Genomic DNA, 70412 nt, shown 5'->3' on the forward strand with positions numbered 1-70412 from the left:
GCGAGGGCAAAGTGTTCCCGAGGCACCCCGGTGCCTGGTGAAGGTTTACACACCAGCTCATGTGCTACGTGTGGGCTACAAAACTCACGCAGACCGACTCGGGTGCCCATTTCGGCGTGTGCTGAGCCAGGGCTGTGCTCTGGAGCCCTCCGTTTCCCACCTCCACGCTGGTTTCTCCATTTACCTCAGAGCATCAGGAGGGCAAACACAGGCAGACAAAACCCCACTGAAACACCAAACGGTTTGGTTCGCCCCAACATCTCCATCCCAGCACCGCAGTGGTGCCTCGACCTAATGGCAAACGGGCTGGTGGCCCCTTGGGCTGCTCGGTGGCCATCGAGCGCCGCAGGCGGTGCCTGTGGCCCTTCACCTCGCCACGCAGGGTGGCCCCCTCCATTCACCCTTACGGGGTGCTGAGCCCCCCCAGCACCCCCTGAAGGGCTGGGGACCCCGGCATGGAGGCAGAACGGGGCCGAGCACCCCCAACCCCACAGCGCTGCCCCACATCAAGCCCGTCCCGCTGGCCCCGTCGGTGGTGCCCGCTCCATCGGGGGGTCCTGGGGAGGGTTCTGGGGGGGGTCCCCCTCGCCCTAAGCGCTCCCCCCGGGCTTCCCCTTTCCCCGCAGCCCTGGCAGCAGCGGCGAGAGGGGAAGCGAAGGGGCCGGGCCGGGAGCTCGGCGGGGAGGGGACGAGGGGGAGGGCCGGGGGGGGCCGCCCGGCGGCTCGGAGCCGCTCCCGGGGAGCCGCGGCGCCTGCGTGGAGCCCGGTGGCGGCGGGGGAGGCTTCCGGAGCGGGGGTCCGGTCCCGTCCCGTTCCGTCCCCTCCTGTCCCATCCCGTCCCGTCCCGTCCCGACCCGTCCCGCGCCGTCGGTGCTCGCCATGCGGCTCCTCCCGCTCTACCTCGGTAACCACCGCCCGGCCCCGCTCCCACCGCCGTCGGGGCAGGGGGCTGCGGGCTCGGCTTCACCGCGTGTCCCCCCTTCTTCTTCTTCTTCTCTCCCTTCTCCCCTTGTCTCCCACCCCCCGGCCCCGCAGCGCTGTGGGTGGCGGCGGCTCAGGAGCCCGAGTACAGCTCCGGCTGCGCCGAGGGCAGCTGCTACCCGGCCACCGGCGACCTCCTCATCGGCCGCGCCGCCCGCCTCTCCGCCTCCTCCACGTGTGGCCTCCGGCAGCCCGAGCCCTACTGCATCGTCAGCCACCTCCAGGTGAGCCCCCTGACGGCGAGGGGGGTGCCCGGGGACCGGCCGGAGGCACCGAGCGACCCCCGGAGCCCCCCGAGCCCCGACGGGGAGGGGGACGCGGCGGGGACGGGGACGCGTTTGCGGGAGCCCCCCCGGGGCTTAACGGGGAAGAAACCCCGGGGTACGCCCACTTAACACTCGGTGTAAGTTTAATTAACACTGGGTGTAAGTCCGATTAACACTCGGGGTAGGTTCAATTAATGCTCGGGGGGGTTTCAGCCTTAACGCGGAGCCGTCTAGACAGCTTCCTGACGGCAAGTGGTGTGTAGGAGCCGGTTGTAATGGCTTGGCGGCTGTCCTCATAATATAATTACATCTGGATGGTCTCCGGGTGAAAGCAGGCAGATCGGCTCGGCTGGTGGAAGGCAGAGAGGTTTTTAGGATTTAAGAGACGGCTATAAGGGAGTATTGAAGGTCCCTGAGACAGCAGGGGTAGGGGACGGGAGCGGGATCTCCGCTGGGTTAGGTGGAAAGTGAGGGAATTGCCCCAGGCTGAAGTGGCTGCCGAGACAATGGGGACGGATCCTGACACCGGGAAGGAAAACGCCTCCCGTTTGTGCCCTGAGGTTACAAATCTCCCCGCCACACGGTTTTACCACGCTGCCCTGTATGCCGGGGGTAATTCTGGGTTTAACATGGCGGGTAGCCTTGCTGCAACATTTTCAGCATTTTGGGGTTGCTTTCTTTGCATCTCTCCTCCAAAGAAGTAACAAAGGCGCCTTGTTAGTTTTATTGTCCCAGAAAACGCTGAAGTTCCCAGGTGGTTTATGTTAAAACGCGCTGCCTCAGATGGTTTTAACGTGGCCTCGTTCCCGATCTCACAGCCCCGTTTCAGTGGTTGCCTGATATTTCCGTACTGTGAGTGGTACTGGGGAAATCTGCCAGGCTGTGGGTGCAGGAAGGTGCCCCGTAACCACACGGGGCCGAGCACTTTGCAGGACGGGACATTTCGGTGTTGGGCAGTGATTTGGTGGGAGAAGGACGAGTGGCTGCAGGGGGCTGAGGCTGCGGGATGGGACAGGAGGGGACGGGAGGGGACGGGTGCCTTCCCAGCCCCGCAGGACTCAATGAAATAGTAAATCCGCATGGCACAGACCTGCCAGCTCACATGTTCCTGGCTGGCAAAGCACCACGCGTTCGTCTCCCCAGCCACGCTGCAGGGATGGAGCCCGCAGCAATCGGCTGCTGCCGTGCCAGGGCTGAGAGCCCCTGCAGTGTTAGGAGCCCCTCTGCCCCCCCTGCACTGCCACACCTGGGTTATTTGGGGCAGAAACCCTCCCTTTCGGTTCAGCTTGAGTCTTAACCTTGCAAGCTTTGCATGGTTTAGGCAGCACTGTGTAAAAATAGTGCACATAGCACTAGTCACAGTGGGTTTTTGTCCTTTTGGTGAAGAAACGCTTGTCCATTTTCCCAAAAAAGCACGTGCCAGGCTTGCGCCCAGCTGTCTTGTAGGGTGTGCAGGCTGGGGTTGCGTGCATAGCTTCAGATTGCAAACATGGTTGAAGGTGCCTGGATGCGGTGTAGGTAGGAGCCTGAAGAGCTGGATTCAGCATAGAGCTAACCCCACAGGAAAAAGAGCCAGTCACTAAATCACCCATGGGCTACACGAGCACTGAGCCTGCCTGGAGATGTCCCTACAGTGGAGAAGTTACATCTCAAAGCCAGCTCCTAAAAGCAGGGTTACATCACTCAAGTTTTTGAAGGTGCAGTTTTGCGTGCGTACATTTCAGTTCAGGGATTGTCTGGAGATGCTGCCGCTGGTTGTGAGCTCTGCTGGGGAATCGGCATGCAGGCAGGGATTTCCTGAACCCGCAGCGTGCTCTCACGGAAACACAGTGTATGGAATTCCTGGCATAGCTTCCACCGGGCGATTTGCATTAATGCGAAAAGGTAAATACACTTATCAATTAAAAAAAAACAAAGCCAACACCACACCTTCGATGCCTCCTGCAGGCAAAATTCAGAGGAATGTGATATGGATGGAAAATACTCTTATCTGCAGGAAACAACTACTGCCCCGTGGATAAAATTGGTAATGCCAGTTATCTTGTTGTTTCAGGAGGACAAAAAATGTTTCACATGCGACTCAGAGGATCCCTTCCACGACACCCTCAATCCCAACAGCCACCGCATCGAAAACGTGGTCACCACGTTTGCTCCCAATCGCCTGAAGCTCTGGTGGCAGTCAGAAAACGGTATGCAGCTTGGTGGGGAGACATTCCCTGGGCTGGGAGTTGCTTTCCCTTCTTTTGTCTGCGGGTACCTCCGCGTCTGCTGTTAGCTCAGGGCTGGTAATTGCTGCTGTGGGAGGGATCGTGCTGGTAGCAGCGGGCTGAGTAAAGCTGGCTGCTTTTGTGTGCCCGTAACGAAGCCCCGCGAACCCTCCAGGAGTGCTGGAAAGAGCTCTCTCCTGCTGCTCTGTGAGAATCCTTTCCTAAAAAGAGAAGTTTCCCACCCCGGCTCCAGATCTGCCTCATGTTTGGGCAGAGGCAGCGGCGCAGCCTGCCAGCGGCGAGCATCCCAGGGCAGCGCTGCCAAGCCAGGAGGCGCCGCAGGGCTTCCCCACGCTGCTGGGGGAACCGGGGGAAGGAGGTGGGCTGGGGGCTGCAGGGCCGTGGTCCTGCCCTCAGACCTCCACCTCCCTGCTTTCCCTTCCCCAGGCACCCTACATTCCTGTACTCGCGTGCCAAACGGTAAAATGAACTCCAGAAATGAGCCAGCAATTTTTATTTTTTTTTTCACAATATATTGCGTGTCCGTTTGGTGGCCCTTTATTTTATTTTTCACCCTTCCTCTGCCCTTTTTTTGCTTTTATGGTTTTGCTTTTGGCGGGCTTCCCTACACAAAGCGAGGCATCTAGATTTTCATCCTGCCCTAAAGCCTTAAAGCCAGATGGACAGGATGGGATTTCTGCAAAAGCAGTGGCAGGAACTATCCGACTCTACGTTAAAATAACATGGTAATACTTGTAACATTTCTGTTGTCCAGTAAAGAAAGATTTTCTCTAAATCCTTTTTCTCTAAATCCTTTTTAACCATTTCTTTTTAACAATGTAGATCAGACTGGCGAGCTGCTCATCTCTAGTGGCTCTCTTGTAGCGTTCCAAATAATTCATGTTTTTTGCAACAAGCTTGGCAGCACTCAGACAGAAAAGTTCTTAGCGCATAAGGTCATGAAAATGTCCTTCAAGAGTGAAAAACAAATGATTCTTTCTGTCCAATTCATGTTTTCTTCCACTCAGGCACACAGCAGAAGGGACCATCACTGCACACTCTACATGAAGTCACAGCTAGTTGAAAATTTAAGTGTTTTATCAGTTTGTGCTTGTCATTTCTTAGCCTTCCTCCTCTCTGCAAATCTCACTGGATTTTTGTTTTGTTTCTAACTTCAGCATAATTAGTATCCAGCTGTTCTGAGAGGTCTTTTCACATGGCAAAGTAATATTTCTGTTTTGCTTCCTTTCTGCACAGTCTTTGACTGTAGGTAGTTGTGCAGCACAGCTGGGAAAACCTTTCACTTGTCGTGGTTTCCTGCGGGGGCAGGGCAGGGCAGGGCTGGGATAGCTGGCTTAGGGGTACTCCAAAAAACAGGTTATAAAGAAACAGTTCCTGCATCTGGATTAACAGGAGAATCCAGAGTGAGAGAAAAAAGATGGGGAACAGTCCCTACCAGCAGTCGGTGAGATTTGGGGTGCCAGGGCTGGGTTGCAGCCCCCATGGGCTGTGTTGTGTGAGGACAGTGTGGGGCTGGGCTCAGCATCCTCGCCCTTACCAGCCACCGAGCACCTTGGTGCCAGGATGCAGCCTGTAGCAGTCCTTGTCTTCATCCTACATCTGGCAATGTTACACGCTCCGAGATCACAACAGTGCAGGCTCACGCTTCGGTTTTAGCTGCAGGGTGTCTCTGCAGGTGGTGCATGGCACTCCCTGTGCAATACGGTCCTCAGCAGCCCCTTTCTGTCTCCTTGTACCTTACTAAAGCACTAAATCCCTTTTTTGACATCAGATCCAGACGGCAAAGGGAAGAGGCCCTGTGCCACCAGAGCACAGGGCCTCAGCAAAATGTTGCTGCAGAGGCTGGCGGTGTCCTTGATTGTTGCAGTTCCTTTGCTCTGCCCCTGCAGGTCTGGAAAATGTGACTATCCAGCTGAACCTGGAGGCCGAGTTTCATTTCACTCATCTCATCATGACCTTCAAGGTAAGGACACCACAGCCTTACCCACACCCTCACTAGGGGCCCTGCACAGAGCCCCACAAGTCCCCTAAAACACAAGAAAGCGAGAGTCCTTTGCATCCAGGTGATGTTTGGGACAGGGGCTCTGTTTGAGCTGTTTAGCCTGATTTTTAGATCTGTCAGCCATTAACTCCTGAAGTCATGCAGGAGTGACTTGTGACTTGAGTTGTGTTTAAACTTCAAGTGTGGGGCCGCAGAAGGAGTCACACAAAATCCTTGCCGTTTGCCTCTCTGCAGTGGTTGTGTTGCTAGAAGATCATTGCCTAAGTCATATAGTAGCAAGGGTTTTTATTTAAAAAAAATAAAATAAAATTGGCCATGCTATCAGTTTTCATTTGGCAAATGTAAAGGTCTTCAGGAAGAAGAAACATCTGTACACAAAGTGTCTTTGTTTCCTTCCAAACAGATGTCTTGGAATGGCAGATTGTGTCCTGTACATCCTAAATCACAGGCAGCCTTCAGCTGAGGTTTCAGGGCCCGCAGGGCTAAATCTCTTTGTATGTAAACAAATTAATCTCTTAATTTATACCCGTCAGCTTTCCAGGAGAGCCAGCTCCTTTGCCTTGAGGCATCGGCTTGGGTTTCTTCCCTTGCCTTGAGGTGGTGTCCGAGGTGGAAGGTGGTCCCCTCGGGTCCCCTCTGCGGGTCCCCAGCAGTGAGGGACCCTCACCAGGTACCGGTGCCTCTGGGCTCATCAGGAGCTTGGTCAGGAGGAAGGCTGCAGGGGAAAAAAGATGGTTTTAGGGATTATTTGCTGGCTTTGTGGGATAGCTGCTCGAGCTGCCTTACCCCGGTGTGCATTTTCTGTCGGGTGAGATACCAGTCTGTAAGGTGGGTGGTGTTTTCAGCCAGGAAGCAGGAAAAAAGGACTTATTTCCAGCTGTGACTGAAATGTTTTTTGTGCTTGGCTCCTTGAGCACCTTGTCTGAATCCATCTGGTTGATGAAGGGGCTGCTGGCACTTCTTGCTGCAAGCCAGGTACTACATTAGTGTCTGTGTTTTGGAATGCAGTTGATGGAAACATTACTGTTGTCACAAGGTTTGGGGATCAAAGGGATTCAAAATCTTTTTTAAAAACTCCATTAGCTAATTGTTCTGGAGTGGAATACATGCAGGGAAGAAGGAAGGTAGAGTAGGGTTTTGGGACTCAGGGGAAGCTGGGTACAATACGAGTGAATGAAGCTCAACACCTCGGGTTCCTTAAGGAGATCCCTGCTCAGGGGACAGGAGGTGAGACCCGGTATGTCTCTGTGGAAGATCAGTTGAAGAGGTATGGCAAGGAAGAAGGCTGTGCTGCTTTCCACAAGCAGTGGAAAAAATCCCTTTGTCTCCCCAGAGCCCTGCTTTAATCTCCAGTTTTGAGAAAGGATTTGGAATCTGAGAAACTTGCAAGTTTGGGTGCTTGATTGCTGAATGCTGTCTGGTCTGTGGTTTGATGTGTGTTATTTTGAAGGTCTGCCTCTGAGCAGAATGTAAAATACCAGCAGTAAAGGCTGGTAGAAAAAAAAAAAAAAAGTAAATATTGGAAATAATCACTGCAGAGAGAGAAGAGATTAAAATCCAGATGTGTGGATAGCTCATACTTAAAAATGTTCAGTGTAAATGCAAACAACTATTAACCAAGTACAATCTCCTTTGGTTTTCCCATCACTAGACATTCCGTCCTGCCGCAATGTTGATAGAAAGATCATCTGATTTTGGAAAAACATGGCAAGTATATAGGTATTTTGCATATGACTGTGAGAGCTCGTTTCCTGGGATTTCAACTGGACCCATGAAGAAAGTGGATGATATCATTTGTGATTCCCGGTACTCCGACATTGAACCTTCAACTGAGGGAGAGGTCAGAGGGTTTTTTTCAATATGTTGATTGTGTAGGCTTTTTCCATACAAATCCTGATTCTCTGAATCTTCTGTTGTTCTGTCTTTCCTCCAGGTAATATATCGCGTTTTAGATCCTGCTTTTAGAATTGAAGATCCGTACAGTCCAAGGATTCAAAGTATGTATGCTGTTATCTTCCAGGCTTATTTTAAAGGGTTTCTGTTCTTAGTTATTTGCTATTTAAAAAAAAAAAAATAAGCCACAAATAAGGTCATGCATTTGCCTTGGTAATAATTTTGAAGTTGTGTGAATACATTTCTGGTATGGCTTCTTTTCCTGACTCAGACAGTGATCTACTGGGAAATAACAATCACTGGTGTCAATTCAAGTGATTGTTCTTATGCACATCATTGTAGTTGGTCCTTTTCTTATTTGTTGAGGGAAATATTTTTGCTAAAGAACCCCCCTCCCCAAAATACATGCAGTTGCTGAGAGAAACCTTGGACATGATCATGTCATTGCAGGGTTTTCAGAAAGCAGAGAAACAGAACTACAAATGTACTTATCTAGAAATGCAAAATGATGTTAAAATCAACAGGGTTGTGTTTTATGTTTTAGATTTCAGAACATGTAAATCACAGCTTCTGGATGACTGGCCTTGGTAGCAGTGAATGGCTGGTCCATGCAGACGTGGTCATAAACCAAAAATGCCTGTAGCGGGCAAGTAAATCTGAAGTGAAAAAAATCTGAAGAAAAAGAGTGTCTGCTAGTTGCTATATTGCTTGAATCTTTTTTTATACAAAGTTTTAAAGGAGAGAGGGTCTGCTTTCATTGGTTTGAAGTGCTTTTTCAAGCATTGTTTCGAGTTCATAAGAAAATATGCATAATATCCAAGTGGACGTGTAGATTGAATTAATTACCACATCATTGCCTTTACGCAGATTATCCCTTGAGAACTCCTTTGTGTTTGGTCACTGATGAAGTGTTGCCTCTTTTAACAGAATATGACTAATTAAATCTGGGCAAGTTGGGTGTGTGAAAAAGAAGAATATGTTTGTGTCTTGTTGCCAACTAAGATTTTGGTCCAAAAGGCTCATAACTTTTAAAGCTTCTGGTCCATTTGTCAGCAGTTCCTTAATATCACCCCCATTTTATACTTTAAACCCAAAGTGTAGAAAGAATCAGTGTCTCCTCGGTGGTGCTGGTGTACATGCATTTAATATTTGTGCTTGTGTCTGTGTGTGCCTACAGTAAAACAGACTAAAACTCTGAATTAAGCTTAAACTAACTTTCACGGTGATCAGCATGTAGTAAATTAATGCAATTTTTGGATGTTAGGGATGTGAAGTGATACAATGTGTAGTACATTAAGTGCTGAAATTAAACCTGATCTAATCTGCCCGTAGGAAGCGTGTTTGGGAAGTCACTGCTGGCTTCCTCCCATTCAGTACAATATCTGGTAAATAACTCCAAAACATGTTTTTTTTTTTTTTTCTGGTGTCCCCTGCAGACCTCTTAAAGATCACAAATCTGAGAATCAAGTTCGTCAAGCTGCACACACTGGGAGATAACCTCCTGGACTCACGGATGGAGATCAGGGAGAAGTACTACTATGCCATCTACGACATGGTGGTGCGCGGGAACTGCTTCTGCTACGGGCACGCCAGCGAGTGTGCCCCGGTGGAGGGCTTCGACGAGGAGGTGGAAGGAATGGTGAATATGCTCACTTTTCTCCCCAAAGCTGTTCCGGATTTTTTTTTAAGTGATTTAAAAACAATGAAGTGAAGAGATGTGATAGGAGAAATGTGAGTCGCCCTCTGCCCTCAACTTTCAAACAAGAAAACCATTGAAAACTACTCTTTGTTGGTCAACCTTTCTGTCATTATTGACATTAATCAAGTACAGAGAGCTCAGATTCAGTGAAAATAGTTCTAGCATTCCTTTTCTAATTATGTTAAAGAGCTGATGGAATTAAAAGGCAAGAAGGCAGAAAGGGAGGGTATTTGTATGGGGCTGGAGATGTGTATATTGTCTTGGTTGCCCTAAGACTGAAGTAAGTAGGGGCTTCAAAGGATGAAGCACTTTGATGAATCAAAGAAAAACTGCATTTGTATCACTCCTTATCTGCTGAGAAGTGGGGGCTATAGGTTTGTATAGTTTTAGCCCTAATCAACAGGAAGCCCTGGAGGAAAATTCTGCTGCCTGCCTTGCATGCTGTTGCGTGAGTGCCCAATCCCTTCTGGCTTGCGGGTTTGCCCATGATTTTTGCCTGAGAGTGGTAAGAGCAGCCCTGTTAATGAGTGAGTTATTAACTGCATGGAAGTGCGGAAGCATAGGGGGAGGTTGTGTGGGTTGCCCCAGGGGCCGCAGGATGCAGGTACGCTCCATTGCTCCGAGCTTTCTCCCAAGGTCTCCTCCACCTGACCGGCAGCAAGACCAGCTTTGCCTCTGAAACTGTGGGTCAGGTGCTGGTAATCCCTGGCATCAAGGGCAGTGGCTGTCACACAATCACTGTTCAGTGCTTATGTGTTGAAGGCAAAGTTGGGCTGATGGATAAAACCCATCCAGACTGTGGTGGTCTCTGCTCTTGGCTTCCAGAAGGATGGCAGGGTGACAGTGGGCTAGAATTGACATGCTGATTTAACTAGATGAGTGTTAACGTCTAATTAACAGATAACAAACAGCTAATTCTTAGCTCTAAGATGCTTTTGTAATTATTTAGGTGGAACTGTGCTGTTCTTGTTAGTGTCAGAAAGCATTTTTCATGCATTTGTTTCAGAAAGGAAAGAAGGACAAGTTTGCATGAGGACATTCCTACCTAGGCAGGCAAGGGATGCTCCTGTGGCCCTTTGTCTTGTTATGCACATTAAAGTCCCCAAAAGTATGTCCATTATGTACTGGCTGCAGGTTGGATTATCTACTTTTTTATCAGCTTTTTTTGTTTCCCCGTCCTCTTAAACCAACTATATTCCTCTCATTTATGTATATATATATTTTTAATGACAGGTCCACGGGCACTGCATGTGCAGGCATAATACCAAAGGCTTAAACTGTGAGCAGTGTTTGGATTTCTACCACGACTTACCCTGGCGACCTGCCGAAGGCCGCAATACTAACGCATGCAAAAGTGAGTTTGGGTAAACTGCAGATGATATTTCTTGCTTTTTGTCTGATATTCCTTGCTTTTAGAGCATTAACGTGTTTTTTGTGTGAGTGGGTTGTGGGATTTGTGACGCTCCATGAAGTTCTGCATGTTCTCCAGTAGACTTTGGCCTGCCTTTTCTGCAGGCTCGCATCTCCCCTGGGGCTAAGCAGTGCTTTTTGTCATTGTCACAGAGTGCAACTGCAACGGCCACTCCACGCAGTGCCACTTCGACATGGCTGTGTACATGGCCACGGGGAACACCAGCGGGGGGGTTTGTGACGACTGCCAGCACAACACCGTGGGACGCAACTGCGAGCAGTGCAAGCCCTTCTACTTCCAGCACCCCGAGAGAGACCTGCGGGACCCGGACGTCTGCGAGCGTAAGTGCAGCCCTGCTCCTGGGGTAGAGTGGTTGTGGTGCTTGGGCCAGCATCCCTAGGCCTTGCTCTGGAAGATTTAGGGTTTACCGTAGCTCCTGCTCTCTTCTCCAACCCTTTTTTCATCCCAAAGATCCCGGAGAGGAGGTGTTTATCTTGGAGGTCTTGAGTGAGCCTGGCTGGGTTTTGTTTTCTCTTCAAAAATCTGGAAATGCGTTTGGCCGCTACATGTTCAACCCATGTCATGTCTAATCCTTGCGGTAACGGTGCCTGCTCTCTACACAGCAGGCGAGTTTAAATAATTCCGTGTGAGACTTGGCCTTTTCCGCTGCAGCAGTCAATAAAATGTGCCCAATGCTTCCTTCTTAGCCTGCAACTGTGACCCAGCTGGCTCCCAGAATGGTGGCATATGTGATCGCTACACCGATTTCTCTACTGGCCTCATTGCTGGACAGTGCCGTTGTAAATTATTTGTCGAAGGGGAGCGTTGTGACCTCTGCAAAGAAGGTTTCTATGGTCTGAGTGCTGATGACCCAGCGGGCTGTCAGTGTGAGTAAAAACATATGTTCCTTTCTGTGGGATCAAAAGCTCTTTGAGGAGCTGCTAGTGCTGGGAGAGCTTGGTTTCTGGGGTGGTTTTTCTCTTCCTTTCTTTCATGTTTTGCGAAAGGAAAAACATTCCTGGAGATTTGCTGCAGCTTGGAGTCCACCCTCCACTATAGCTCAGCCCCCCAGCTGATCCTGGTGGAAATAGCAGAACCCTCCGTGTTTGTTTTTAAGCCTCTAAGCCAGGGAAGTTTTACTGGGATGGGAGGTGGGCAAAGTATGCAATTAATCTCTGACCTGGGAAATGAGAGGAAGCTTAAATATAAATATTTAAATGGGATGCTGTCTAAAAGGTAACCGAAGCCCTGTGTTTTGACCTGCTTATTTGTATTTCCCCATCTAGCTTGTGCATGTAATCCTCTGGGTACCCATCCCGGAGGGAATCCTTGTGATTCAGAGACAGGAAACTGCTATTGTAAGCGCCTGGTGACAGGAAAGCAGTGCAGTCAGTGCCTGGTAAGTAGATTACGATAAGAATAATTAGAAGATGCTGGTGTGAGGGATGCTGGTATGCGGAAAGCAGGGGGCGAGGTGCTGGCCTCAGTCTGCGCTCTCCTGCAAGCAGGCGCCTGAGGTCCAGGCTGCAGCAGGCACCTCAGGGTGTGAGGAGCTGTGGAGCATGCTGTGTTATGGATGGGGACCTGGGATGTGTGCTAAGGGAGAGTCGAGGCAGGTGAGAGCATCTGGAAATTAATTCTGGTACTGCAGTGCAAGGAGTAAGACATTAGGGCACCTATCGCAGTTGCTCTGTGAAAATGAGAAATCTGGGGCAGTTCTGCCAGAGCCCCTATGTTGCAAAAGACAAAAAGGTCTGAGAAGCAGTGCTACCCAAAAAAAAGAAAAAAAGATTCTCTATGCTGGCCATTTTTCAGGCAGTGATTAATTCCTACACATACGTTTCCATACATTGTTTACATGTGCTGGAGTGTTACAGAAACAGCCTGTCAAATAAAGGGATGTGTTTGTATAAACATTGACAGGCTCTCTTATCTGACAGTAAACTATATGGTAAAGCTAAACAAGGCTGGCTAGCTGCTGAGCCAGCTGTAGGGGAACAGCCCTGCACGGGCAGAGCCCGGAGCAAAGCCCCAGCAGCCCACGTGCTGCTCTCTGCTCAGGCACGGTGTGCTGGGTTGTCGTTCTCCCAGCCCTTTGTGGGTCAGGAGCCCACATCCAAAGTAAATGGATAAAAAATAGGGGTGAAACCAGAAAGCTGGAGTCCTCTGGAAGCTTTCTTTTAAAGCTGGGTGGAAAAGGGGTTTGTTTCCAAGCTCCTGAACCAGCCAGAAGGACGGAGGAGAGTGGGTGAGGGTGGTTTTGGCTCTTAAGGATGACAGCCTGGGGTGTCTTATACTGAGTATTGCAAAATAATGCTGTGCTTTTGGGGTGGATGGGGTTAAATCGGTGATGTCTCCTCCTGCAGCCGGAGCACTGGGGCCTGAGCAATGACATGGATGGATGTCGGCCCTGCGACTGCGACCAGGGGGGAGCACTGCACAACAAGTGAGTCCCAGCTCAGTTCCTCTCCTGCAATCATTCACCCCAGCAAGTTTCGCTTCGTTTGCCACCACAACACCTCAGTGTTTTCTGGAGGGCAGCATTTGGGATCGTCTTTCTGCTCTGGCATGCAGAAAGTAGCAGATCTTGATTGCTGCAAGGGGCGATAGAGGCGTCTGCATCTCTTCTGTGCTGAGCCTGCTCTTGGTTTTCTCCCCCACTGGCCCTTTAGCCAGTCTGTCTGTCTGTCTGGAGGGAAACAGTTAGCTGCAGGGCGTTGGATGTGGATCTGCACTGGGGAAGTGGAGGTTGTTCAGACAGAAATGTAGGTTTTGGAGATGCATCCATTGGTAAGAGCATGGAAAGTCCTGCCTTAAATGTCCAGTTCAGGCATTTTGGGCCGCCAGACCACTCCTCCCATCAGAGCAGCTTCCCCTGCTTTAGGTTCATGGCTTTTCAACAGCAGCACATTCCTTTGTCCTCTTTTCTTCTTCCTTCCCTCCGCAGACCCTGTGAAATGTCTGGGTTTTGTCTGAAACCACAGCAGTTTCCCGGGGGGATGGATTAATGCCACGTTGCCTGGTTTGCTCTCTACCATTTCTTGGTTGCCACCACCTGGCTCCCGCCCAGGGCGTGGGATGCAGCACCTGGGGCAGCCACACCTCACCCCAAATTCATCCCCACACAAACCGCAGAGGTTGCAGCCTTGGCGTCCCCGGAGGGGAAACTTTCCAGCTCCCCTTCTGGGGCAGCTGGGGCACTTCAGCACCTAAAAGCAGACACTGAAGTGAATCTCCATAATTTCAAAAGTTATTTCAGGTATAAATTACTTTTAGACTAGGTTTAAAAAGCCTGGAGATTTTCCAGGAAACCCAGAGAGTTGTGATTTTAGAAAGATTTCTACATTAAATTTAAAATTTAAGGAAAGCAACATCTTTTGGTGGACTAACAAACCCTCCCATGAGACAGTGTAAGCAGGTCTCTTCAAAAATAAAACCTACCCGCTCGTTCTTCATAGTGCAGGGTGGACTCTGGGGACAATAAAAATGTGAAAAGGCAGTTTGGGGATAAAGCTACACTGAGAAAATAAAATGGCTTGTTATGGAGGAAGTGGACCTGTCCATGCCATTGTGGACAGACCTTCGCTGTCCCACGTCTTTGGCTGTGTCCATCTCTGTCTGAAGGAGCTCAGCATGGTCGGGGCTGGTAGTGCCGTGCAGAGCTACCTTGGGCAACCTCCTGGGATGTGCTTTGTCACGTACAAGAGCAGCCTGACATCCTGGGGCGTGCAGGGTCGTGCATGTTCTTGCTCTGCACAAGCCCAGACGAGCAGATCGGCTGCTTGCATGGCCTGCACGCCTGGAGCCAAAGGACAGACGTGCCTCTTGGCTGTGGATGACTGTAAAAGCAAGCGAAGCTCTCTCAGGACTGTTGTGTGGCCCCGAGGAACTCCTCACATCTGCAGCATTCAGTCCTCTCACCATCCAGACAGGGGAAACCACGCAGGCTGTCTGTTGGAAATGGTCCCTGGCTCGTGCTCGCTCCGAGGCCGTGCCTGGGCCCTGCTTGGGGGAACACCAGCTGGGCTGAGCCCTTGACAGCGCAGATGAACCAGCTGTAGAGCTTGGGATTAGGTCCTGGTACCACTTCCTGTCTAGATGCTTCTACAACCAGGAGCACTTCTCTGGTGTCACTTAAAATGTAAAAGCTGGAGGTGGCTCTAGCAGTGCCTTGTTGGAGCCAAGCTGCACTCTACATTCACCATTTTTCCATTTTAGCTGCTCGAGTGAATCTGGCCAGTGTGAGTGCCGGCCCCACATGTTCGGACGTCAGTGCAATCAAGTAGAGCCTGGCTATTACTTCATCTCGCTCGACCATTACATCTACGAGGCAGAGGAAGCCAACTTGGGTCCCGTGAGTAGCAGTTTGAGCGTGCCGCTCTGTGGGAAAGCTCCGTTGCGCTGTTTGGGTGGTGGAAAGAGGCTGGTTTATGACTTGAGTGTTGTGCGAAGACCATGTGGAAAGATGCCAGACTGAATTCTATGAGAACACTGCCCATCTGTAGCTGTTCGGTCTTAGTATCAATAAATCATGTGGTAATTTAGGGGAGGAAACTTTCCTTTTTTAGTAAGTTTAGAATCACAGAATATCCCAAGTTGGAAGGGACCCTTAAGGATCATCGAGTCAAGTTTCTTTGATCACGACCATACAGTTTAATGTCTTCATCCCTTCTTTACCCCCGGCATATACGCCCATTTCTCTTCTCCCTCTTATCCCACGTGTGGTGGGTCACCAACACTGCCTCTTTCCTTCGGTGCCAGTGACTGGGAGGGAGCAGCACACATTTAAACGTGTTGCTGTGCGATGTAGGGTTTCTGTGTATCAGTGGCATTTCTTTTATTAATGACCAATGACCAAGCTTAATCATGCAAAAAACTGATTTGTAAGTGAGGATCACTCTCGTTTGTTTTGCCCGCTGGCATGGTACATCGGGGTCTCTGGCTTTTTCCTGTCCCCAAGAACGCAGCCTTGCTTTTAATTCATTAAAAGAAGCTGGGTGATTACATCAATTATCCTTGCCTCCAGCAAGGAGACAGCAATGAGATAATGGTTTCTCTGAAGCAGCAGATTGCAGTCTGCCTGTAATTGGGGCACTAACTCCTAATTTATTTGTTCGAGGCAGAGTGCGGTCACTTTGCTGTTTCAGCCAAGACCGAGCAGTTTGGCTGTCAGATAGCAGTGTGGAGCTCAGCTTGGACTGCAGCAAGGGCACTTGAGCTGGCACGAGATTTTGGGTGAATTTGTGTCTGCCCAAGTGGAAGGGCAGTGCCAGGGGCTCGTGGTGCCCAGGGTTGAGGGGCTCAGCTGAAAACCTGCCGTGCCAAGCAGAGGGGGAATCATGCCTCATTTTACCTTTTGAAACTGCCTGAACAAACCATTTTAAACACTGCCAATTTTGGGGAAAAAGATTTCTTCTTTTCTTCTTAATCTGGTGGCAGAATAAGATTTGAATTTCCAGGCAGAGACCCAAGAGGAGACAAAATGAAATGGCACGGAGTTATGGGGGTTTTCAGACGGTGCCAAGTCCCGGTGCACAATCCCCACATGCTCTCACTCATGTCCTGCCTGAAATCCTTTCTGGGAGCTCCAACCCTTTGTCCAAAGCCAAAGGGTAATAATTTATAGCCTGGCTCTCTTCAAAGAGTGTGAGAATACATGAAGGGACATCCTGGAGTGATAGACGTATTGACATTTCCTTACATTTTATCCCTTTCTACTGAAGCAGCTTCCGTAGGAATGCACAGGATGTTGTTTTATAGCGAGAGCTATTCGTGGATGCAGATATATTTGAAACGGGAAGTTTGAGCATCACAGATTGCCATTTTCTGTTGCCTTTTTCTTTTTTTGCCGTATATAAAGAGTAACAGATAAAAACCTGACGTCTCAGACTGAAAGGAATGGCCAGTATGAGTTTGGGTGCTTAATGGCTAATGATAATTAGGGTCTCTGTTATTCAGTGACACCCTCCAGCAGCTCGATAGCTGCGGTCTGCTCTCTAAATGTTGTTCCAACTAGTGGTTTGGCTTGGCCTGGCCCGGTGTAATCAGGAAGCAGTTAGCACTCAGCTCGGGCAGTTAGCGGAGCAGTTTGGTGCCTTTGCAGTAAATCCTTCTGCTACAAACGTGATGTGTGAGTTATTATGACAGAAGAGTTATATCCTGCGCTGGCACAAATCATGCGTCTCTTCAGGGTGAAGTAGATGGTCAATGAGTAACTCACAGAAGGTTTTTAAATTTAATTGCCCGCCGCAACAGAGAAGTGGATGAAGAATCGTGCAGTATCATTGAATCTGTCTTTCTCTTAGTGGGCTGTTACATGGAAGGTGTCTGTGCTGTGGCCTCAGAGAGTGGTGAGGCCCTGGCACAGGCTGCCCAGAGAAGCTGTGGATGCCCCATCCCTGGAAGTGTCCAAGGCCAGGCTCGATGGGGCTTTGGACAGCCTGAGCTGGTGGGAGGTGTCCCTGCCCATGGCAGGGGGTTGGAATTAGATGATTTTTAAGGTCCCTTCCAACCCAAACCATTCTGTGGTTCTAAGTAGAAAGACAACAGTGTGCATGCACACGTGTTTAAAAGAGAGAACTTCTGTTTTCTGGGATGGAAATCATGGACATGGCAATCCAGAAATGATCCACCAACAGAGCTCATCAGTTCACATGTTCTAGTGGGGCTCACAAATTCAGCATATCGGTATTAAAATCTCTGCTCCCTCTTTCTGTAGGGCGTAAATATAATAGAGCGCCAGTCCACGCAGGACCGCACACCATCGTGGACAGGCATAGGATTTGTGAGGGTCCCTGAGGGGGCATACCTGGAGTTCTACATCGACAATATCCCCTACTCCATGGAGTACGACATCGTGGTCCGCTACGAGCCACAGGTAGGTCTGTGGGTGCTGTGCCACTGCCCTGTGAACAACTGGTGGGAGACGAGGGCTTCCTGGAGGAATCAGAACTCAAAGACAAGGACAGGAGCTCTTATTTGTTTTTATTATCCCCAATATTATTTGCTTCACGGTTTTATTCAGTACAGGTGCTGCAGCACCTGTTTAATCAGCAAATTACAACATGACAAGTCAGAGGATGGCTGGAGCACTTGGCTCTCCCAGAGCTTACAGCCCTTGCTTGATGCTGATCAGCCTTTTTCTCTCCAGTTGCCGGATCAGTGGGAAAAAGCAGTGATCACTGTGTCGCGCCCAGGCAAGATTCCCACAGGTAGCCGATGTGGCAACACGGTTCCTGATGATGATAATCAGGTGGTCTCACTGCCTCCCGGCTCCAGGTGTGTATAACAGGATGGGACAGAAAGAGAAAACCTTTTTAAAAAAGAAAAATGGTGAATTCACCAAAAGCAGGCATCTGTGAGGCACCCAAACCTGCAGTTTTGAAGGAATGTGCCAAAGCAGTTTCAGTCCAGCTGAAAGAGAATCGTCATGTCTTCAGTTTGCTGTGGCCCCTATGAAATTAATGAAATTTCATTATCAACGGGTTGTAAAAACATATATGCAGTACTGTGTCTGTAGTCTCAAAGCTTTTAAGTTTATTCCTGTCGTCTGACTTTTGTTCACTGTGTACAGGGGGGAGAACTTGGTGTTTGCACAGCCCGTGAGCGAACATCGCCGTTACTCTTTACCTTGCCGATAAGCTTTTCCGGCTCTGACTCACGCGAGCCTCTGAAGCGCCTCTTTGCATCGTAGCTTTTGTTCTGCCCACTCTTGGCTGCTCTCTGCTATCTCGATTGCTTTATAGGGCTACCTGAAATGCCTGACGGTGCTGGGCATTTGAAGTGAGGCATATTTCCTGTTCCCAATCCAGATACGTCGTTCTCCCACGGCCAGTCTGCTTTGAGAAGGGGCTGAATTACACCATCCGCCTGGAGCTGTCCCAGTACTCCTCGGTGGACACCGAGATGGAGAGCCCGTACACGCTTATCGACTCTGTGAGCACAAATTACCTCAGGGGTGCTTTGGTGGACAAGCGTTCTTAAAATCCTGAAAATTTGCATCTTTTCTGGGATGGGTCTGTGTAAATCCCAAGTGCTACCTCACGGAGTTGTTGCTTAGGGCTCAATTCAGATTTTAACTGAATGGTTTAAAGCAAGGTAGATTTCTTCAGGCTCAAAGTTGTTTTTCTGCTAAGAGGCTTTTGCTGTCTTTTACAGGACTGCAGATAGTTCCACAGAGCTGGACTTTTGCAGCATAATATATGTTGTGAATATCAAACTGTTTCTTTTGAAATGATAGGGTTTGGTAAGAATTTGTTAGATACCAGAACTATGCCACAGAAAAGTACAAAAATTCTGTCACTTTCCTTCCAAATTCAGTCAGTCTCTCCTTTTTGGCCTAAGAAGGATGATAGAAATTGAGATAATCACAAGTTTTCACAGTTTTAATGGAGGCTATTTATAAATAGTGACACGTGGCCGTTGTAAAATTGTTTTATAGCTCGTTCTCATGCCGTACTGCAAATCACTGGACATATTCACAGTGGGAGGCTCAGGCGAAGACGTGGTCACAAACAGCGCTTGGGAGACTTTCCAAAGATACCGGTGCCTGGAAAACAGCAGGAGCGTTGTGAAAACCCCGATGACGGATGTCTGCAAGAACATCATATTCAGCATTTCTGCACTATTACACGAGACCGCCTTATGTACGTAGCTACCCGCTTGTAGAGGAAACCATACCTGGAGGCCTGATGGCGCTTCCAGGTTTGCATGGGGAGCACGTGCATATGGGAAGAGCCATGGGGTGAGTGTCCTGCAACACAATTCTCACTGCTCCCTAATGCTTCTCTCTTCCTAGCCTGCCAGTGTGACCCCCAGGGCTCGCTGAGCTCGGTGTGCGACCCCAGCGGAGGACAGTGCCAGTGTCGGCCCAACGTAGTGGGAAGGCAGTGCGACAGATGTGCCCCCGGCACCTTTGGGTTTGGGCCCAGCGGATGCAGGCGTACGTGAGACCCCGTCCTCTGCGCTGGGCTGCCAATGGGGCTGGGCACTGGGCACTGAAGCACAGCCCCTTTCCTCCTCTCCTTGCAGCTTGCGAGTGCCATGTCCGAGGTTCGTACAATGCCTTCTGCGACGCGGAGACGGGCCAGTGCCACTGCTTCCCCGGCGTGTACGGGCGACAGTGCGACCGCTGCCTGCCCGGCTTCTGGGGCTTCCCCAGCTGCCAGCCCTGCCACTGCAATGGCCATGCTGACGACTGCAGCCCCTACACCGGGGAGTGCCTGCACTGCCGGGACCACACGGCCGGCCACAACTGCGAGAGGTATTTGTAACAGCGCTCCTTGGATGGCCCGTGGTGGCAGTCACAGCCAGCGGGGCCTTTGCTGTAAAATGTAGGATGTATGGAGGGAGGCAAGTCTGTGTGCCCTGGGAGCCAGGGAGTAGGGAGCACGCTGCCTGTGGCTTCCCATCTCCCACCAGAGAGCGCGTTGTGGGACCCCAAGGCTTTCCCCATTGAAACCCTCCTAAGAAGCATCTGCCTTGGGTCTCCAGCTTTTAGGCTGGAGCGAGCTGAATTTTCTCCACTGGCACAACTGCTCTGAGCTTGGGTGGCACCGGAGAGCCGCAAGGGTCTGTCTGCCTTTGGGTTCTTCATTGTCCTGTAAGGGTTTAAAATGTGAGTGTGTGTGTCTGCCTATGGTCCCCTGCATGCTGTACCCCACTGCACAGGTGCGAGGCCGGCTACTACGGAGACCCCGTCCTGGGCTCGGGCGACCACTGCCGCCCCTGCCCGTGCCCTGACGGCCCCGAGAGCGGACGCCAGTTTGCCAGCGGCTGTTACCAGGATCCGGTCACTCTGCAAGTCATGTGTGTCTGTAGCACAGGATACATAGGTACTGCCTCTGCTTTGAGTGCGATCCGATTAATCCCCCCTTTAGTTAACGGCCCTTATTGTCTCGTATTGCCATTTACGGGGCTGTGAGCCGTGCTGGTAATTCCTGCCGTGCCTGCTTGTTCAAACAGGCAGTCGATGTGATGAATGTGCGTCTGGCTTCTTCGGCAGCCCCGACGAGGTCGGCGGCGCCTGCCAGCCCTGCCAGTGCAACAACAACATCGACACCACTGACCCGGAGGCCTGCGACAAGAGGACGGGGACGTGCGTGAAGTGCCTGTACCACACGGAGGGCGAAAACTGCCAGCTCTGCAAGGAGGGCTACTACGGGAGCGCCCTGCAGCAGGACTGCAGGAGTGAGTGGAGATGTGCCTGTGTTCCCCTCCTCGGCCACCCACCACGTGGTGGGGCGGCAGCAGCGACCATAGCTCTTTATAATTGACCTGGGACCATTTGGGGTAGTGGGGAATACGAATTGCCTCCAGCTGGGCTTGTGTGCAGCTGCCCTGCCACTCAGTGGGGCTGCTGGAAGGCAGGGGAGCCCTTTGCCTTCTGGGGGGAGAGAAGGGGCAGCATTTGCATGTGCTGAAAGGATGAGGCTTGGGTCAGAGAAGGGTTTCTTGCCCTCTTGTTAGTGGTCTTTGTTTCCCTCTTATCTGGAGATCACCCGTGGCAGGGTGAGGATTTGCCTTTTGTTGACACAAAGGTTCCTGCAGATGTGGCTGAGCAGCAGGAGCCGAGTCCTGACCCAGAAGCAGACTCGTCTTCCTCGGTGGCCTGATGCAGCCCTCCCTGCTCCCCTCCACAACAGGACCGGGGTGGGGACATTTTGCTGCTGCTCCCCATCCAGTGCAGCAAAAGGATTGCAGGGCAAGGAAGCCGAGCCCTGCTCTGCTTTGCACATCACCACTCTGAGCAGGATGATAGGAGCTGGGAAGGCTTGGGTTTCCTTAGTAAAGGAGGAGACAAGAGGAGGAAGGCTGGAGGGCCAGCACGGGGTCACAGAGAGCTGCTGCCACCTCACGCTGGGGCAGCAGCCCGAAAGGTGGGGATTTCCATCTTGAGACCCAAGGATGGCTGAGGGATGTGTGTCATGGTGCTGTGCCACACGCACACACAAGCTGCCACCTCTTCTTGCAGAGTGTGTCTGCAACTACCTGGGCACGGTGCGGGACGACTGCGACAGCGCGGAGAGCTGCCGCTGCGAGGCGGCCACAGGGCAGTGCCGCTGCCTGCCCGGCGTGGTGGGGCAGACCTGCGACCGCTGCGCGCCCCACACCTGGAGGCTGGCCAGTGGCACCGGCTGCGAGCCCTGCGACTGCGACACCACCCGCTCCCTCGGGCTGGCCTGCAACGAGGTGAGGGGAAGGCTGCTGGGAGCCACCTGCAGCCTTTCTGCAGCTGGGCTGGGGTAGGATGTGTGCACGGGCTGGGTGGAGCCCACCCAAAGGTGTCAGAGCCATGGGTTGCCCTGCTTGTCCCGTAGCACCTTGCTTGTGTGGCACCTGGGGGCTGAGGGGTGAGTGAGGCGGGGGATGGAGTTAGGTGGTCATGGTTCGTTGGCTGCCACCACAGCTTGGTGTCCAAGAACATGGAGCATGATCAGAGGGCTGGGGCACCTCTCCTGTGAGGAGAAGCTGAGAGCCTGAAGAGAAGGCTCTGGGGAGACCTTCCAGTACTTAATGGGGGCCTGCAGGAAAGCTGGGGAGGGACTCTTTATGAGGGGTGTAGTGATAGGTTAAGGGCAAATGGCTTTAAACTAAATGAGGGGAGATGTAGATGAGACATTAGGAAGAAATTCTTTGCTCTGAGGGTGGTGAGGCACCCAGAGGCTGCCCAGAGAACCTGTGGCTGCCCCATCCCTGGAGGTGCTCAAGGCCGGGCTGGATGGGGCTTTGGGCAGCCTGGGCCGGTGGGAGGTGTCCCTGCCCATGGCAGGGGGGTGGAATTAGGTGATCTTTAACAACCCTTCCAACCCAACCAACTCCATGGTTCTGTGACTCTGCACGCCCCGCTCCATTAGCAATGTCCATGTGGGTCACAGGTGCTGGGTGGGGAGGGGGAAGAGCTTTCAGGCTGCGGCAGCCCCACTGAGGTGGCCGTGTCCCTGTTTCTGGCAGTTCACAGGGCAGTGCCACTGCATGCCAGGCTTCGGAGGCCGGACCTGCCGGGAGTGCCAAGAGCTCTTCTGGGGCGACCCGGCTGTGGAGTGCCGAGGTGAGTGCTGGTGCTGCGTGGCCTTCATACGGGAGGTGTGGTGGCGGCCATCTCGGCGCTCTGCCGCCTGCCTATGTCAGTCTGGAGACGTGACAGGAGCCCGGTGTGGCACTCGTGGTTTATTATATTTCTTGTCAGCCCCTTGCTTGGAGACCAACTTCTCTGCTTAGAAGCTAACTCTTCAACCTTTACTTCGCAAAGTTGGCAGGTAGACCGGTGTGGTTAGAAAAAAACTCGTTTGGGTTCGAGAAATTATCTGGAAATAAGTTTACTTGCCTTTTGATTTTACTTACTAGAAGACTCCTGTCCCTCTTTGTGTTTTGTTAGGGAGACTGTAATTGAAAAAGTTTTTGATTTAGCAGAAGATTTTCCTTTTATTTCAGATTAAAGTAGAAGAGTGAGCAGAGACTGTAGAGCTAGTTAGCCGTAGCTGCATATGGGAAAACAGAGTGCCATGAAGTCAATTGTTTAGAAAACTGGATTCTCTCTGTCCTTTCATTATAAACAAGTCTGTTCATTAGCTGGAAAAGAAACTTCAAACACTGTCCAGACCAGAACAAACTTGTATCTCTGATCTGTTCAAATAGGAGTCTTTGCCAGGAGGGTTTGCAATAGATTAAGGTATTTTTTCCTGCAGGGAGGAATGTGCTTGCTGTGGTCTTTAATAAATCCTTTACAATAGAGATACCTCAGAGCCCATTATCGAGGCAGGTAGGAAGGTCACAGTTACCTGGTTAATGCTGCAGATGAAAGGGCTGGGGAATTGTCCTGGTTCCTGAGTACATATTAAGTTTCTCATTTCGGAGGCTGTGTGTGTTCTGGCCGTGCCGGCTGCCTCCTGCTGCTCCAGGGCAGTGGTTGTCTGCTGGTATCAGCTGTCTCCATCAGGGTTTATTGATGGAGTCCATCTGCATACCTTATCAGTAAGATTTTGCTGCGTACCAGCATTTCTGACCTCTCATCAAGTTTCTGCTGTCTTTAGAGCATGTGAAAACCTGCTTTTTAGCCTTTATGAAGTAAAAAGAGGATGTATTCCTTCAAACTCAAACTCATTTTTCTTACAAAAGCACCGCGCTTTCCTTCAGACCTGTCACCCCTTCTGCTTCCAAGTGACACAGCCTCCGAGGGAGGGGAACAATCTCCTCTCAGCCCTCGTTCAGTCCTGACCGGTGGAAGGGTGGTGTTCAGGCTGGCAGAGACGCAACCGCGGCGTGGGAAGGTCATAGCCTTCTGTGATGAGTGGTTTGCAGGCAACCTGGAAAACTGTGCCCTTTACAGAGTTACAGAGTTGCAGAGCAGTGCCCTGGAAAATAGCTTAAATGGGGCCTATAGCCAAGACAAAGCTGAAACAGAGACAGAAGGGGGTTTGTCACAAAGATAAGCCCTTGCTCAGCCCAGGCAGCCAGATTGGCCCCATTCTGTATTGCATCTGGGAAAAAAAACACGAACTAGTCTGGACTGGGGGCTGTCAGAGAGCTCTGAACCATGTGAGTACTGATGAACAAGCTTCACTGCAGGCACCAAGCTGATGTGGAGGTGTGTACATCCATCCTGATGTCTCCACAGTGAGTTCTTCCACCAGCCTGGGCAAGCAGCCTCTGCCCAAGGTTGGAAATTACAGGGTGAATCACTCAAGGGATGGTAATGTCAGACCTCTTCACAGGAGGTCTTCGGCCTGCTGGCACCAATAGATACCAGCTCCTGTTGAGAAATCAGGACTGTGCTGCCCACGCTGCTGTGACACCCTTTAAAATGTTTGAGTTAGTAAGAGGGAAAATTAAAAAATTACAGGGATATGTGGATGTGGCCCTGGGTCCCAACACGATCTGCTGGAAACAAGACTCCAGGGCGTGCTTCCCCACTATCCCTGTTGGCGGCTGTGACTGCTGCAGGCTGATGTCTGTGGTTTGTCTTTGTCTGTAAATCATTGTGAAATGGGAGACGGTGAAGCAGGAGATGGAAGAGGTTGGGGTCCTGGTGCAGTGGCAATCAGGAGGGAAGTTTTTGTACCTGTTCTAAGTGCTTAGATTTGCAGTCTGTGCTCCCTGCAGTGGAGAAAAAGCATCTCCTGATGTCTCTCCTCTGCATTTCCTCAGTGCTCACAGTGGGACCAGGCTGCTGGGGCAAGCAGAGCTACAGTTGGGTAGCTCCTCAGCCCCTCAGTACTCGTGCCACCACCTGCGGGTGTCCACTGGGGATTACACACCTCAGAGAGCACCCCAGAGTCTGTAGGGCTGTGTCCTTGGAGACTGCTTACCCCATATGTAAGCACAGCACGACAATTATTCATCTAATTGAACGTAATTCCTGAAAATGGCTCAAGAGCCTGCTTGTGGGGCAGAGCCAGCCCCTCTGCCAGACTGTTCCTTAAGCCACGATTCTGCCCAAGCGTGCACATGAGTGTGTGTGCGCGCACATAAAAATCCTTGCTAAGGTAGTAAATGACAGGATTACAAATTTCATGAAACTCAAGGCTCCCAGGCGCCCTGCTGGAGCTTTTCCAAAGCCTGGCAACTAAACTGCAGGACTCAGCACGCTGAGCTCCGCGCCGACTGCAGCCCACGTAGCACGTTTCTGGCAGCAGACGCCAGGCTCCCGAGATGCCTCTGAGATACCCCGTGGCAGCAGATGCAGCTGGAACGGTGTGTTTGTATGGTATACGTGTGAAGTTTGTGTGTCTCATAAAATACAAATGACGTGACAATTTTAGTATCATTAGGGTTTTAATAAACTGAACAAAGAGAACAGACCCCAGTTAGGAAAGGGCACTGTAGGAGGTTGAAAGTTAGGTTGTATTGCTAGGTCCCATTTACATGAAGTACATACATGTCAATATTCTTCTGTGTTGGACCTGAGTATCTTAAAAAGTAGACTCTAACAGAGCTAAGATGAAAGGAGTGTTGTTGTTATTGAGCGTTCATTACCGACGTTGGCAGAAGGTTGCTTTTCTCAGTTTTTGTTGATCTTTGTTGAGTTCCTGGTGCTGAAAATACCTGCTTTAAAAAAAAAAAAAAACTTCATTGAAAGTTATCCCATTGTCATTTAAGAATAGGCTTCGTAGTCTTAATTTAACATCTAAGTCTTAATTTAACATCTGAATCTTAAACCAGGCACGTAGGCTGCTTTTATAGGAGGTTTTAGTGGTGCGGAGAGAGAGATCAGCAAACATTTCATCTCCTCCTGTTTGAAGCCTCTAAAGGAAGTCAGGCAAGTTCAACGCTAAAGGAAGTACAATTTTCACTTTCTTAATTTTAATTGACCTGTGGTCTTAAAATATTGCAACGTGTATTGGCTGTTTCCAGAAAATTGCCCTTCTGGCACAGCCTGCTAGCATGTTAAAATGCAGCACAGCTCTGGTAATTCTAAGCTGGAACGGATCTTATCTTAACACTTGTACAGAAAATCGTAGTGCTGAGGAGTTAGCAATATGCTTACGGTGTAATTTGAGTCAATAGCTGATTATTCAGAAGAAATTTGCTAGCTCTGCAAAACTTCCAACCTTACAAATTGCTGAATGGTGTTATCATCATAGTGCCTCGCTACCACCAGGAGATGATGCCAGGAAATCGTGTTTGAACAAACTCATTGTTTTCCTTTTTTTTTTTTGCTGTGGAGGAGTTAAACATTTGATGCTCTCTGTCCCCGATCTCAAGCAGTAAAGAAAATATTTCTGCAAAATGCTTTCTCTTCAGTGCTGTGTAGGATAATGTAAGACTCTCGCTTGTTCCCTGTCATCCCTTAATAAGCCTTTAAACACCATGACTGCCCTTTGTACAGCCCTTGTGTGATCCACTGGATCATCTCAGCTGTGGTAGCAATATGCTAAGTTGAAGCTGTTGAATCAGAAGTGAGTTGTGAATATTTAACATCAGTGGGAAAGGTAGCAGAGCTCTCAGAGCAACTGAAAGAAAAATAAAGGAAAAAAAAAAGTAAAAATGAAATGTATTGATCAAGATGGTAGGAAAATAACCCATGGATACTCTGTGTGTGCGTGTTCACGTGTGCACATGTGTTTGTGAGTCGATGCAGCTGCAGTCTTTTGTAGTCACAAATTGCTCATCAGCAGATCCTGCCTAAGAATTTGGCTAGAAAATTTTCCTGCCAAAAGCGTGATTTCATTTATATTGGAGTATGCCCCAGCAGAATGTCTGATGGAGTTAAACACTCCATTAAAGGAAACAATACATCCAGGTCCAAAATGACATTTCAAAACACAAAACTGTTATTTAATATAGTAAATCCTCCTTTGAAAACCCTTGAATCCTTGGCCAGTGATTTCAAAAGACTTCTTTTACTCCCCTGTATTTTCCATGGGAGGTACTTGAGTTTCCAGCCCTGCTTACATGGGGACAGATTCGATGTGTGTCTAACAGTGGTCTTCAAAGCAGCCCAGTCCCTATAACCTTGCTGTCCTTCACCACGGCCTTCTTCCCCCTCTGTCACTGAAAGAATAGCCAGCTGTTTGTCAAGAAGGCCCTTCCCAACCCAAAGAGGTTAAGGTATCTAGATCTCTCCTAGTAAACTCAATGTCTGTGTGGTTTTATAGTGCAAACTGAACCTCTCTTCCCAATTTCTGCTCTGGAGGTTGTGCTTGGCTCAGCCTGTGTGAGTATATCAGAAGAAAAACTCCTGCAACAAAGGGCATCGTTGACCACACAGGAACTGAGTCGCAGGGTGGCCAGAGGAATATCTGGATATTAATGTGATGCTGGGGTATTTTCACCAAAAAATGCACTGGGCGGGGCGTGCTGGCTCATTGTGGCACGGCATTCACTTCATACCAGCAGCTGATAAGAATCGAGGCGTCTCCTGTTTTCACATCCCCACTCATCGGCGGTGATAATCAAATGTCTTATTAATTCTTTTGGTGGTGGTGCACCCACCATCACGGATGGTGGATGTGCACTCAGCACGTGGTTATTCCTCCATGAGCTATTTGCAATCCTCTGCTTCTCCAGTCCCCACGAGGACCAAGAAAGGTCTTTTTCTTTCCTTTCCCATGGATCCTGGCTTTGTCACTGTGCTTTTCTCCCTTCAGGACAAGTGTTTTGAGAACTGGCCACAGCTAAAGTCAGTGCTAAAGGTGTTGAAGATGGTGGAGGTCCTGTGTCAAAGGGCCTCAGAGAGCAGAAAAACAGTTTCTATGGGTTTCTGGCTGGCCAAATATCATTGTTAGTGCAGTGCCTAGAAATGGGACCCCACTGTCTGATAGAGGTACTCACGAGACTGACTAGCGAGGAATGGAGCTGGTTCCAGCACTTGGCTGAGGTCACCTAGACTCTAAAAAAGATGCCATGCAACCAAACACCGGCACGTGCATGGCATTTGTGAGATGAAAGGTTTGTTCACAAGGTGTGAGCTGTAAGAGGAGCAGTGGTGCTTTCATGAGAACCTCAGAAATGTTGCAGTCAGGGTTGCAGTAAAGATGTCTGTGGGCTGCAGCTAGAGAGACCGTGCCACAAATGTAGAAACGCCTGAAAAATATACAAAAGGGAAGGAAAAAATGGCTGGAATCTTCTTACCCCAGTGCCAAGGGAGGCTTTTTCTTTAAACTACCTGATTTTACTAAAAAATGCAGATAAAATTATCTTCACTTCCACCTTTTATTTTGAAAGCTGGTCTTCTGTGTGGTTTATGTCTTGTGTAGATCATGAAAAAGAGGACATCCAATGCTTTTGAAAGCTTTCTTTATGTATATATGTTGCATTCACACAGCTGGACTAACTCAGAGCCAGCAGTGCCTGCTTCTGGGCTTGATGCAGAATCCCAAAATGAGGAAATAACCCATAGTAATGTTTCTTTCCGCCTTGTGTAATTTTCTCGTGGGTCCCACAAAGCTCAGTTCAGACATTTCATAGAACTCCAGAAGTGTAATTCTCCCAGCTGCTCTGCTGTATTTGGGATAAATTACTTCTTTCCCTTCTATCACCTCCCCGCAGGCAGCTGTGGAGTTTTGACTTTGCAAATGAGCTAGTGCTTAAATGCTCCTCTCCTCGTGCCCAGCATTTTGTGGCTGCAGAGATTCTGTAATCCCCATTACCATGTCAATGTTCCCAAAGCCGGGTCTGCCTTTCCCGAACATGCAGGTATTCAGGAGTAGAATTACCAAAATGTGGTGGTTTTTTCTTTCCACTTTAAGCTTTTTAAATCCACAAGTAAATACAGCGAGCTCGTTTGCCAGCAGCAAGGATTCGTGTAACTTGATCAGATCTCGGCCCCTTTGAGAAAACCCACACGTCGCTCAGCCCCTCTCTGCGCAGCGGAATTTGGACAATCCATCATTGTGGCGCGGGCCCTGTTGGCTGATGGCAGGGTTAACTGACCTCCTTCCAACAGGAACTCCGCAGTTTGCCTGCAGGGAACATATTCCAGGGCGAGCTGACTACTTAAAGCACTCTGGATGTAAAGGAAAAACAATCTCTTGTGTCAGGGTATAGCTCGAAGAACAAAGGCCCATTTTGCTCGACCGTGCAGGCAGCAGAAGTTATTTTTGTCTCTGGCCGATCGTATTCAGGCTGTACAAGAAAAGTCATTTTGCTGAGGGCCCGTTTGTTCTGCCCAGGCTCTTTGTGCGCTTCTTGAACCCAAGACCACCACCGTGGGCTGACATTGAAGCAAACAATGCCCAAGCTTGAGAACGGCTTTGTGCCATGCCCTTTTCCAAGGGGGCATGTGCTTGGGGTGTGCGACTTGATTTATGGGCCGCTTGGAGCCATTAACCTCCTCCAGGGATGCCTGGTAAATGGATGTGTAAGCGAAGGCTTTTATCAGGCCCCGATCCTCTCCCTGTCAGAGGAATGTGTGCTTGGCCTGCCTCGTTTTTACTGTACCACCAGGAGAAGCGGACGATCTGCGCGTTTGCACGGCCTCTCTTATTCTTCAGAGGGCTGCTGGAAACGACTGTGCTTCAGGAATTAATTGAGTAACTTCTCTTCGTGCAGGCTGGTGCCGAAGAAGTGCATTGGTCTCCCAAAAGCTCGTTAAAAAAGCTGTTGCTCAAACATTATCCCTCTAATTTGGCAGGCACCAGGAGCCTCTGGGTCTCGCCTGATAGCACAGGGAGATAGGCAGGTGTTCGCAGTTGCAAACTAAGACTAAAATAAGAATGAAAATACCTTTCAGGAAGGTGTAAATACTAACTGCGGTGCTAACAGTGTGAATTAATTTACCAAAAATCTGTTAATCGGCCTCATTGCCACCTGAGGGGGCTGAGCAATGTGTAGTAGGGCTCACATCCACAGGGGAGGGCTTTACTCGTCCATCCAGTCAGGCAGGGCTGCCCATGACCTCGTTCTTCATTTTGCAGCTTTCTGCCTGATTTTTACACGTCTTCCCTGTTCTCCAAACACTAGCCCAGGCTCCTCGATGCTTCTCTGTGTACGCTGTTGGGGTTGCATTCACATTCCTTCCCTGAATATTCTCCCAGCACCCGTGGTAGGAGCACGTCCTGCGCCAGGCCTTTGTGTAGGAGATCTCTGAAGGGACGTTAGCCTGTGGATTTGTCCCGTTCTTCCCTGAAACCACCTCAATTTTAGCACCCCTGGTATCCTGCAGCATGGAGCTCTGTGGCTCGGAGATGCAGAGGATGGTTGTTCCTCGTTCGCTTTCCCCTTTCACTCAGGTTTTGCTCTTAAACCCTCTGCTGTGTGCCTGCCTGCCATTTCTTTTCCTGCCTGGGAGGCCTTGCCCTACTGATCCTCAGTGTAGGAGGGAAACTGGGGTCCCTGTCTTCGGTTGCTGTCAGCTTTTCAGGATGAATTCATACTGTGCCCATTTCTAAGAGGTGCAAGCCAGGCCCTCCTGCTCTGCCCTAGAGTTGCTGCCCTGTCCCACCCCTTTCAACCCGTCCTGGTTCCCCCATACGCAGCACATCCATAATTAGCTGACTGTAACCCAGCCACAGCCCGTTTCCACACTCATTTCACCACATCACAGCCATTTTTTTCCATTTTGTCTCCCTGCCACCCTCACCTGTGCCTTTTTTTCTCTTGGCAGCGTGCGACTGCAACCCCCGCGGCATCCAGACCCCGCAGTGCGATCGCGCCACGGGGCAGTGCATCTGCAACGAGGGGGTGGAGGGGCCGCGCTGCGACAAGTGCTCCCGGGGCTACTCGGGCTTCTTCCCCGACTGCGTGCCCTGCCACCAGTGCTTCGCCCTCTGGGACATGGTCATCGGCGAGCTGGCTAACAGGACCCAGCAGTTCCTGGACAGGGCTAATGCCCTGAAAATCACCGGGGTCACTGGGCCGTACCAGCAGACGCTCAGCACCCTGGAGGAGAAGCTCGGGGAGATTAAAACCATCATTGCTCAGAACCCGGCCGCCGAGCCCCTGAAGAACATTGGGAATCTCTTTGAGGAAGCAGAGTGAGTGCAGTGGGTGTTACGGGGGTAAATCCAGCTTGGGGAGGAGAGGGAACACCAAGGAGCTGGGGTGTAGCGGAGTGGCTGATGTTGTTCCCATACTGGGCTTGAGGACACCCTGCTGAGGTACACCACGGCTCGTGGTGCTGGGGAGCACCTCGCCACGTGGAGCATCCCTCCCCTGGGCACAAACCTGGCCGGGGCAGGCAGGAGCAGCACGGGCAGCGTGCCCTGGCAGGGGTGTCCCCGCTCCCGCTGCGCAGCCGATTGCCAGCCAGCCGCTCGCGCTTGCCTTGCGCTCCCCCGGGGCAAAGGCCAAACACTGCTATTGTGCGAGAGAAGCAAGGGGGAGAGATTAAATTCCTGGATTTCCCTATGGAGCCGATGAGCTGGAAACTTCCGAGCTTGGGGTGGGGGGAGCACCAGCTTTCTAACAGCTCTCGTCTCCGTTCTTCTCACAGTAAAGCCCCGCTTTTTCTTTTAAAGGTAGGTGTACTAAAGAAGGCAGTTTGGGCTTTTACACATCAGGCAGCTGTGCAACCGTGCCAGGCTTGCTTATGCACTGCGAGGGGACTGCACGGAGCAAAGGGGAGAGGATTAAACCACAAATGTCTCAATTAGGGATACGCCGTGCCCTGCAACTCCCCCCCTCCAGCTGCAGAGCTGGGGCTGGGCTCTGAGTACCGAGGGAGCGGAGAGCAGCCAAGGAGCTGCTTCTCCCTAACATCTGCTTGTGTCTGCTCTTGTTCTTCCTCTTCTTGAGGAAAGATTGGGCTTGAGGACCGCTGGAAAGCAGCAGGCTGCTGAGCTATCGAAGGATGTACACCGGCTGTAAAGATTAAACACTGCCCGATTCCTTCAGAGTGAGGAATAACTGGGGATGGTGGGATCACCACGGATGGGAACAGCTTCCAATGCCCAGCTCTGTTCTGCAGCAGCTCTGCCTTGGATCGTGCGTTTGCCTTTCCTTTTAGGGTTATCCCACCAGCTGAGACCTGCTTGCTGAGGCTGACTGCAGGAGGTTTTCCTTCTTAGTCCTAGAGAAGCAGCTGGTGAGGAGAGATCTTTATGGAGGAGTTAAAAGGATCCATTGTATTAAAACTGGCTTTCCCCCCTCCTTCCCGAAGTTCAAATCTGTCCCATGAGCTCGTAGTAATCAAAACTGCATTTGTAGCTGTGTGGGATGAGAAGCAAATTATGTATGGATCATAGTAGTCAACTTTGACCTGTGCAGTTGCCATGATACCAGAGCATTACAGCAGCCCTCTGGAATCTGCCTCCAGTTAATCTTACACAAAGCAGCTGTTTGGTGCTTTGAGTTTATAAACGTGCTGTAGATTAAAAAGTAGTTTTGTGTGATAAAGGAAACAAAACAGTACTCTAGGTAGGCATGTTGCTACAAATCACTTCTGGCTCCACCGAGGGAGGACAGGGCCTGCCGTGGGAGAAGCGTGGCCCAGCTCTCACTGTTACTTTTCACTGAAGGCAAGCACTGGGGCTCACAACACAGAATCACAACCTCCCCCGGTAAGTCCTGCTGCTCTGTTTTCCAGGAAGCTGACAGCAGATGTTACGGTTAAGATAGCTGACTTAGAAGAAAGCCTGTCAACCTTAGCAGAGAAGAGCAACAGCTCGGACAGTGACCTGAGCGCGCTGGAGACGGATGCCAAAAGCCTAGACCGTGTGGTGAAAGAGCTTGCAGAGCAGCTAGAGTTCATCAAGATCTCTGATGTGCGGGGTAAGTGGCGCAGGGAGGGGGAGAAAGCAGTGGGGTGGCTGAAGATTTAATTAGTGCACGGTTTTAAATACCGGGTTAATCTTCTAACGTGTAATAAAGTCAGCTCTTAGGAGGGCAGCTTCTCCCCGTGCGTTAGCCGAGTTGCTGATGCAGCAGGAGCTTTGTTTTGCCCCCTCACCCCTTCTTTCTCTCCCTCTGTGTATTGCAAAGCTGGCTCAAGTTCTTGGGGCACAAGAACTTAGGAGACTTTAAGACTTTAATTAAAGCATTTTAGATGAGGCACAACAGCTGAAAGCGAGGCTGATTCCAAGATACACCTGCACGTTTCGTTTGCTCTCCCCAGGCTGTGAAATTGCTTGAAACGGTTTGAAAAACTACCCCGTCTTTAAGAGCACACCATAAAAGAGCCCCATTCTTCCAAGGCACCCAAGCCTGGTGTACCCATTGGCATGATGAAGTGCCAAACCCCCACCACAGAATCAGAGCTGGCTGGGGAAAGAGGCAAATCACAAAGTTATTGGGAAGCTTCCAAAGCTGACTTAATTCCGACTTAAAACGCATTTGAATACAGTATACATACATATATATACACAGAAATGTACATTTGCAGCTTCGCAGGTAGTCTGGGATTGTTTCTGGTGAATGTGGGATTTCACCCAGTGTGGCAAAAAGGATGTAAAAACCGGGGAGTCCCTGGCTTGTGGCATTCTCTGGAAGAAGGCTGCCCCGTGGGGTCCCTCACACCCTCTCAGGGCCTCTCCAGCAGTTGTCCAAAACTAACGCTTACAGAAATCAGGATCTTTCATCAAAAAGTTGTTTCTTGGGAAAGCTCTGACCGGTTTCCAAGCAGCGACTGTAAGCCAGACATCCTAGGGCAAGCAACAAGAGCAAATGGCATAGGTGAATCCCTAGGAAATAGATTTAGGTATCCTGTGAACCTAAAACGTTGGGTCTCCGTTCGCCCTCAGTATGAGCAGAGTTCAGTCAATCCCTGGGGTCAGAGAACTGCTTAACTTTAAAATCCAGCAAATTTGACACACTTTCAACCAGGGAAAAAATGATTTTTTTTTTAAAGACAGGCCAAATTCTGTCCCCTTTACCATAGCACTGACCACAGCTGTGGAGGCTGTGGTTGCTTTAAGGTGCTGCTCAGCTTGCTGACCCAGCTGTGCGTCTGCCCACCTCCATGACACAAATTATTTGGTGTTAGTTAACAGATTTCTGAGCAGCTCTGTCTGATTCCTGCAGGAGCCCTGGACAGCATCACCAAGTATTTCCAGATGTCCCTGGAGGCAGAGGAAAGGGTCAATGCTTCCACTGTCCACCCCGATAGCGCCGTGGAGCTGTCAGCAAAAACGCGGCAGGAAGTGGAAGACTTAATCAAGGAGAAGGAGGCCCAGTTCAAGGCTAAGCAAGAGGAGCACTCTCGCCTCCTGGATGAACTCGCAGGCAAACTGCAAAGCCTGGATCTCGCCGACATGTCAACAAAGGTACACAGCTAGGATCTGCTGGTAGAAAACCAGCGAAAGTAAAATTGGGTTTTTCGAGGAAGTGACGGGCAGGGAAAAACTGTTCAGAGCTGAACAGTGTGAAAGACACTGTTTGTTGCTGAAACACACACATTTCACTGATTTTTGAGGTATTCTGTGGGCTCTGAGACACCTGTGGGCTTTCAGGCAGCAGGCCTTCATGTTGTTCTCCCTCCTACTTCTCCCCAGCCCTGAGAGAGCATCTGTCTTTTCCTCACCTCCTAAGCCAGATCCCTTTGCTGTGGGCAGAGCTCTCAAGTGAAGCAAAGTTCAGCAAGTCCAGTGGACTGAGAGCCAGCCTGTTAAGCCTTAGCTCACACGCTTGCTTTCTTCATTTTGCAGTTTCCCAGAGCACACGGCAGGGCTGCCCTCCTGGGCATCGCCACGCTCCCATCCTCCTGCTTGGGGCAGAGCAGCACTTGCAGGGAGCTGGAATCCAAAGGGCACAGTCTGTGTTGAAGCTGCCTGCTCATCTGTAAATACGACCGAGGATGGCTTTTTCTGGGAGAGGCAGGGTGTTTGCTGGGTTTCCCTTTGAAGCCAGGCAGCTGCATTCAGAGAACAATCCCGCTTGAAGTCCCGACTGGAGGGGAGAGCTCATTAACTCCTCGGGGCAGGGCCAGCCCTGTGTGTGGGGACGAGGTCTTCACACAGGGAATTGTCCCCGGTCCTTTACAACTGCAGTCACCCCACCCGGCCTTTTTTCTTGGGAGTGGAAGAAAGAGGCAGCTTTTTGTTTAGCTTCCCTTGCCCTGCATTCCTGCCTAATGCGTTCTTGAGGACTGAAAGGCTGGGGTAGATGTTTATCGAGGCAGTAAACACGGAGTTGCTCGGAGGTGTAATCACAGGACGCCAAAAAAAAAAGTTTGCTTTCTAGCTACTGCGGGGTTGCATGCCAAGCAGGTAAGAGGGAATCATTTACACTTCACAGGAGCCAGCTGCAGCTCACTTGGTTTTCCCAGTGAGATTTGAGGCTGCAAAGTACGTGTCAGTTAGCAACTATCATTTGGCATAAGGAGGGTGGTGGAAAGGGAAAAGTACCTCACAGGAACGGGGAATTTTCCGATTTGCCACCTGGCTACAGCTTTTAAGTGATTTCATTGCCCAAGCAGTGGATATTCCCAGTAAAATCTGCTGACTGAAGTAGTTTTGCTTAAAAAGTCAAACCTGTTATCTTCTTTGGGAACACTTCATTGACACAAGTCATAAATTGGAAGTTATTATGGAAAGATGAAACCAGAGCAAACACTTCATGGCTCGGAAGGGAACAGCTTTTCCAGAGAGGTAAAAAAAAAAAAAAAAAAAAAGTTTCCTGTTCAGCTTGGAGCATTTCAGCTTCTTACTGTTTTATCTTTTCCTTTGCTCTCCTTAGAGAGCTTAGAGAGCAAAGGAAAAAAAAAAAATAACACTATGTTGCACAGAATACATTCTTCCTTTTAAAAAGCTGCTTGGGATGGCCAGTTTTTCCTCCAAGAGTAGTGAAGACCAGCTTCAAACAAAAGGAATACAGGCAGGGGTAGCTTCCAGCTTGAAATCAAAGCCCAAAGGCAGCTTTCCAGTTCAAGATGATATTTGGCAGAAGAGGACAATGGAAGCAAAGCTTCCCTCCTACCCTCCCTTTACTTCAGCAGCTGGGAGCTAGCTGGTTGTTACCCAGTTAAGGCAGGAAGGAGTGGAAGGGGCACAGAACAAGGATTAATATCGTGCTGGTATGGACCCGATGCAGCTCTCCTTCAGCTTCCTTTGCTGTGGTACTTGAGGCCCTACTTGGAAGGGGTAGGAACAATGGCAGAGCAGCATCCTATTCATCACCCTCGCAGCTCAGCGATGGGAATGAAGCCGGGACTGTTGCACTTGTCTCCTCTGTCTGCTGCAGACGTGTGGCACCCCCGCAGGAGCCTCTTGTGCCGAGTCCGAGTGCGGCGGCTTGAACTGCCGGAGCGATGACGGGCAGAAGAAGTGCGGAGGACCTGGCTGCAAGGGGCTGGTAACTGTGGCACACAACGCCTGGCAGAAAGCCATGGACTTCGACAGAGACATTCTCAGCGCCTTAGCAGAAGTTGAGCAACTCTCCAGAATGGTAATATGCAGAATCCATTGTTACAATACCAAAAAAAAAAAATCTTCTAATTGTAACGCAAGTTTAGGCACTAATTGACAAAGTATGTGCCTGGCTTACTGCAGAATATTCCTTCCAGTTGCGTAACATCATCCCACTCAGAAAGGGAGCTCGCTAAAGTAAAGCTTCATGCGTAACTCTAAACATTAGCTTGAGTTGTTTAAACTAGCATTGGTGGTGTGGATCAGGGCCAGCTTTTAAAAGTGTTCTGTGAGTTTTATGAGACGAAGCATTTCTCATTACTGTTACCTCTGACTCCAGGAGAATTTTTTGTTGTAAAACAGGCCTTAAAGCAGAAGCCAATATGCATTCAAGCCTTCCATTTCATTCTCTCCAGGTTTCTGAAGCAAAACAGAGAGCTGACGAAGCCAAACAAAACGCACAAGAAGTTTTGCTCAAAACCAATGCTACAAAAGAGCAAGTGGACAGAAGCAATGAAGATCTGAGAAATCTCATTAAACAGATCAGAGACTTCCTAATGCGTAAAAACCTTACACTTATATTACCTACTTCAATTCTTCACTGGTGAAAACTGTCTTTATTTTTAAATCATCCTCCACAGGGTAATGCAATAGCTGTCATCCCCTGCTCCTTTCAGCCAGATTTAATGGGTATGATGAAATCTGGAAACAGAAAACCAAGACAATAGGAAAACGAGGCCAATCTGTAGTACTTTGTTGTGTTCATTTCAGCTGAGAGCATTGTACCTCTGTAGCTTGCCAAGTCTGTTCATAAGCTCTGGCTGGAAAGACCCACAGTACTATTAAAGGGGAGGAAAGTCAGAAACGGTGAGGTTATCTCCCTGCAAGAAAGCAGAAAGGTTAAATGAGGCCCTTGTTCACTAATGAGTGGCAGCGTGGCAAACCCATTCCTTCTCTGTTTGCACAGGGCTGTGTACTGGTAGCACAATTACATTTACGTGCAGCTGTTGGCTTCCTCTCCTGTGGGCTCGCATCCCCTTCCCCCAGCCCCAGCACGGTGTAGCTAATCACTGAGATCTTCAAAAGGCTTCCAAGAGACTCATGCCAGCAGGGCCTACGCGCCGGCTGGGCCTCTTATCAGAGGGAAGTTTCACCCTAAGGAAGCGGTTTTTACATCTTGATTTGCTGCTAGTCTGGGGGAGAAAGATTTTTTCCATTATTTTGCTTCTTGAGGGAGCAGTTGGATGAGAATTGGAGCACTGAGACTTGACAGTTCAAAGCCTTTACTCACATCTTTGTCATGTGTGTGCATCTTGTAGAAGACAGTGCTGACCTGGACAGCATCGAGGCAGTGGCTAACGAAGTCCTCAACATGGAGATGCCAAGCACTCCCCAGCAGCTACAGGCCCTGACAGAGGACATCCGTGAGCGCGTGGAAAGCCTTTCTGATGTTGAAGTCATTCTACAGCAGAGCGCTGGAGACATTGCCAGAGCAGAAATGCTACTGGAAGAAGCTAAAAAAGCAAGGTATGCAACCCTGTTCTGTATCGGGTGTCTCCAATGACCAGGACCTGGAATGAGGCTTTGATTTCACTATCAGGAAATGCAGTTTACCTTACCCCAAGGTTGATTCCCCATTCCTTCACTAAAGGGCAAAAATAGCCCTTTGCAGTATATGACTGGTGCTTTTCCCTGTACCAAAGTAAAGCATTTTTAGTGTTTTTAGTTTTTACTGTTAACATAGTTTTGTTCCACAGCAAAGGTGCAACAGATGTTAAAGTCACTGCAGACATGGTGAAAGCAGCACTAGAAGAAGCTGAAAAGGCACAAAATGCAGCTGAAAAAGCCATAAAACAAGCTGATGAAGATATTAAAGGAACCCAAGATCTGCTGACCTCAGTAAGTTGTTTCCTTATTTCCAAGATTTTTTTCTTAAGATACAGAAACAGCAACACATCTGAAACTGATGTAAGGGTGTCTAGGCAAGGCTCTTGTGTACTACAAATAAAAGATTGCACTTAAAATGAATCTAAACCATTCATAACTAGAGGATTAGGGAGCTACAAGCCTGCTGATTAGACTTCAGTGGCATAAAGTATGGATGGGAGTGAGAAAAGCCTTTTTCTTAGGGCTTTCTCTAACACAGCAGGTGTGCCAAGATCTCTACAAAGTCATACACGTTGACCCCATTGTTGTTTGTTGTAGTGTGTTGGCAGAACCGTGCTATCTAGCACTGGCATCCACTGCAGCAGGGGACTAAGAAAACTAATGCTGTACTGAAGTGGTAATTGCTGTAGTCTCATCAGATAATGTATTTTTAGACTTTAACTCTGTACCCTGGTCTCATGAGAGCAATATCTATATCCATGAAGTGTGGCTAGCTTAGAGACAGGCAGCTTCAGCCATTTAACACTAGCATTTAATAATGAACTCGTGAAGTTCTGTTTGCAGATTAAGCAATTCTTGCACGTGTAATGCAATCGAGTCATTTTTTAAGAGGTTCTGTAATGCTTTTGCAGCCCTCTATACACTTGATCTTCAAGCAGTGGGTTTTTTCACCCTGACTGCAGTTGTCCATTTTTAATGAAACTGTAACACTTATTATATCAGATCTATGGATGTGACCTAGTTAGTTGATCGGGGCTTACTCAGAAAGTTTTTGTGTTATATTTAGAAACTTTTGAAAGCATATCTTTGTCCCTCCTTCTGTTAGATTGAATCTGAAAATGCAGCATCTGAAGAAACGCTGAACAATGCCACTTTACGTCTGTTTGAGCTAGAGAGGAGCGTTGAAGATCTGAAGCAAAAGGCTGCTACAAATTCAGTGAATGCGGATAAGATAGAAGAAAAAGCTGGCACTGCAAAACAAAATGCTGAAGAAGTTAAGCAGGTGAGGAGATTGGGAAAAATGCTAAAGAAAAGCCAGTAAAACACACCCCAGGTCTGTGCAGGGGAACTTTACTTCAGTAATTGGCCAAGTACTGAGGACAAAAAGAGTGCTTAATGCACTTACCACAGATACCTGCTTTTACTCATTTTGGTACCAAATACAAAGAGAAGTATTAGGAAGTTATCAGTTTCTAGAAGAGTTGCATAAAACACATCTTGCTGTTGCACTGTCAGCCTTTCATACATTTGGTTCTGTCTCTCTGCTTTGCTATCTGCCACAAATACATTGGCTTTTTTTCCCCATCTATATTTTTGTTTCTGCAGTGATGTTCAGGCTAAACACATCAAAGTTTGGCATATACAGAATCAAACGGCAAAGATTCCTTAGCTCAATATCAAACCAGTCTCATTTCTAAATATCAGAGATGCAAAATTCACTCTGACCATATGCAGGCACTCCCAGTGTCTGCTCTACACCTTCGTAATACCAAAAGAATGTTAACCAAACAGTTGACAACTCTGCCAAAGGAAGTTTAATTCCCGCAATCTTTTGGCTGGAATTAGCCCACCAGTCTCAAGAGAGAGAGGTTTTCTGTCAAGGCAGGGACACATTATCCACCAAATCAATTATTTCCACACACTAAGTAGGATTTCAGGTGGCTGTCAAGTAAACCCAAGAGACTCCCAGCACTGCTGCAGAACGTGAACTTGCTTGCTAGTTGAATTCATCTGGGTGCTAGTACTCCTTAACCTCACAGAGGAAAAAAAGCACAGCTGAGAAGCCAACCTGATGTCTTTTCCAGCACGTTCACCTACGCAAACCAGGCAGCTGCTCTCTTCTTTCTGAAAGGGCAGCAAGGTTGTTCCTCCCTAAACGCATACATTCAACCAGGAGCATGGCCAGTTCCTTAACCTCAGCTGTGCTAGGGGCCATAGCTTCCATGAGTTACACAACTGTGTAACTGAATCCTGTAAATCCTTGCCAAGTATTAAAGCTGTAGAATTGCCACAGATCTGCAAGAGGGCAACTCAGTCTTCGTGCCAGCTCTTAAAACCTTGAGTATTAAGCAGGCCATACCCCGACCTTGTTTCTGCCTTTGTTACCTGAGCGAACAGCCTGTGCTCTGCTTACCCCGAATATCGAGCAACTCCCCTTGCATTGTCTTTTGAACGGCTCCATCTTGTGTTTGCATCTGGAACAACAGGTCCTCAACACCGAGCTGAACAGCAAGTACAAAACGGTGGAGGAGCTCATTGCCAAGAAGACAGAGGAGTCCGCCAGCGCTCGGAGGAAAGCTGACATGTTGCAAGATGAAGCTAAAGCCCTGCTGGCTCAAGCAAACAGCAAACTCCAGCTGCTCAAAGGTAAGGCTGTTCTGAGCAGGCAAGTCCTTACCTTAAGAATACAAAGCACTAACATGCTGTTAAACCAAGTATTCATCAGCAACAGGAAAAGAAAAAGGAAATTAATTCTTTGTTGCTGAGGTCTGAACAGCTTTTCTTATCCTTAGGGACACAACATAGTCTTGAATCAAAGATTTGTATTAAAAAGAAGAGCTAAAACTTACAGTGAGACACAAACTTTTGGTATGGCACCTCTCAGTGCCCAAAGAATCCTTACAGAGTGGAATTAAAATGTAGCTACCATGATTCGGATGAGGACTAACCCATCTGGCAGCACTAAAAGCAGCCCACTTCTTGACAGACTAGCCACAACACCATCTTCAAACAGTATTCCCCTTACCCCACCCTAGAATGCCGTTAAAAAGGCAATCTTAATAAAAGGCAATTAGGTTGAAATAAAATGCAATTAGGATACAGAAGTTGCAGTTTACAGAAGAATTTAACATTTACAATTGCCACTTGAAGTCGGCTGAAGCAGGAGGGGGCAGCCTGCCCGTAATTGCCAGGGAGGAAGCTGAGTTTTCCTCCTGTTTTTGCCAGTCCAGGAACCTGCTCTTCCCCTTAGTCGCTCCTGCACAATTAAAATGAATCACTGAATAGTTTTGGCTTGTCATAATCAAGATATTTCAGGTCAACACAAAAATGGCAGTTATTTTCAACTTGAATCAAAGTATATCTTTTCCACTTACAGAAAATTACTTCCACGTTGCTTTATGTCCCAATATTAAGGAAACAAGAAGTGCCATTCCAGCCTTTGCTATTTTTTTTGTCAGATTTTCTTCCACAAGAAAATAATCCTGAGGTAGTTTACTCCTAACAGCTATGGTTTATATTTTACTGCATTAAAACATACCTAATTACGCTGTTTTTCCTCTTCCTTTGCTGACAGACTTGGAAAATACGTATGAAAACAATCAAAAAGTTCTCGAAGACAAAGCCAAGCAGCTGGTGGAGCTGGAAGAGACAGTTCGCTCCCTCTTACAGACAATCAGCCAGAAAGTTGCTGTTTACAGCACTTGCTTATAAATGGGAACAGAAAATGCTTACGTTCAGGATGGGGCTTTTTTTTTTTTTTTTTTAAATAAGTATTACACTAGTGTTTGTGGTTTTTTTGACATTACACTAAGACCTGATAAAGTGAACAGGTTTTATATTGACTTTTAAGTCACAGAACCAAAGACAAGTAACTTTTTGACATTGAAAATAAACAGTACTTTTGTATCGCTGTATGTACCTGGTATGACTCACTAAGTTCCTTGTTATTTTCAGTAGCTGAAATGGTAAATCAATTAATCTTTCAGGTTCTGCAAGTCTTGCTTTTAAAATAGCTAGAGATCTAATAAAATATTGGTTCCAACTATAGCATGACAACAGAACAGTTAGTAGTGAAAGAAGAAGTACCATCTTTGTGGGGTTTGCTAGCATTACCCTACTACTTACTGCACAAGGAATATTTAACCTCTGGATGATATCCATTTAGGCTTAAAACAAGTTTAATTTACTTGAAATACTTGATTTTAGAGGTCAGCACTGAAGGGGTGACTGGTTTACATTCTGCAAACCACATTTATGTGATGAACCATCATTGGAGGATCGAGACTCTCTAGAAAAAAAGCTACCAAGTTCATAAGGCACTTAATGTGAAGCAGTTAAGGAGTTGTACACAGTCTCTTAAAGCAGCACACTGAATCTCCCTAAGAGCAGCTTGTGCTTAACAAAACACAAATAAGACTTCTTTTTTGAAGTGCAAGAGTGATATCCAGTTCATATAAACTGTGTGCTTCAGTTCAAACTTACTACAGCACAGTGTACCTTCAGCCAACCACACAGTAATCGTAATAATTGATCTGTGGTATTCCTTAACTTATGTGCAAGTTAGCATCCTCAGCTGCAGCAGGCTTTTACATATCCTGACTGCTAACTCCGACCTGAGAAATGTATTTGGATGTTCTTTGATCAACAATTTAGCTCACCTTGACTGTCAGCAGAAGCTGGTCAGGGCAACTACAGCAGAATTACAGCGCCACCTATGGAAACTGGAGAGCAGCACATTTAAATAATCATCCAACCTTCACAGTTACAGACACTAGAATAAAAAAATCCAAAACAGGAATTGATTACTACAGCACATCACACGTTATGTCACTGATGGTATATTTAACAGCTGTTAAAAATAAAATCTTCAAACTTTGCAACATACAGACATATTTCTGCCTCTACAAGCACTTTTGGTATATTTAACTAGAGCAGAAATGAGACTGGGAAGTAACAATACCATAACAAGCCCAGGCCTTAAATTTTATTTTCGAGTGTCTGGGAGACAAATCTCTGAAGACTGCTACTGAAATTGTACCAAAGTGTTACAAACTCCAAAAATTTATGAAGAACAAAACAACATACAAGAATTTGTAACTGATGAATCCCAAGGCTGAACCACAGCAAGACGGCCAAAAACTGCCACAATTATTGGGTGAGAGGGGGGAGTGCACAGGAGTATTTCTTAGAGAATAGGGAACTTACAAAAAGTTAGAACTTACAAAGTGCCAGATGAACACTTGATAGAATTTACCCACAGGAAGAAGTGATTCTGAGATGCCTAGATCTGTAAGGAGAATTGGGTTCTCCCTCCCTCATTCTGTTCTTACCTTTGCTTTATTTAAGCAGCTTCCTACTAACACCCACCTGAAAGGAGATTCACATTAATTCACTTGCTCCTCTAATTCAAGGATACAGTGCAGCATCTCTTAGCCTGGTGGTGAGCTTAAAGACCCTAGTTGATTCCTATCTACTTTTCAAACAGAGGTTATAAAAACAAAATGAAGAATAGTATTACAGGTGTTTATAGATTAACTGCTACCTTAAGGAAATTGTACATTTCATAGAATCGTACAATGGTTTGGGTTGAAAGGGATCTTTAAAGATCACCTAGTCCCTGCAGAAGGTTGGACATCTTCCACTTGGTCTGGTTGCTCAAAGCCCCATTCAACCTGACTTTGAATCTTCCATCTCTTAGCCCAGACAGCAGTTCAATACTTGAATTAGAAGCCATCTAGTCTACACATAAAGTCAAGTAGCTTTTGCAGATTTTTTTTTGGAAAGCATTTCTCCATTTATCATCCCAATGGCATAATGGAAAAGGATATGTACAGTATCAGCACATAGTAAGATTTTCTTCAAGGCAGAAAAGCATAACAAAAAAAGGCACCCTGCACAACAAGTGAGCTACTGGAATTGGGCACGTTCCCTGTACACGTTAGGGATATTCCAAAGATGCTATTTGTGACAAACAAAACCCAATACAACCCTCCAGCCATGTTAAATATTTATTAAGCTCTCTTGCTACAGCAGAGACACAAAGAGAGCACAAAATAGAAAACAAGGAGAGAACAAAGTACGTCTCAACTATGTGCAGAGCTGATACTGCAGCCCTTGTGTGTGGAAGGTGCAGAAGAATACCCCTCACATTATCACACTTAACTGTGAGCACTGCTTTGCTATCCAGTTCTAGCATTTTGACATTGAAGAGAATTGGACAATGGAAGCTTTAAAAACAAGATTAAGTAGCAGAACGATTAAATTTTTCCTCATTTTTTTCATTTCCCTACCAGCACTTGATTTTTCCCGATGAGTTTTCAATATGAAAACATGATGTGTGGATAATCACACACACAGAGATTTTCTCTTAAAAAAGTTAATATAGTTTTAATTGATCTATACAAGCCCCTCTTCTCCCAGCACCCTAACATTACTAGATCAAACCAAATTTTGGTATTTGTATGCAAGAAGAAGTAGGTTAAATACTTAGTTAATCCTTTCAGAAGGACATACGTTTTTGTGCGGAAGTGACAGTGGCATTTTAAGTGCCAGCGGCATTCTAAGTGCCAGCATTCAACTGTTTTAGTCTATCACTACTTCAAATAAGAACACACCAGGTATGCTGGACACTTGTTCAGACTTTTGACCAACACACTTTATAATCCCATGCAGCAGCGAAATGCTTGGTTTTGAAGAAAAAAAGTTCTGTCAGGCTGTTTTTCTGCAACATTCAAAATGTAAATAAACATGTAAGTATTTAATTTACAGAGACCGGATAATTCCACTTGTTCCAAACTCTACTTGTTTAAATATGATGGCTAAAATGAAGAGATTCACTTAATTCAGTCCTAACATCCTCAAACTCAGCCTTCCACAAGGGACCACAGTCCACTTCCAGACATGTGCTATGCATGTACAGAGAACTGGTCTTTCATTTTAGAAGTTGATAGCTTTGCCAAAAGATGCTGCTAGGTTTGCTTCCCTGAAGGCTTCTGACACCGTCTGCAGAGAACAGGCAGAAAAGGTACAAATCATTAATATTTAAATGTAGTTATAGCGTGTCTGTGCAACTGTGGTGTTCAACAGTTTGTTTAGAAAAAACTTACTGGATGGGCATGGCAAACTCTGGCTACGTCTTCACACGATGCTCCATACTCCATAGCAAGAGCAGCTTCATTAACCATTTCGCCAGCACCCTGTAATTGAATGTTCTTTGTAGTTAAAAACATCTTCATGCAGTTGTGTAGACTCTTTAAATTACTGACTAGAAGTATCCAGCTTGTAAATTCTATCTTGCTAAAAAATAAACAAACACTGTCATAATATGACTAGCACTTCAGCTGTGTCCTAATGCCACTTAACTGTAGATTTGCAGAGTTTTAATTATAGATTTACACTCAAACAGTGTAAATCTAAACATAATGCTAAATCAGAGTACTTGCTCTTATTACTGAGGGTTGTGTAAGATCTGGGCATTTTCCCCACAAAATACTGGTCAGATACTACCCACATTCTGATCAAAAGTACTGTATATTATCACTAACAAAAAAAAAAAAAAAACCACAAAACTTCTTTATGAAAGCAGTATACAAAGATCTATGGAAATGTTTCTGCATACATCTTTAGGGGAAAGAATAATAATAAAAAAAGAGCATTTACACCTTTACAGCTAAGAAAACCAAACCAAGCCAAAGAATGAGGTTAGGGTCTAAGATGCAATTTCTGATTGGGTGGTAATAGAGAAAAAGATATTTTCAGAAAAAAAAAATATCTGATTTCAAATTCTGAAAAAAAGATATATATTTTTTAAAATCAAGTTTCATCGGTTCCATTACTGACCCCAGACTTAGTGAATGTCAAATAATGTTACCAATTTTGCTGAAGCTGGAATATCAGAGGAGGAAAAAAAAAAAAAAAAAAAAAAGCAATGAAAACCAGTCCTTTTAGCTCCCCAACTTCTAGAACTTCAGTCAATTTCTGCTGTTCTCTCAATTATTTAGTAACATTCATAAAGAAAAAAAAACCAAAAAACAACAAGAGTAACTGAATAACCCTAGCAATTCTAGGGAATCAATAAAAAAAAGCTGGGTCTGACACCAAAGTAACAGAAAATCTTTGGGGATGAGGGCAAGAGGGCATGGCTACAGAAGACAACAACAAATTGAAGCAATTTGGGGAAATTCAAATCTTCCTTTTTTACAAGAACTGTGTAACACAACAAAAAACCCTTAAAACTACCAAGACAACAGCACAATTTATAATACTTACTGCGCCTAAAATGTGAGCACCCAACATCCTGTCTGTTGATTTTTGACTAAGTATCTTCACCATGCCATCTGTGTCAGCATTTGTCTTTGCTCTACTGTTAGCAGCAAATGGAAATTTCCCAATTTTGTATTCTACCCCCTACAAAACAGATATGTGTTACTGACAGAGTTAATGACCTGAAAATTCAGCAGGAATGATGTAACCATACAGATAAATCTAAAAATAGAACTAACACAAAAATAGAAGACAGATAAGACAAACAGATCAATGCATGAAGATAACAGGTATAAAGCTGTGTTAGAGAAGAAAAATTAGCAGCGAATCAGTATTAATTTCCCAAAACAAGTTATTAAATAAGACTGTGGTCCTTGTGAGGGTGGCATGCAGGAAGGAATCAATCATATACCCTACACAATAAATTCAGATAGAGAAATTCTCCTGCACAAAGTAGCTAGATAAACTAATAGCTACTACTAGATTATGAAACTACATCCAAGATGGAAAAAGATTTGTCTGAGAAGAAAACAAGCTGTACCTCTTCTTTCAGTTGTTCTTCGGATTTGCCAACCCAGGCCACTTCAGGGTGAGTGTATATCACAGAGGGTACGCAGTTATAATCGATGTGAACTGCTCCCCCAGCCATCCCTTCAACACAGAGAATGCCTTCATCCTCAGCTTTGTGGGCCAGCATCGGTCCAGCAACTACATCACCAATAGCATAGATGCTATCAGACCAATGAAACAAAATAAGATACTGTTTAAGAAGTCCTAATACACCTAGGCTACTTTATATAACAGTCATTTTAAAACATACTCCAATCATATCAGATTCAAACATTAATTTTCAGAAGACGTATAGAGACTACGAAAGAAAGGCTTCCACCAAATGACCACACTTCAAGAATTAGTACCAACACACAGTGACTTTTAAATTACAAAACTTTAAGGGTTGACTACAAATCTTCAACTGCAGAAATAATCAGAAATTTAAGGTTTTCCTTTCAGGAAAAAAAAGCTATATTCAGCAATTATAGAGTGTTTTAATAGGTTAAACTTTTAAAAATAAGAGTTGTGTTTCAAATAAAGTCAAAAATACTGTTAAATTATTACTTACTTTGGAATTTTGGTTTGGAATCTGTTATTGACTGGGATTCTCCCCTTCTTATCAAGTTCAATTCCAATTTCTTCGAGACCTAGATTTTTTGTGAAAGGACGCCTACCGATACAGACTAGGAGCACATCACAAGTTATTACTTCTGCCTTGCCACCAGCTGCTGCTTCAACACTATGGGAAAACAAACAGCAAAAATGCAAAGCTGTGAACTTGCAGCACTGTATTTCACTGACTAGTAATTAACATGATCCAGATGGTGACCTACTGGCTCAATCTGGCATCCAAAAACACTTGCCTTCAGTACACCCTTCACTTCTTCCTTACAAGAGTTGATGAGTAGGAGAGAGAACAAGGGCCAGTCATTCTTACCCCATTTGTTAACAACTCCTAGATACAGACATTCAGGCTACATATCCATGAACAAACAGCATGGCCTGCTAAAAGCAAATCTCTGTACAGCAAAGCAATTGGTGCTGAGTACTCAACATCCAAACTGTTTCTATTTCAGGGTGAGGTAGGGCCATGTATTCCAAGAAAGCTTTCTTCTGGCCCAAAACTGCAGATCTGTCTTGCATAAAGTACATCCCCCAAGTTCATCTTCATGTTTAGTTGCATCCAGAACAAGTTCAGTTTATGTGCTCAGAGTGCAGGAAAGAACCAAAGCATGGCAAGTGAGGATAATTAGGAAGCGTGTCTGAAAAGCACGCTCCCTTGAGTATGAAACATTAAATAAATACAGAAAGAGACTACATCAGAGATCCAGCCAGCATCAGCATGGGACATAAAGAGGCCCTAAGCTAGGACCTCTACAATGGTGAAGCACAGACTGTCCTGAGGCATGGAGACAGAGCAAACAATTCATCATATTAAGATTCCATTTAAGCTTAAGTTTGTTAAGTAATATTAAATAATAGTTTTAAGAAAATGCTTATGTAACCAGTCTGCACAGAGAATGTGTAGACAAGAAAAGGAACAGAAGTAGCGTAAGGGTAAGGACGTTCACAAAGAAAATTTGCTTTATATTTTTCTGTATCAGAATCTTCAACAGGCTCAAGTCTGGCTATTTAAAACATTCCAGGACAATTTCATTTACTTCTAATGAGAAACAAATCTGTATTATGCTTACTTGGAGACAAGGGAAGGAAAGGACAAAAGATCCTTTCCAGTAAGCATCCAAGAATTAATGGCTTAAAAATGATCCTAACCATTTATGTTAATTATACCAGAAGCAGAGAACTTCCATGAAAAGCACAATTAAGGATTTTTTTTTCTTTCTTCTTTTTAAATCATCTCACTAAAACAAACAAAAAACCTGTTTTTTTACACTAGTGCACCAACTCAAGTCAGTGGAACCTTTCCTATACAAACAATTTAGAATTCAATAAAGCCAAAATTATGAACATCACGTTAGGATACAAGATGAAAATTAAATTCCACTGAAGAATTAAGTTTCATTTCTTCCTGTTTGAAGAATAGTAAGACTGTATTTTCAAACCGATCTGAAGGACTGGGTGGAGGAATGTAACTTGTAATCCTTTAGTTTTATGATAAATACTTACGCTACATCAATTTTTCCATCTGGTTTCTTGGTAGCACCGGTAACTTTGGTGTTTAGCTTAAACTTAAGTCCCTGTTTCTGCAGAATGCGTTGGAAATTTTTAGAGATCTCCATGTCAATTCCCATTCCACCAACATGGCCCATGAACTCCACAGCTGTCACATCCGCACCAAGGCGCTGCCAAACTGACCCCTGCAGTCACAACAATATACGTAAGGGAAGAGAAGGTTTTGAAAGGAAAATTTCCTGTTTCTTTACTGCAGTATTTACCACAAACAGCAAACTCTGCAAAAGGGGGTCAAAACATTACAGCAAACTGATCAGTTTTTATAAACATAGTGTAGGATAATGCATCTGTCCTCCCCAACATGAGCCTTTCAGAAAGAATGGATTTATCACTGCTTGCACATCTAAAACTATTGTGATGTGACCCATGGAATTAAGCTTTTAAATAAACAGTTAAAATAATTAGGTGTATTTTAGGTTATAGGAATAGAAAAATTAAAACTCAAATAAATGGCATGCAGCTCAGAAAACCCAACAGAAGTTGTGGTGTCCTTATACCACCAAATCACACTACATCAAAACAGTAAGACATTATGTAAGTTTTATGCAATAAAATATAAACTACCACTACTTCTGCATGTATTTCTAACTATAACCATTATCATCAGCTTCACAAAATTCATATAAACTTTATTTACCCCATAACCATCAAAACAGATTACACTTTGCTTACTTTTTCCTTGCTTAATGGTCAGCAAGCTAAATCAACAACTAAGAAGATGTGCAAATGCTCAAGCATTTGCAGGACCAGAACTAAACATACTTATTAAACTACGTAGGTGTGAGGCAAAAGGACTACAAAGTCTTCACTCCTTTGTTTTTTAAGATATAATACATGTAATTGTATCACATAAGAGTTTTGGGATTAATTGCTACAAACAGGAATTTAGGATGGTTTAAAATGAACTTCCCTTAAAAGAGGAAGTTCCCCTATCTAGACACAGAGCAAGTACAAACCTCCGTGGAAGTTAAACAACCCAAAAAAACCGTATGTGAGGCCTGGATGTCCCTCTCTCATTTCTCCTCTTAGCTAACCAGATACAGGAATGCTGATCCAACACACCCTTATCCCAGCTTCTCAGGTAGGAAAGGGAACTAGCAGGCCATAGATTGAGATTTCACAACAACTCATACAACATCTGTTAAATCACAGAAATATTGTTAAGTACAATGAAAAAATAACATCCTGTTCCTTTATAAATTAAGGACCAAGTGGTTTAAATATTCTCTCACCAGTTCCACGCCGATGACTCCTGCACCAATGACAACCATCTTTTCAGGGACTTTTTTTAGTGACAGCGCACCAGTGGATGACACGATATTATCTTCATCAATCTAACAACAGGCAAAGAAATCCACAAAGAGAGGTTTACAATATGTACAGCTCACAGAAAGCAAAGGCCAATCAGATGCAAAAAGTTATTATACAATAAATGATGTGGATATTACCCACTGAAAGACAGTAGCACCAAGATTTCAGATACGTACAGTAATTCCAGGGAAGGGAGCAACTTCTGAGCCTGTGGCTATAAGAATGTTCTTTGTGTTGATAACTTGTGTGCTGCCATCGTCTTTGGTTGCGGTGACTTGGTTTTTGCCAGTTATTTTTCCAAACCCAGATACATGTGTAACCTTTGATAATCAGAACACAGTAAATTAAGATTTAAATTACTTATGTAAGTTATGCTACACTTAATTTGAATTTCACTGCTTTAGAGAAGCCGCAAACACTAACCTTTGCATCACCATCTGGTACAAGTACCACAGTAAGTTACTAGTATTCTTTTAATTAGATTTAAGAATGAAAGAGCTGTTCATTTAAAATACCCTAAAAGTGAAGCATTCATAATCTGTCCTTGCTGAGTCAGTCACTCAAATTTATTTATGTGGCAAGAACATGAGAATGCAAGAAGTAACAAATTTAGATCAGAAAAAAAATACAGATACATTGCAGTATATAATCCAAACTAACCTTGTTTTGTTTAAATAAATGAGCAATTCCACCTGTTAAGGCCTTTACTGCTCCACTCTTCTGTTCCATCATCTTCTCTAGATTCAAGCGGATTCCTGTAACTAAGGTTAAAAAACTTCAATTAGGCATCCCAGTTTATTTACAGGAGCTAACCTACACAATTAACAGGTTTGATACAGTAAGATGCACTGAAGGCCTCAACTAAACAATAAAGGTTACATTCAACAACTGGTATGTTATACTTGAAAAGAGTAATACTGCTGTTTAACTTCTCTACTCAGGACTCAAGGAATAGATGAATAGAATTTTATGTCCCTAAACCTCCAGTTGACAGAGAAAGGGTATTGTTTGCAAGTCAGTTAGGTTTCCTGAATAACTTTCCTACAATTATAACAATATGATTTGAACTGTTATACTTGTTTGTTGATGGAAACCATTTGTTGTACCAGGCACTGACAAGTTGCTCTGCATACTCACTTTCAATTCCTCTATTAGCAAAATCTTTTCCATGGGCCAAATGATACAGATGGGAGTTGTTCAGCAAGGCCTAAAGTATACACACAAAAACATGAATTGGGACATACACCTGCAATTGAATTCATTATTTCTTACATTGCTAGTATAGTAGAAAAACAGGCGGTATTTGCAGAACATTCTCTAATAAGTCTGATATTGATATTTTAAAAGGTGCATTTCAAAATCACAGCTGCACAGCTAGTTGTAGTTGATGGCTTAGAGCTAGTTCAGGTCACTGGACACTCACAGTTCAGAAGAAGTTAGAATAGCTCCTTTGTAAGTATGTTTATAAATGAGCAGCTTGAAATGCAGAACCTCCAGAATGGTATTTTGATTAGAAGCAACAATATTATTAGGGAGGGATCTCAGAAAGAAAAATTATGTCTTTTATGATAACCATCACAAGCACAGAACTATCAGTATCTGCACAAGAAATAAAAACTGTGCACTCTGCACAGACTGAACCCTAAAGAAGGTACAATATATTCAAAGAATATACTGAGACACTAGCCTTATATACACAGACTTGAGTAAAATACTGTTGGACCAAGACAGTTTCATTTTTCTGAATAACTCGTACTAGCTCTCAGTGTTTAAAATTTGTCCCTTTTACCTAACTGCTACAACCCTGAACCTGTAACTACCAAAACATTAACTGGAGACACAGCCACTACATAAGACTTCAGCAATTACAAAGGGAAAAAAATCCATGACCAGTATATTATTTCGAGTGGCTTTTTGGAGACGAGTATCTGAAATTTTTACTGTTTCAGTGTACACAGCCTACATATCCACTTCTTAAGAAGTTTATTGCCACCTGAAAATATTCTGGATAGCATCCAGGTTTAACCATGGGTTCAGAACCATTTTTGTAAGAACCATGAGGATAAAAATAATCAAGGACTCAAGAAGAAAAGTCAATTAAACAGATCCTAGCAAAGTTCCAAGCGTGCATAGTAATGATGGGTTGATCTACATCTAGTTTTTGAGTTTTTCCTCAATATGTATTTTGAACGTCGTTAGAAGTATTTCTCAAATATCTAGGCAAAACAATGTATCATTTAAAAAGCTTTGTATTTATACTGTATTTCCTCCTACAATGCTAATGGAACCTCTCTGAGCAAACTGATTAAAAACAGCAATATTGTTAGGAGGGATCTTTGTAAGAAAATTCTATCTTTTACTATGGTCATCACAAGCCTGACTGTCAGTATCTTCCCTCACCTGCCGATGACAGTGAAGATGACTCCTTTCATCTAGCAGTAGCACTGCTCTTACAAGGCTCTAGTTTTGAGGTTACTTAAAACAGGATGGACACCATCAAAAAAATATTAGAGGAAATATTAGCTACTTCTGACTTTCTTCTTTCTCCTTCCTTAGGAGCACATCTTAGGTTCTCCCTTTTCTCTCCCCACCAGCACTACTCCACAAAAGCACTACCAGCCCCACTCTCCAGGTTATTTTTTTGGGCCAGCGAGAATACTATTTAAGCTTAGATTAATATTTCAAGAACTAATCAATGAGGCTCTTCCTTCAGTCACTGCAAAGAGACAGTTATCTTCAGAGCGTGGTGTGTCCAATCAAAACCAGACAAAGTTAATCATTTTTCAGGGGTGCCTCTATCTCTGTAATTTCTCGTGACTGAACAGGGAACAGCTCGGCATCCCTTTAACATAAGTACATCACCTTGGACAAAAAACACAGGTTTATTTGAAAAAAAATTGGAAGGATCTGGAATTTCACATGGCATACTGCAAACTCACCAGAGTGAGAAGATACATCTGTATGCATGCCCTGTTTTCATCCCTCTTCCTCTCTTTGATTTGGGAAACCCCATAAAAACAGTTTGTAAAGAAAAGATTTCTACTAGCTCCTCAGTTCATTTGGATTATAAATTCAATTTCTAAACAAAGTGTGTCAATCTTGGAAAAACACTAAGTAATGTTTTCTGAAGTGATACATGTAGGTACTGTTCTTTTTTTAATGAAGTTGTGACAAACTCTGTACATTTACCTTGGAGGGAATACATCCAACATTCAGACAGGTTCCACCCAACGTTTCATTTTTTTCTACACAGACAGTCTGAGGGAAAAAAAGGAGGGAGAGGTGAAGAACAGTGTAAACCTTTCCGTAGAGGCAAAAATAACTGGCATCACCTCCTTTGTAATGGGCGTACATACTCAAAATACGAGCTCCTTGGATTACATTCTAAGAATTCAAATCTGCTGAGAAGTGCAGCTGAAACCCTTTCACCATTCCTCTAAGTTGCTGCTTTTGAGCTAAAGTAGATGGTAACATGAAGAACAGGACTCATTCTATCAAATCAATGACACACACTGAGACACGCTGACCCCCTGTTCACCCTGCCTCCTGTTTTAAGCAAGTGAGGGCATGTGAAATGAAGCACAGGTTTTAAAAGCCACACTATGGATCAAACAGCACAGGCTGCTCCTTCATTGACCTGACAACGTTCTGCCTCGTCCACTTTAAATGAACTCCACTGATTAGACCAAGCGAAATTGTTCAGAAGCCAATGCCCAGAGAACGTTGTTGGTAACTGTGGTGGTTCTACTCAGGTGGGCAGCCAGGCTCCACCACAACCCCTCTCTCATTCCCTTTCTTCAAAGGGAAAGGGGGAGAAAATACAATGGAAAGGGCTCACGGGTTGAGATAAGGCTAGGGAGTTCACTCAAAAGTTATCATCACAGGGAAAACAGACTCAGCCTAAAAGAGATTAATGTAATTTATTACCTATTACGAACAAGCTAGAACAGTAAGAAACTAAAGAAACAAACTAAAAACACCTTCTGGCCATCCAACCTCTTCCACCTCCTCCCCCCAAGAAGCGCAGGGGGAACGGGGACTGTGGTCAGTCCCTAACTCTTCATTTCTGCCGCTCTCTCTGTCCCTGCTCCACCTGGGGTCTCTACTGTCCTTCCCAAACTGATCCTGCAGGGGTTTCCCACAGGCAGCAGCTCTTCAGGAACTGCTCCCACACGGCTCTGTCCCATGGGGTCCATCCCCCAGGAGCAAACTGCTCCAGCACGGGTCCCCCCACATGCAGCAGCTCCCCCCAGACCCCTACTCCTGCGTGGGCTCCTCTCCAGGGGCTGCAGCTCCGGCCCAGGGCCTGCTCCTGCGGGGGCTCTCCATGGGCCGCAGCCTCCTCCAGGCCACATCCACCTGCTCCACCGGGGGCTCCTCCACCCCTGGGGGGGCTGCAGTGTGGAGATCTGCTCCATGTGGGACCCATGGGCTGCAGGGGGACAGCCTGCTCCACCAGGGGCCTCTCCACAGGCTGCAGGGGAACTGCTGCTGCCTGCCTGGAGCACCTCCTGCTGCACTCACATTGAGGGCTGCAGGGCTGCTTCTCACTCCTCGCTCTCCCAGGTTCTGTTGCACAGCAGGTGTTTTTTATTTTCTTTTTCTTTTCTCTCCTTTTCTTACATCTTCTCTCACACAACACATACATCATTGCTCACTGGCCCAGCTCTGGGTCCCTTTCAAAGCCATCTGGAACTGGCATTTATCTGACACAGGGCAGCTTCACAGAGGCCACCCCTGTAGCCCCCAGTACCAAAACCCTGCCGTGTAAACCCAATACATGGGACTATAACTTCCAATGGAAGTTATAGTCACGATACAAGGACTTAACATTTCTGCTAGCAGAGGTACCACTAAAATTGAAGGTTTAAAGTTCAGTAGAGCAGACTCAGCTGTGTCTGTGGATGGACAGACAGACTATCTGTTTGCCAGCCTTACAAAACCATGGCATTACGTTCCTCAGCATAAACATTCAAGTTTCTTCAACACTACAGGTGACAAACACAAGCCTGCCCAGAACCTTTGCCCACTCTACCTGTAAAGCAGCATAAGAATTGTTTGCCAAGACAAAACACAACAGAATGAATAATTAGCATTTTTAATCTCCCTGTATATGATAACGTTCTGCTGGCCAAAAAAAAAAAAAAAAAAAAAAGCAGAAATCCAACCACAAAAAAATAGCCTTAGAATAAATAAATATGAAACTAAAAAGCAGATGGCCTAAATCTCAGTTGAAACCTGTAGCACTTAGTACGTTTTTTTTTTTCTCTCTCCACGTGCCAATAGCTCAGTGGCAACATATATATAAATGCAGGAATATTTATTAAACAAGACAAAAAAGGTTTTGCAAACAAGGATAGACATTGCAATTATCTGCACTAGGGTCACAGGCAGATGCAAAACCTCTTAATGAAACCTCAAATATTTATATTTTGGTACTGTTACACATTAAAAGGCTGAAATATATCCAAAAAGACATCACTGAAAGCCAATTGTTGGCGTAATGACCAAAGAAAAACAACATTCAGGAATTAAAAAAAAAAGTTGAAGGCACCATCTTTGGAGACCATCTAGACAAACTCCCTTCTCCAAACACAGTTAACATCAAAGGTGTATCAGGTGGCTCAGGGCCTTTTACAGTTAAGTCCTGAAAACCTCCAGGGATGAAGACTACACATAACCTGGGCCCCTGTCCCAGTGTTTGACTGAACTCCACTCATAAATGGGAGCTCCTGTCCTTCCCAGGGGGTCTGTCCAACTTGTTCTGTCATGAAGTCCAGCTGTCGAAGCACTGGGACATACCAGCCAGCAGGAGCACGCACAAGTCTGCCAGCACTGCCTTCCTTCTCAGATTTCAAAATACTTGAGAATAATGCCATGCCAGGAGAGCAAATCGGGCTCAGATTAAGGAGTAAAGGTAAACAACCACCTCGCTGAAGTCACACTCGTTTATGAATGAAAATGAAACTTACGGAAATACCCGTTTTCACCTCTAAAGTTCTCGGATGGCAATGGAATTCACCCACTCACATTCAAAAAGCCTATCAGCTGAATACTGTTTTTCTTTTCCCCACAGAATCACAGAACGGTTGAGGTGGGAAGGGACCTCTGGAGGTCATCTGGTCCAACCTCCCTGCTCAGTTTGCTCACAACCATTTGAATCCCCTCTGTCTCCTCTTCACGATTTCAGATTAGTTTTTAAATGGCCTTTTTGTCACTGTCTCAATTTCTTTTTCTTTGTTGGGAGAGTTTCCTTCCCAGCATTCTTCTCCTACCTTTTCCCTCAGAAGAGAATGTAAGCCCATCTCAACACTCTCTTCCAGCCAGAAGCAAGCTGACCTGAGCAGCTTTGTCAGTAGCCTCCCAACAGTCTAGACAGTAATACCTTCCTCATTTCAACTCATGCCTTCACCTCAACTTCCACACAATATAGGTAAGCAAGGTAAAGTTTATGTTTATGTCAACAGCATCTGGTAGCCCAAGATATTGTTTCAAGAATTTCAGTTTCCCCAGTTTCACACAGACACCTTCCTCTGGATGACCATTCTGCTCAGCAACCAAAAGGCCTGGTCTTACCTTAAATCCGAGCTGAGCTGCTTTGATTGCAGCAACATACCCTCCAGGGCCAGAACCGATAACCGTGACATCGGCATCCACTGAAAGAGGAAACATCTCAGTTATTTTTGCTTAGCAACTGCTGCAGGAGCACCAACTTACCTCTGAAGTAATTCGTATTTGACAGTATTGAAACACGGAAAAGTCACTATTAAAAATTATGTCATTTAATATGTTGGGTAAATTATATTTTGCATCTGAGAACAGATATCCAGGCAAAAGGAAAAGCTGTGTGGATGCATTCGTTCTGCAATAAAAAAAACCTCCCTTGAACTTGACGGGGAAAATAATGTAAAATGGAACTAAATAACTAGATTTGGTCTGGCGTGTCCCTGCTGCTATAAAACTTTTAGGAATTTAACCCAAGATGTCTAAATGGCTTATTTTTTCAACACTGCTTCTACTGACATTTAGCACAAAGGACAAATGCAAGTTAGTAGTTTATAATGCAAAAAATGTTGCTAAAAGATATCTGTGTAGGCACTATTGATTATGAATATTGCAGAAACCATGAACTTTGTACCGAAGTCGTTAAAACCACAGCCTCCTCTATTAATTAGTGTCACTGTTCTGATGATATGAAGTTCAAGTTCTGTGCATGCTTCTGGTTTGACAGTAAATGTGACAAATAAGCACTTTTTAACTAAAACCCTGACATAGACTCCACCACCGCCACCGGGGAGCCCGCCCTGCCTCTCCCCCGGGGGTTACCTTGCTCGGCATAGCTCCTCCTCGGCACCGCGCAAACCCCCTGCAGACCGCGATGAACCCGCTCAAAATGGCTCCTCTGCGAGAAAAATCACACCGCGATTTTTAGAAACCGAGGCGCAGGGGGGGCGGCCCGGGGCAGCCCCGTTACCCGCACCAACGGGAGCCGGCGGCGCAGCCCCTCCTCCCTCCCGCCCTCCCTCGCCGTGTCCGGGTGGGGTGGGGGAAGCCCCGGCGGCCGGGATCGCCTCGTCCCGGCTCGGCTCGGCTCGGCTCAGCCCAGCCCGTCCCGTCCCGTCCCGTCCCGTCCCGGTCCCACCCCGGTCTGGTCCCGGTCCCGTCCCAGCCGTACCCGAGCGAGCGCGCAGCAGACGCGCCCCCAGCGCTGCATCATGGCCGCCGCCGCCGCCGCCACCCTCCAAGGACTCCGCGGACTCGCGCAGGCGCGCTGAGAGCGGGAGCTCGCCGCAGCGCCCCCTGCTGGAGGACTTCGGGGGGAGGGGGCGTGGTCATCAGGAGAAGGGCGGGGTTATGCAAATGAGGTTTTAAAGAGGCAGGACTCCTGCCACGGGCCTTGCAACCCAGTGCGCCCACAAATAACATTTGGGAACGTATTGACGCAGTCTAATTACTTCATTTTTCGGAATAAACCCCTTCTTTTCTTCTACGTGACAGCCAAATGGGCATATAGTCAAATTTTAAAATAAAAATATGAAAGTGAAGGTATTTCATTTTGCAAATGAATTGAATTAGAATATTGATTTTTTCTTTTTCTTTTTCTTTTTCTTTTTCTTTTTCTTTTTCTTTTGCTTTTGCTTTTTCTTTTTCTTTTGCTTTTGCTTTTGCTTTCCCCTTTTTCTTTTGCTTTCCCTTTTTCTTTTGCTTTCCCTTTTTCCTTTTCCCTTTTTCCTTTTCCCTTTTTCCTTTCCCTTCCCGTTTGACAGAGTTTAATTTCATTGCATCGCTATTCTTCCCACCTATTTGTTCTCTAGAAATCAGGCCGCATACCCCGCTGACCCATTACCTGCCCATCAGCACACCAATATTTACAAACATAAGGACATCGAGGCCCTGGAGCATGTCCAGAGCAGGGCTACAAACCTGGTGAAGGGCCTGGAGCACAAGTCCTGTGAGGAGCGGCTGAGGGCACTGGGGGTGTTTGGTCTGGAGCAGAGGAGGCTCAGGGCAGACCTTATTGCTCTCTGCAGGCACCTGAAGGGAAGGTGTGGGGAGCTGGGGGTCGGCCTCTTCTCACAGATAACCAGAGACAGGACCAGAGGGAATGGCCTCGAGTTGTGCCAGGGGAGGTTCAGGCTGGCAATGAGGAGCCATTTCTGCTCAGAAAGAGCAGTCAGGCACTGGGACGGGTTGCCCAGGGAGGTGGTGGAGTCACCGTCCCTGGGGGTGTTCAAGGAGAGGTTGGACGTGCTGCTTGGGGACATGGGTTAGGGGGTGATATTGGTAGTAGGGTGACAATTGGACTGGATGATCTTGGAGGGCTTTCCAACCTCAGTGATTCTCTGATTCTGTGAGATCACTCCTTGCCCGGAGGAGAACAGAAGCAGGGCACTATTTTCCTTCTCTACTGAATTCCAGCTGGTTTAAAACACGTGCTATATTTTTTTTCATTTAAATCATATAAAAAGTGGCTTTAGAGAAGTAATAGGCAACACAGTCCATAACATTGCCCATCTTGCCCCAAAGTGAAAGTATTTTCTGAAAAAAGGGTTGACAAGTTTCCTAGACGGGCTTGGTAATTTCTTGCAGGGAATGGAGATTGCCATGAGGTGGCAGTGTTCTGCTGCTTCCCACATAGAGGAGCACATCATTAAACACCAATTTGGGAGCTCTCTTAGAAGAGAGGCATGATATTCATAAATGCCAGACTTTGTGATTAAAGCAGACTTGAATTATTTAGAGGAACCATCAGGGAGAGGAGAAATATGCCCATTAATAAAATATAGTCAAATCTGTGGAAAGTGCTTTAGGAAACGTGTGCACTGGCACCTACTAACACTGTGTGAACATTCAGAGGGAAGGCTGTCAGCAGCGGGCAGGACTCCTGTCTTTCTGTAGCAGGATTTCTCTGATTGCTCCTTCAGCAGCCCTGCAGACTGTATGTGCCTGGTATTTCAGTGATTAAATCCCTACTTCTTAGGCTGGCTAATGAGGAAGCACCCCAGAGTCCCCTGTACTCACAGCATACGTGTTGTGGCCTCATCACTTGTCTCCATCCTCACTAACCAGCAGGCCAAAGAGAACAAAATGCAAAAATCCTCCAGCTGTACCTGACAGACAGCACCCATCCAACAGCTTTTTTCTCCATGGTTTCCAACAGGTTTTATTTCTCCATGGCTTCCCCACCCCATTGCACAGCAGGGTACCAGGCTATGCACAGCACTGCCCCACAGCCCATCCTCCCTGTACAGGCCATGCTTGGCAGGCCATGACTATTTGTGGGGGAAAAATATATATATATATATTTTATATATATTATATTTTATATATATATATATTTTATATATAATATATATAAAAAATATATATATATATTTTTCCCCCACAAATAGTCATGGCCTGCCAAGCATGGCCTGTATATATATATATATATATATATATATATATATATATTTCAGATGCAAAAAAAAAAAAGCCTTGAGTACATTGTTAAGATGAGCAGCAAACAAGACCACCTTCTGCAACAAGAAATGATTCGAGGCTGAAGTATGCAGCAGCAGGTTCACACTGCACCATGATGTTTTTGGAAAGTAGAGGAGAGGCTCATGATTACCAGGGCCACCAAAGGGACAAAGCCTTCTGTGGCCATTGCTTCAGGACTCAGAAATAACAAGGGGATGTGGAGGCCTGGAGAAATGCAGAAAGCACCAAAGTGTGTCTTGCTGGACAAGGAAAGTGGGGAGGTGAAGGAGTGTGGGGCCAGATCCCTCCAGACCATTTGCTGTAGGCCTGGCAGTCACCTCCAAACAGCCTTGCCCATGGTGGCTAGCACTGCTTTTCTGAACATTCCTGGGACTTTGACAGAATTTGGATGTTGTTAAAATAGTTTCTTGATGTTTTACATCACTGAGTGATAATGACCATAAAGGTCAATTCTTAGTGCATTGCCTTTAAAATCATGTTAGTTGTAAAGAACAGAACAAGTTCTTTTTGTTCTATTGCTCCTGCAATATGACTCTACCTTGCTTTTCTTTTGTTGTGGCGCTCCTTTCCTGAAAAGTTGCAGTACATGTGTACACTCCCAATTTTTATTGCATCCTAATTTTATCCTGATCATGATTGCTCCTGACTTTTATTGCATTTGTACGTGTGAAATGTGGCCTTGCTGCTAAGCTGGCTGATGGTGTCCTGCATGAGGAACATTGCCTGCAGGTCAAGGAAGTAATCTTTGATACCTGGATTACTGTGTCCAGTCATGGGTTCCCTGGTACAAGAGAAACATGGACAAGCTCGAATGAGCCCAATGAAGATCATCAAGGGACTGGAGTGCCTCACATACGAAAAACCTGAGAGAGCTGTGACTGCTCAGCCCAGAGAAGAGGAGGTTCATCAGGGATCTCCTCAGTGTCTATAAATACCTGAAGGGAGGGTTTAAAAAAAGGTGGGGCGAGGCTCTTTTCAGTGGTGCCCGGTGCCAGCAAGAGGCAATGGGCACAGCCTGGGACACTGGAGGTGCTGCCTGAACACCAGGAGCACTTCTGCGCTGTGTGGGTGACTGAGCACTGGCACAGGCTGCACACAGAGGCTGTGGGGTCTCCTCCTTGGGGATCTTCAGAAGCCGCCTGGACGTGGTCCTGGGCAGCCTGCTCTGGGTGTCCCTGCTTGGGCAGGGGTTGGAGAAGCTGGCTCCAGAGGGCCCTGTCAGCTTCAGCCTTTCTGTGATTCGGTGTCAGGAAAATAAACTGGAGCATGAAGCCTTCTGCTTAGCCGCCCTGAGAAGTCAGCTCTGACTCGGAGCTGGAGGAGGAAAGCTGCAGGCACATACTGATGCCAACAGAGGGCATCATGACTGCATGGACTAATGAAGATCTGCAAGGATTTCGTTGAGAGAAGTAGACGTAAAACCCTAGCTCATTGCATTTTTACTTTTTTTAATACCGAATATTACAAATTGCGCTTTTTTATGTGGTTATGCACTTGTGTATTTGTACACATACACATCAAGGTGATAAAATTATTAATCTAGTCAGAATATTGCATTGACTCTGACTTGGAAAGACAGAACTGAAAGATCTAACACTCTATGGTCAGAGGTGGTCAACATAAGTATCCTGTACCTTGCAAAGCCATATTTAACTAAAAGCATATTTTTTAGATTCTTCCCATATTTGGTAAATCCTTCTGGTATACTCTCTCTCTCTCTCTCTTTTTTTTTTTTTTTTTTTTTGTGAGAGTGAGCACCATGGTAGTACAAGGCATACCCAGAATGAAACAGATGTGGCATTTGTTATTTTGCTTTACGTCCAAAAGCAGGGTACCATACTGCTTTTTGTACTGTTCATTCTATCATTCTGCTTAGAAAAGCTTCCTATCACTCAAGCATTAAAACAAGACGACTATGGAAGCGGCCACAAAGCTACAGCAAGCCCATCCCACAGTGAGTTGCTCTGTTTGAGGCTCTGCACCAAGCAAGGAGATGACAATGTGTGGGCAATATGGGATAAATAGGAAGGAGGAAGGAAAGTGGGACAGGGTCAGATGCAGAACAGCAGCACACCTCAGATTCAGAGAAGAGGCAGGACAAGTGTCTCAAAAGCATATCAGGACTCCTGGTATGTACTCTGTTGTCGGTATTTTACAACGATCTGTGGCTCCCAGCTGCTTACAGGAGAGTTAAGCATTTGGGACATTCCTCTGCTAGCTGGAGCTCAGGGGGGCTCACATAAGCGAGCAGGGGCAGGGGGTGCAGAAGTGCTGCAATTTGAGACAAAGATGAGCTAGACAGGAGCTCCAGGCCCCCCAAGGAGCACCAGAGGTGGGTCTTCTGGCAGGACCACATTAAGTTCTCTCACACCAGGTGGTGCCTGCAGAAGGGGCCTCAGTCCAAGCTGTGACTTTGACATACCTAAGGCCTCATCACATGATGTGGTTAAACAGCCAGCACTCTGCCCCTGACAGGCTCAGTGCAGCTGCTCCCTCACCTGAGGGAGTGACCCTTCTTTGCATTTAAATGGTTGTCACCCACTGAAGCAATCCTCCTAAAGAAAGCACCTAAATTCCCTGCATGGTCAGCAGGTGACTTTGAAAGTAAGTGGCCAGGAGATGCTGTCTGCCCATCTTATGTGCATGCACTAGGGCCAACACAACCTTCCTTAGGGCCCTCAAGGATTCCTGCTTCTGCTTTTATTTATACAGGAAAAGTGAACAATCAAGGCAGGACTTGTCTCACCTCACTGCAGCTGTCAAGAAGTCAGACATCTGGTTTGGCAGGTCAAGTTGGAAGCTATTCTTTTGGGCTCCTACGGGAGATGCAGAAAGGCCTGCAGATTGAGAGGGTTGTTCACCTCATCCCAAAATGGGTGTCAAGGATTGTCCTGCTAAGGTGACTGTAGCAGTGCTGTCTGCTGAGCACAGAGGAAACACAGGTCACCTACATTAAACATTTAACTATGAGATAGATCAAGCTAGTGAGAAGAAAACTCACCCCATTTAAGAAGGATTGCACACAACTGTGCTGTGGCAGAGATGATGACAGCTTTAGCCATCCGTTTGCTCAACTTTTTCAAGCTTGTGGTTCAGATAGAAAATGTGAGCTCTGTCTCAGAAGTCCTTCTCCCTGATTTCTTTCCATCTGACTTCCTCTAGGGGATTAATTATTTTGCAATACCAGTGAATAGCTTGGCATATCAGTAACACGGTGTACCTCGTAAAATTCTGTTCCCCGCACATTACTCAGTTCTGAAAATTGGTGACCTCATAGCTGTGAGGGAAGATGAGAGATAAGGCCAGATGCAGCTACGTCTGAACATGGGAAAAGTCTGCATTGTTTCTATTAGGTTATATGGAAGAAAAAGATTATTCTCTGCAGGATAAAATTGTGCAGTGGCCATAATTCAAAGTTTTCTAAATGTGCATTAGGATAGGATTATACATAACCAATTTTTTCTGTTTCTTATGCTCCATTTTTAATTGTTCATTTAAATTTCCTCATAGACATTTACACCAGAAGTGATCATAAAGTACCAGTTTGTTTTCACATGAGAAGAGAAGAGAAGAGAAGAGAAGAGAAGAGAAGAGAAGAGAAGAGAAGAGAAGAGAAGAGAAGAGAAGAGAAGAGAAGAGAAGAGAAGAGAAGAGAAGAGAAGAGAAGAGAAGAGAAGAGAAGAGAAGAGAAGAGAAGAGAAGAGAAGAGAAGAGAAGAGAAGAGAAGAGAAGAGAAGAGAAAAGTCACTTTCATACAGTTTAAGCTTCCATTTTCAGTTTTTTAATCAAAATCAAAACCAAAACCAGAAATTATTTGTACTTTAAATATCTGCACAATTCACTGATTTTATCACTGATGGGATACATGTAAATTTAAACTAAGGTGGCAAATTTCCACACAAGTTTTCATGTTAACTAAAATCTCGCTTTTGTGCCAAAAGATGGCCATTAAAAAAAATGCAGTGACTATGCAGTATTTCATTTTCTATGATTCCAAATGCTCTGGCAAACATGGTAATTAAAATAAATGTAAAACCCAAATAACAAGGCAATTAGCTTGCATGTGCCCTTCAAAAGATATATATTACATCAAGGAAATGGCACGCTTCTACTAAGGGAATGGGCTTTCTAATGATCTGCTCCCTCAGTCCTTTTAATCCATAAAGCAAAGAGAGAGGTTTTGTGATTCGCAGGAAATCCTACACCAGGAGTCAGGGGCATTTTCTATGTTCAAAGAGAAAATCTTTGAAGTAATAAATTGCCACTGTTAGATCATCTTTCCTTTATGAACGTCAAAGTTCTCCTTGAAGCACAACATTATTGTTCTGCTTGGGGCCTTCTTAGTGATAACAGTGCGATAAACAACACACATTTCCTTCACCTAAGATCATTGTGGCATTAACATTGTAAGTGCTGTATTGTACTTGGACAGGAGAAAGCCTTGATCTAGCACAGCAAATCAACTGATACTACAAAAATCAAGGTGCATTGTGCTAATCTGCAGTTCACCCCTTAAGAACCGTAATTGATATAGATTAGCTGTATTGACATTGTTTTTTGCTTGTCATTCTGTGTTAATACAGTACATTATAACATTTACAACGAAGTCATGGACCTGGGAGGCACTAACCCTTCACTAAAACGTAACCTGAGCCCCAGCTACTGAGAAAGAAGCTCTGGAGAAGGGGTCCTGGGGGTCCTGATGGACACCACGTTGACCATGAGCCAACATTATGGCAGCAGAGAAGGCCAACAGACTCTTGGGCTGCATTAGCAAATGTGTACCCAGCAGGCCAAGACAAGTGATTATTTCCCTCTGTTTGGTACTTGTGAGACTACACCTACAGGACTGTGTCCAGTTTTGGTTCCTCTGTGCAAGACAATATGGTGACAGAGGCAAATGGCACATGGCAAATTCCTATTAACATATTAGGCAATAATGTTCACCCTAAAGGTGGTCAAACACTGGAAAATGGTACCAGAGAGTCTGTAGGATCTCCATCCTGGGAGCTATCCAGAATTTACCTGGACAAGTCCCTTAGTCTTGTTCTTCCTGGCCCTATCTAGGCCACCTGGACCAGATGACCTCCAGAGGTTCCTTCCAACCTTGGCCACTTCATGATTCTATGTTTGGAAACAATTTTTCTACTACTTTATCATAAACTCATAGCAAACTGTCTCAAATTAATGATTTTTTTACCTACTTACAGGAAAGTATGTTTGGGACCTTAATGGGAGCAGTGCTGATGACAATACCTAACCATTAACACCGTAAGATGCAAAGCACCTCCTGAAACACCCCAGCTGTCAACAGTGACAAATGACTTAAGTGGGGACACAGACAGGACCTCATTCACCACTGAGCAGAGTTTGGTTCCAGTTACATATGGTTTATGGTAAATGCAGGAATACTGAGAAAAGGTAGAAATGGAGGTTTGTTCTTCCTGCCCACCTGTCCCCAAGGTTATTTAGCCTGCTCTTTAGAAGCTCCAAGGAGATTTCACAACGCTTTTGACTGCCTATTGCTCACCTCTGGTATTGTTATCGTTAGAAAGTTTCACCTCTACCTTAGAACTACGCCAGGCTGGTTACCCTATCAAAGAGAATGCTTTATCAGTTTGATGCAATTTGTTCTTTAAAAATGTCAGTTCATAGCTGCTTATCTCTTTATTACTGCCAAGGTGCTAAAACATACATAAAAGCATTGAATAAGTCTAGAATTCCCTTGTTTTTTCTTTCTCTTTCTGTAAAAAATGAAATAAGTGCTTTTGCACTCTGCAAGACCCACACCATCCCATCCTTCTCCAGGTGTCTGAAGACAGTCAAAGGTTGCTTCTCTGATTCCTTAAATAGTCCTGGGTAAAATCACAGCAAGTCTTGCCAACCCGGGGGACTTTACCTGCAGTCTATAAGCAAAAGTCTATACATAAAAATTTTATATATACATCTTATATTTATTGTTAGGATACAGAGAATAAAGAAAATGTTCAATAACACTTAGGCATCCTAGAATGATACATGACTAATCTTTGCAGTAAAGTTGGCGTCTCAACAATAAAGAAATGCAATTTTGCTGGTAGTAAGACGATGTCAAGCCAAATGTTGCCTAAAACTACTTGTACAAAAGCATAAGAAAAGGAAGGAGAGGAAAAGAGACACAGAGGAAAAAATGTGGGATAGAATGAATAAAAGCACCATGACTTGTGTTACAAAGTGAACAATGCAGACACAAAAGCTACCTATCCTGCATGTAAGAGGTAGAACATACAAGCAGGAGTGGATCTGTAGAGCAACGCAGTTGATGCTGAGGTCCTGAAATCCACATTTCAGTGTTCTCTTGTTTGTTTGTTTGTTTGTTTTATTTTGGACTAGCTGTAGCTTGGCTTTGTTGAATGCCCCTTTGTGACAACCCCTGGATGCACCCTTGGAGCACTTCTTCCCATTTGTTCCCGTCCATAGGAAGCTGGTTCATATGGTCTGAGGCTGCTCCACCATGCAACCCAAAGCAGAGATCAAGAGATCTGCTATAAAAGTGAGCTAGGACCTGTCTGGAAAGCTTTTTTTTCCCCTCTGTTTAACCCGTCTGGCTTTCAGTTCTGTCAGTTCTGTGATGGCAGGAGCTATGAGGAGAAGGCAGGTCCCAGCCCTATGGCAGGAGAAACCCCTGGACATGCAATTAGGGTACTGCATGTGCCTGCTTGCAGCGGGGATGTGCTCCCCTCTGGAGGCTTAGTTTGCCCCATTTTAGACCAAAATGTCAAGCATTGTGTCTTTCACTCTACATGGTGTCCTGAAATGCACTTCATGTGCTTGAGTTCATACCAATCACTTTTCCTAACCCTCACACTGGAGGACACCAGCACAAATCTGCTTCTGCTGACTCCTGGATCCAGATACGCAGAAGCCCAGACAGACCTTCTGTGCCACCACAGAACCTCTTCAGTAGGGAAGTTCCCTTGTGTCCAGGTTCATGAACTTGTAGTCAACTTCTCAGCACTGGAGGAAAGCAAAGGTGAGCCAGGGAGTCAGTAAGATTTAAAATTTATTGTAATAATAATTATTATTATTTTATTATTATATATATTAATACAAGAACCCAGGAGTTGGAGAGAAGAAAAGAAGACATGCACGAGCTTTTATGCAACTAGGTGCAAGCCAGACCGGAGTGTTTTCTATTATCAGCATCTAAATTAACCAGTTTTAGCCAGTTCAGGTATGTCTACGTGAGTGGGAGTGAAGAGCAGCCATACCCCTAAACATTGCTGCAGGGTGATGGGAGTGCCTGGATCAGCTCTGCAAGGCTCGACTTCTTTGGGAAGAGGATATCTGTGGATCTCCAAGGATGGTTTAAAGTATGATAAAAAAGAAGCACCCAGCACGGTAATGCCAGGTCATGCTAGGACACCAGGTGCTCCAACATCCCAAAATCACGTAGCAGCAACCTAAAGTACGTTGTCAGAACCTGCAAGGAGCCCAGATCTGCTCTTTTTACAGGGATAAGGAATCCTCAGGTATTTCTGCTCCCTCGGAGGGATGCACTGCTTTTCCCTGCAGAGCCGAGGGTGGAAGCTTTGTCCTGTTCGTGTGCCATGGGTATTTGCTGTGCCCACAGCTCTGTGGATTGGGAGAAAAGTCATATAGGGAGCTATGGACACAGCTGAATCGTGGTCTGGGTGAGTGAACAGCACTGAGAGAACTCACCTGGAGTGAGTGAACAGCATTGGGAACCTGGCACTGGCACAGGCTGCCCAGGGAAGCTGTGGCTGCCCCATCCCTGGAGGTGCTCAAGGCCAGGCTGGATGGGGCTTTGGGCAACCTGGGCTGGTGGGAGGTGTCCCTGCCCATGGCAGGGGGCTGGAACTGGGTGGGCTTCAGAGCCCCTTCCAACCCAAACCATGCTGTGATTCTATGATTGAACATGGAGGACAACAGAGGACATGTTATCCCTTCACATACCTCTGGTTTTATGGTACTCTCTTATTCATACAACTTGGGAATATTTAGACATTGATTCAGCAATGCTATAAAATATGAGTTAAAATCCATTATTTTTTTTTTTCTCCAGCGGTTTTGTTCTAGGGATATATTTTCATGGTTCACCAGAGATATTAGTACATTAACTTATTTTGCAGAAGCAGACATCTGAGCCAGCTTACCTCTTGGTGTATTTATAATTAAATTCAGAGTAACTATGCTCTAGTTCAACTCCATTTTCCCCAAGCCCATGGTTCAAGCACATTTATTCTTCCCAACTCTAAAACAACTTCTCTCCCTCCAGAGGGAGCTGAGGGAACTTGAAAGCTCCTGAAGACACTGGGGGTTTGGGAAGGACTAGGACCACTCACTGTACGTTGCATTATCACCACAAACCCCACACACAATGCTCTTAAGGAAAACCTAGTTGCAGAGATTCACTTCAAAGCATTTGATCTGCTGTTGCTCCCCTGACATGATTTATGCTGTAAAACTGGTCTGGCTATTAGTGTCTGTTTCACTGGTAGTTGCCAAGTTCACACTCATCTTTCCCCACTTTTTCTTACTGTTCTTTTCATACCTGTTCTTTAATCGAGTGACATGTGAACACCTTTGCAGCAGGACAAAAAGTACACATCAGCACTGCACAGCACATGTCAGGGTGCTGGAGAGGGGAAGGGGACCTCCTCATTAGTACCCACACCCATTTAGACCAGCCCAGCTCACCTGTCACCAAGCTGGGTGGTGAAGGTGACTCTGCAGATGGAAGGGATGCTGTTCAGAGCGACCTTCATGGGCTTGAGAAGTGGAACCAAGCAAACATCATGGAGTTTGTTGAGGCCAAGCCCAAGGTCCTGCACCTGGATCAAAGCAATCCCAAAGATTGGGACGGACTGGGTGTTGGTCTCCCACATTTGGGATACTCCTCTGGAGTGGTTTTGCAGTCACTAGGAGTGACAGATATTCACAAGGAACAATTCAGATACCTGCTGTTGTTAGCCAGCATTGGAAGATGGGCTAATCACACCCTGGAATTGCCCATGTCTCCGCAAAGAGAGCCGAGGGTGATCAGCTCAGCTATGCACATCCAGTCCAGCCTTCTTCCATGAGCCACCCAATCCATCTCCAGTGGAGACCTGCATCTCCACCTGCAAGATGCAAGGATCCCATGGGACACAGCCGTGATATCCTGCAATTAATCCAATACATATGCAGATAAGAAACCTGCATTCTGTCATGTCCTAATTTGGCCCACTTTACTTTGCAATCTTAATAGTTTTCTTTAGCTTGTATTGGTTCTTGGGCTGTTTTAAAGAGTAACAGCAAAAACAAAAAAAAAGGGAGACACAATATCTGGCTTCATTTTGGTCCCATCTCAACAGGTCTGCACCCTCAAGGTCCACTCCATGGAGCTAGCGGGGTATGTTGTAGTGTCAGCGAGCAGATGAGGACACTTCACAGACACAAGCTGACAGAAGAGGAATGTGCTCTTCTTAAGTCCTATTCTAAGAAAAGTCTGAACCATTTGGACTGAAACCATCCCAGAATTCATCCTGAAGCAGAGTTAATGCAGGGAAGCTCTTTGCACAGACCTGCAGCTCAGCACAGAGCACTGCAGCTGTGAAGTAGGGCCATCAATAGTCCTTCTTAAATTCCTGTTCGACTATTGGCCTCAGTGATACTGTATGAGTTTGACCTTGAGCTGGAAACTGACAGAGAGGATTTCCTTTATCAGTTTCGAACTTGTTTCTCTCTTGTTTCATCTATCACCTTTTTTGTCTAGTTTGGAGGTTGGGAGCTCCCACTCAGAGCCTCTGACACAGAGGTACCTGTGTCATTTGTATAGCTGCATTCTTGACATATTTGCTGGAGCACAGTCACATTAATGTCTAACAGGCTAATATCAAATCCCTGAAATACCCCTTGCAGACCTCCCAGACAACCTCAAGCACAGTTATTGTAATTCTGGAATTCCTGCTGGTGGCCAAATTGATGACTAAATGGATTAAAGAGGTGTTGTTGGGAAACAATAGAAGAAGACATCTGATGAGACATCCTTGTGGGTGGCAGCACACAAAAAATAGCACCTGAATACCTAGGTCACATAGCTGAGGCACAACCACCCATGAACAAGTTGGTCATGGAGCAAATCAGTGCAGACTCCTGAAGGACATGGTGGTGATTTTGAGCTGTTAGTGGTGAGAGAGAAAAAACATGTCAGTAATTCAGCCCTGTTCTGAGCACGACACAAGAGCAATAGCACCACCATCAAAATCCCCATTCTGCTTTTCACTGCCCGAAGGAAGAAGCAGATTTCTAGGTCACTGTTT

At 46.2% G+C, this 70412-nt stretch overlaps 2 protein-coding genes across 3 annotated transcripts; one reads left to right on the top strand and one right to left on the bottom strand.

Moving 5' to 3' along the window:
- Window positions 1-733: 733 nt before the first annotated feature.
- LAMB1 (laminin subunit beta 1) lies at window positions 734-42641 on the top strand. Of its 2 annotated transcripts, XM_082759330.1 has the most exons (33): window positions 738-904; window positions 1036-1205; window positions 3301-3436; window positions 5365-5438; window positions 7129-7317; window positions 7411-7474; window positions 8807-9009; window positions 10303-10423; window positions 10633-10821; window positions 11188-11367; window positions 11767-11879; window positions 12847-12926; window positions 14699-14834; window positions 17199-17357; window positions 17631-17758; window positions 18292-18415; window positions 18921-19125; window positions 19278-19421; window positions 19511-19742; window positions 20150-20313; window positions 20444-20668; window positions 21453-21670; window positions 22433-22529; window positions 30525-30894; window positions 32445-32629; window positions 33878-34119; window positions 36035-36238; window positions 36615-36759; window positions 37518-37725; window positions 37956-38097; window positions 38912-39088; window positions 40293-40452; window positions 41381-42641. In XM_082759330.1, exons 1-33 carry the CDS (start codon window positions 880-882, stop codon window positions 41515-41517), a joined length of 5346 nt encoding a protein of 1781 aa, XP_082615456.1. In that variant the 5' UTR covers window positions 738-879; the 3' UTR covers window positions 41518-42641. The 2 variants fall into 2 exon arrangements, 1 of the variants encoding a protein (XP_082615456.1); XR_014317408.1 differs by lacking the exons at window positions 40293-40452; window positions 41381-42641 and having other exon boundaries at window positions 734-904; window positions 37961-38097; window positions 38912-39052.
- A 129-nt stretch (window positions 42642-42770) lies between these two features.
- On the bottom strand, window positions 42771-57884 carry DLD (dihydrolipoamide dehydrogenase). The gene is made up of 14 exons (XM_082759360.1): window positions 57800-57884; window positions 57451-57526; window positions 56701-56780; window positions 53314-53382; window positions 51262-51331; window positions 50785-50885; window positions 50301-50444; window positions 50046-50147; window positions 48748-48938; window positions 47189-47359; window positions 46610-46799; window positions 46075-46212; window positions 44913-45002; window positions 42771-44808 (listed from the first exon to the last, which is right to left on the bottom strand). Exons 1-14 carry the CDS (start codon window positions 57839-57841, stop codon window positions 44743-44745), a joined length of 1530 nt encoding a protein of 509 aa, XP_082615486.1. The 5' UTR covers window positions 57842-57884; the 3' UTR covers window positions 42771-44742.
- Between the last annotated feature and the right edge of the window lie 12528 nt (window positions 57885-70412).

The sequence above is a fragment of the Aythya marila genome (assembly GCF_965140915.1).
Source record: "Aythya marila genome assembly, chromosome: 1".
NCBI classification, from domain to species: Eukaryota; Metazoa; Chordata; class Aves; order Anseriformes; family Anatidae; genus Aythya; species Aythya marila.

Bases quoted from the DNA above. Each gene is read 5' to 3' on its own strand.
- LAMB1 (XM_082759330.1), top strand. From the start codon at position 880: ATGCGGCTCCTCCCGCTCTACCTCG. The intron at 1,206-3,300 runs GTGAGCCCCCTG...TTGTTGTTTCAG, and splicing joins GCATCGTCAGCCACCTCCAG to GAGGACAAAAAATGTTTCAC. The intron at 5,439-7,128 runs GTAAGGACACCA...TCCCATCACTAG, and splicing joins ATCTCATCATGACCTTCAAG to ACATTCCGTCCTGCCGCAAT.
- DLD (XM_082759360.1), bottom strand. From the start codon at position 57,841: ATGATGCAGCGCTGGGGGCGCGTCTGCTGCGCGCTCGCTCGG. The intron at 50,886-51,261 runs GTGAGTATGCAG...TTTTAACCTTAG, and splicing joins TGCTAATAGAGGAATTGAAA to TTACAGGAATCCGCTTGAAT. The intron at 46,213-46,609 runs GTACAGCTTGTT...TCTGTTTTGTAG, and splicing joins AAGAACAACTGAAAGAAGAG to GGGGTAGAATACAAAATTGG.